Raw genomic sequence first — 72,089 nt, 5'->3', positions numbered from 1 at the left:
GCAGAGGTTCTTGATATCTTGATTCAGAATTACAGGGGTTTTCTTATAATGGAATGCTATACAAAACCAAGAGCCAGAAATACTCTGCTTAACATTCGAATTTTCTATCCACAAGTCAAAGTCTTTCATCCAATCTTTACAATGAACGTGAAATTGCGTTGCAGTAGATAACGTTATCTAATGTGCAGACATGCTCTCTGCAATACTTATAATGCATTGGTACTCTGAATGTTTGGTATTCCCTACAAAGAGCTACAGTTTACAATAGAGAAGACATGCTATCTGGAAATAAATAAAAAAGAAAGGATGAATGTATAGTATGTGGCACGTGTTACTCCTTTTTACACAATGAGATTCAAAATGAATACGAGTTGCCATATTCTCAATTCTCAAGAAGAAAAGAAGCTTCTTACACTCTTATTTACATTAAGGAGGAATAGCAATTCGAGGGACAAACTAGTAAATGCAGCACCTCCTATCACTAATTTAATGAACAACGAACCATTATTTGGTTACCACTTATGAAAGGCATCCATCATGGTTGCACATGACATACATGTGAAATGGTGACAGCCATGAATTGGTTAGAATTCAAAGGGTTAGTCAAATTTCTATATGAAATCACAAACTGTAGGGAAAAAAACATTTTTTACCTCATCATTTGCCCCTAGCAAATAGGGTATGTTGTGGAAACAAGGGGTGAATTCGTAAAATTAGCTTAAATATTCAACCAGTACAGGAAAGCAAAATGCTTCCATGATTCAACATAGTTTGGAAACGGACGATAATGAGAATCGGCTCAAATAAATCAATATAGTAAATATTTCACCAAATAGGAGAGGTGCTAATTGTAACTGTGAAATACAACTTTAGGAAAACACAATTGAGTCCTAGCAGCAATCATTTTAAAGCTTTGCTCTTCTTCGCTTTTGTTAGCCCTGATTCTGTAACAACCTAGCTTCATAGGCATTGCAGTTTTCCTAGATCTTCTTACTAAATATTTATCATGGATATGTGCTTAATTATTCTTGTTCATTTATCTTCCTTTTAATTATTATTTTACCAGCAAGCCACGATCCCTACAACGAATGTCTCAACTGCTGAAGGAATCCTTACTGACCGCCCCATAGCACACAAGGCTATTTAAACAAATACATGTTATGCCATGCTAACACGTGCCTGTCGCTTAGAAGACAAACTACGCAACAGGCATGTAACAAATGCTATGCCACACTAGTGCAAGTTTGTTTGTGGAAGATTGGGTTTGGAGTACAAATACCTATAACGCCCTAAAAACTTTTCTGATTAGCATAAACCTAGACCTAAAATACAGTTTCTCCAACTAGCACGTGAGAGGGGGGTCTCCTTACCTGGTCTGCAGGTCTATTATCTGGATGAACACGTCTCAATTAATAAAGGTTCTTGGTAGAAAGCCGTGGCTTTTGGGGCGTATGCTCCCAGAGTATCTACCATGGGGAGGTGATCATTATGCCCTGCAGTTGCATCATTGATATGATCTACTTCAAAAGCACTAGGTTTAAGATCACATTTAGGATGGATATATATTTTTTATGCAATATCCCTGGCAAGATTAGTGTTGGACCGGCATTGGATGCTTAAGGAGGCCAAATGCTATGTTCTGGTGAAATGAATTTGTGAATACTCGCGCCCCGGAAATGTTCTTAATAATGATGAGCACAGGGCCAGGCTAAGGAGAATTTGGGACCCGATGAGAGGGATATTAAGTCGTTTCTGTATTGATCAGGGTTGAACATGACTTATTATTATTGTCAAAAAAACCATTTGTTTGACTGTCTGTGCTGTAAGAGTTTGATGACCAGTTGCAACCTGTATTGTACTCATTGTTTTGGGATATTAGTCTATTCCTTGGTTTGTTTATTTCTCTTTGGTTTCATGTGGTTTGATATATATATATCTTATGTGGACTTATATTTTGATTTAAAAAAAAGTTGAGAGTTTTATAAATACAGGGATATTTCCAAATGTGAGTTAATGAAATACATATTTTGTGCATTTTAACAAAAAATATATTCCTTTACAGCGAGATGGAATGATGAAACACTCTTAAACAGTATATGGTGTATTTTCCTTCCCTGAACAAAGTGCCATCACATCTTTCTTGGACCACTGAAAAGCACACCAATGTCTTGACTATGGCCATTAGGAGCAAGCACTAATAAGCAAGATTTATCCTTGAATTGCTCAAGACTAATGAATAGTATTTTGAAAAAGGTGATGACTTTTTTAATAATTCTGGTATGTGTGCTTTATGAGAGGGGTTTCTGGGATCGCGTTGTGGCTAGGCATATGTTTTGAGTCATTTAGAATGATTATTATACACATTTTATGTAAATATAATGATTACTTCAGATGCAAATATTTAAAAAGGATTTGAGTACTAAGTAATAACCTGCATTTGCTATACGTTGAAAATGTTAAATACAACGTTTATTATTGATGAGATATCACGGTCTGGTCAGTAACAGAACAGTATTTCCTAATTGGATGTTCCAAGCACAAAACAGGAATCTGCACATATTGCAAACACAATATGAAATTTGAGGGCGCATCATTTATATTGGGCATTCCTAAGCTTATAGACAGTGCAGAAATCTCCCTTAAGTGAGTGTATTGTGTGACTGCACCAAACTAACGTATGTAGTGTCTTGGGGAAGCATGGAACCTTCATTTATTCCACCTCCCAAATGGCACGTTCAGTGGTAGTCTAGCTATATGCCACTTCCTATCTAGTCCACCTTATGAAGGCCTGTTAGGCCCAGTTGTCATGTTGGTTATGCCTCACAAGCAAAGAAGAAATTAATTTCCTAATTTGCATGAGGCCAGGTGTCCACGCAAATGAGAGAAGATAGTTTTGAAACATGTGGGTGCATAATTTAAAATTAGCATGTTCAATATTACAGAATGGCCATACAAGCATCAGCAGCTTTTTCTATAATACAGAAGTGTTGCAAGTCATCCTGTGCCCTAGGCAGCACCAGATTTTTCGTAGACTGTCCCTAGGATCTGCCTAACAAGTCCCAGGGCCAGTGCTCTGCTGAAAACACACTTAGAATACAGAGAAAAATACCTACATACACTAGGGTCCACAACGGGTTGGGGTACCCCTATGATTGACATGAACTCCTCTATGAGGCCCTAGTACATAATAGGGAAAGGGGATCAAAACTACTTTTAAGTCTCTAGTATATAATAGGGCATGGCAGTTTAGAGACCATCAACCATTTCTGCACTTACATGTGTGCACTACTGAGGCCTGAAGCCAGATTAAAAGCAGCCCTGCATTGCAGGACTGCTTTTAAAATGTAAATTTTGAAAATGTAAATTTTGGCCAAATTCTACTTTGGTGTTCGGGGAACTTAAAAATTAATAAACTACAATATTTTGACATGTTCAGTACCCTCATGATCTCCCCTAGTTGTCCCAGTGGTGGGGGAGGTCAGATATTTATAAGAAGAACCCTTATAGAAAAGGTTTTAGATGCCATGGGTTTAGTGAAATTGCACATTTCACTGCCCACGTTGTAGTAAAGTGCTTCCCAAAATCGACTTCTGAGCTAGGCGAACTGTAAAGTGAGGATCTGCAATATGTTTAGATGTTCAATGCCCCAAAATTCTCCCCTAGGTGACCCAGGGATGGGGGGGTCCTGTAAATTCAGGCAGGGTTCTTATAAATGAGGCTGTATAAGCCTTGGTGTTTTCCCATTACAGATACGCAGCCACATAGGTTAACATGAGAAGAAGTTATTAATTAATAATTCCTGGCAGGAGAATCAGTAAAAAATATCATTCAATGACTTACCAGAATGGTATTGAGAAATCCAACAATATACTATTGTTGAATTTATCCTAATATGTACAGACGAGAAGTTATAAGACTTTCTTGTTTGTAAGCCAAAGTTCAGCCTTTAAGTGATCTGTCCTGATTGGTCAGAGTTAAGTGGATTAGTCAGGCTGCTTTGAAGCGGTGATAAGTATCCCCTGGGGTGAAAGAGCCATTCTGGGAAGAGAGGTTTCTGCTACATAGGAATGCCAGAGCAAGGGTGAGGGTTTTTAAACAATAATAGGGTAGAGAATGTGACCTAATGGCTAGGGCACTCGATCTCAGAGCTGGGCTTCGAGTCTCGGCAGGGACGCTCAATATTCTGTGATTCTGGGCAAATCACTTAATCTCCCAGTGCCTAACAAAAAAATGAATGTATCCGTCAGTAACGTCACTGGTGCTCATGTAAAGTGCTCTGATACCTTCAGGTCTAGTTCATGCTATATGAAACTCCACAAAAAAATAATAATAATAATCTTCAATAGAAGGAGGAGACAGGCAGGAGAAACCAGTTTAATTTACAACCCTACAGTTGGAACCCATCAAGATGGCAGGCTTAAGGAAGCAATATGTAGATGCGAGGGGAAGGGAGAATATGGAGACAAGCCATCCTGTAGGTTGGTTTAGCCAGTTCTTGCCCCTCTCCTGATGCTTCAGCCATATAGAATTTTGGAGAGATATTGCTTTCTGGGAGACCATTGTGCCATACTTTGGAGGAAATGATCATGCTCTGGGGTGTCGTCCTGCACCTCATTGGACCAGAGTGCCCCCCTGTGTGACCTCAGAAAACACTGACTAAGTATCTGAGAGGGGCGGTGCCTCTCAGATCTACTGCTTGAAACACGAGGAAGAAGAAAGGTCTAAATTGCGACGTTTGACTTGCACCAACCAGGCCCTACACTTTGACTGACTGCTGCACAATCTGGAACTACAGCCCTGTGGCTCTAACTTGCTTCAAAAAGACTAAAGAGTGAACTTCCTGAAAGCTACAGGTTAACAGAGCACACCAGGACCATCATCACCAAGAATCCCCACCCTGGGGTACTACCAGTGTATGTGTACGGGTTTTCTCCAGGAGGATTGGGGGAATTGACGTTCCAAACTTTCAAGAACCATCTTGGGCCTTCTAGACTCTTGGAGTAAATTTTGGACATTTTGGGACCCTCAAAGGAACTTCAGGAAGAAGTTCCAGAAGTTTGAAGAAGTTTGGAGAAGCTTTAGAAAAAAAACTCCATAAGTGGACTGACCCGACCTGGCTAGCCTAGCCAGCGACCCTCTACTACAAGCCGCCTGCCGTCCAGGTTCATACCGCTGAAAAGCTCCAGAGGTCTGACTTTCGGAGTTTGACTGGGAGTTGGTGGAAACTAAAGCTGGCAAACCCTCACTGAATTCGGCCTGGTGAAAAGCATAAAGGGACCCCAGGAGAAAAAGACCCTTAAACGTTTCTAAGTCCCAATGTAAAAAAGGTGCCTGGGACCAAACGAGAGAGGCAAGCTGCCCACCTTCAATCGCGAGCTGGTCTGCCTCCATGGTTCATCCTGCTGGAAAGCTCTGGAGTACTGTCTCACATATGTTTGACCAGGAGCTTGTCGCAAGGCAATCTGGTGAACCCTCACCGGATCTGGACTAGCTGAGAGCTTTGAGGGACCTGGGAAGAAAAGCTCCAGAAACTTTTCTAAGTCAGAAGGTAAAAACTTTGTCCAAGAACTAGCTGTGCAGGGCTCCATGATGGTCAGCCTCAATCTTTGACTTTTTCCCAGTCTTTCACGACCAGATATCCCAATAGGCACTATATGGTTATATGTGCTACATAGTGCTAAATCTTTACCGAAATTCATATGTCAGGTTCCCCACATTGGAATTTTTACTTTTGGTGTCATTTTAAAGATAAAAATATTTCCTATGTTTACAAATTGGTGTTGGATTTTCATTGTGTGTTGTTCTTAAATATTTACTGAATTGGTGTTTTTAAATGCTTTACATAGCTGTCTCTGAATTTAAGCCTATCTGCTCGCAGCCAAGCTACCAAGGTTTGAGCATGGGAATAATTTTCATAGACCTATTCTGAGCCTTAGACTGCATTAGTGGCCTTTTTGCCTGTGGTAAATATAGATTTAATCCTACTAATAAGCCACTTTCCAACAAGAAGTTTCCTAGGACTGCGAAAAATAGACGCAATGAGGCCCACCAAAATATTTCCCAATATGCAAAATTGGTATTTGTACCCATTTTGCGTACATGATTTGTACTCAACTTTTGATGTGCATTCGAGCTATGAAGAGAAATACGGAAAGCGCCGAGTCTGGAAGGAACAATCAAAATAGGTTAAAGGACGTGGAGACAGGAAGACATGAAAAGAAAGAAAGAAAGAAAGATAGAGGACCTCATGGAGAATATTGAAGAAAAGAGCAGAGCCGACTGGACTACAAGGAACCTATCAGCACAGCATCAGCATTGTGGAAAACAGTGGAAGCTGTGAATGGACAGAAGGAGGAGCAAGAGGGACAGTGGGAGCTCATTATGTGGAGGGTGCATGGAGGAGCTGGCTAACAAACGCTTGGCAGGAATGGCTAGATTCATCCTGGGAGATGGGCTTTTCCAGACATGGTTCTATAAACTCATGGGCCACTAAGTGAGTAGACTGGGGCGAGAGCAGTCTGCGGGGTTAAGAGTGCTAAAACGAGAAAGAAAAATGTAAAATTTGACGGGGAAGTAAAGGAGGAATTCTGTGAACACAGTGAAACACATGGTGGAAGGTGCAGACCCAATTCAGAGGATAGGAATGGAAGGTTTAAATTCACCAGAATCAGGATAGTGACCAATATGACATAATTACTCGTCATCTAATGAAATAAATTAGTAGGATGATTATCTGAGTTCTGGGAAAGTACTGAAGAGTTTCTGTTTCTTCTCAAGTGGTTTATAGATCTTAAATTGAGGTTACACATACAGGTTAGAAGATAGTGGAAATTAGGCAGTTTAAAAGAGAAAAGCAAATGGTCCTATCCATTATTTACATAGATAGTCCATAAATCAGTCCTAGTGTCCCTTATTGATGCTTTAAAGGATGGCATTTGTCCATAATTTTAGCATTATTTGTCAGTTGAGATATCTCAGTTTAGTAGGGAGGGATTGTCCTGCGCTGTGAGGCCGAAAGAAAGGACAGACAGCAATCAAGAAACAAGCCATCTGTACCCCCACTTTTCGACCTTAGTCTGGCTGTGGCCCTGCTAATCAGGACCACAACCTAGCTGCTTCCTCTCTAAAATTGTTTGCATGTTCATTAGGTACATATCTAATTGGATACTGGAGTGCCTTATAAGCCCCTAGTATATGGCATACTATGTACCTAGGGCATAGGTACCTCAGAGGCCTACCAGGGGCTGCAGCATGTATTATGCCACCCCTGGGAAGAACTCCAAAATGGCACCACAGGTCTGCTAATGCAGCCTGGGTAAGGGTGTGCTTGCACCCCTTACTGTGGTATAGGCTACCTATATCACTACCCTTTACAGACACATATAAACCTATAAACCACTCCTATGGCAGGCCTTAACAATCCTGAAGGCAGAATGCTTGGTTTATGTGAGAGGGTGCCCAAGCATGAGCTGAGCCCGTCTGCAGCTTTCGGAAATACTTCCTTATGGCTGTTCTGTGATACAGCCATACCATATACGCTTAAGTGCATTATAACCTCGCGGTAAATGCTAACTTTGGAATGGCTGCATCAAAATATGTCGTGTTTGGTGTCAAACGCTTTGGAATACTACCCCCCTCCCGCCAATTCTGGTGGTGGTGGTAGCATTCCACCCTTCTAGAGGGAGAGACATGTTCACACTGGCTAAACCCGGTAGGACTTTCCTGAGCGCTGGCATCACAAAATGGATGCCTCTGCCACAGACACGGGTCTGGCCTTCTGCTGCTGACCGCAACTCTGGCAGGGGAGGCCTGGACAATAGGTTTCCTGTTGAGGGGAGGTGTAACCACCTCCCCAGACAGGCAGATGTGTATTGGGGCTGGGCGGGAGCACTCTCTGGTGCTTTGAAGTCCTGCACTGGGGGCACACTTGGTGTCCCTGTCCATAGTCCAGTTCAAACAGGTTGCAGGGGCTACCTGCCCCTGCTCTGGTGCAAAACTGGACAAAGGAAACGGGTGTAACCACCCCTCTTTCCAAGCCCACCCATAGGTGGGGCCTTAGAGTTAGTCCATCCCCTTAACTTACTATAAGTATAGGAATCCAGTCCCTAGGACTTTAGATTACCCTGGATGAAACTCTGCAACATATATCCTGGACCTTCGACATTCTACTTTAACTAGAAGACTGAAGAAATCTCCCTTGGGGTCAAGGAATGACTCCCCTGCTTGGCAGGCACCAAAGAAGCAACTGACCGGTCTGCATTGCTAGAGCTCCCACCAGAAGCTGAAGTCTTTGCATCACCAGAGGTGGATTTCCAGACTTATCCAAGGTCACCCTGAGTCCACAGCAAAGCTGAGGCCCGTGGATATCGTGGGTGATGTGGAACTGTGACCCCTGGACATCGTGAACTTTGTTGGCCTCCACTCCACGAGTGACCCGTGGGCCAGCTTCAAGTGTGACCGCTCAAGGCTCCTTTGCGATCACTAGCCCGTTGGCTAGCAGGTCCCCACGAAGGCAACTCCTTTTCTGCTGGCGATTTCCTGGTTGCTCCAGATGTGCCCTTACTTACCCTCGCTGGGTGAGTCCCTCAGACCTTGCTTGACTGCACCGCAGTCCTCTCTCTAAATTCCAGTGACTTGCTGTTGCCAAGGCTTGTTAGGTCCTTTCTGGTTGCCGACACAGCAGCACTTGACAGACTTTGTGGGAAGCTCGAATCCGGCTCATGGACTTTGTCGACGTCTCCTGGACCTCGTGGCTGAAGAGTCAAGACACCCATCAACTCACCTGAAGCACCCAACATCTGTGGGCATTGGTCCATCCTGCCCTTGGTCACTGGCTAGTGACCAAGGCTCTGTCCCCTCTGCTTTCAGGTTCCTTACATCCTAGATCCAGGCTTGGATTTCTTCGGACACTTCTCTTCGGGGAACAGCCATTACAACGCGGTTTTTACCACGCAGTGCAGTTACATCGCATGCGTTACAACGCATGCGATGTTACAACGCTATGCCATTACAACGCACGTCTGTACATCGACTTGCACTAGATGGCATGCTAACATTACAAATAGTGTCGTTTACTATCCCAACACCTTCCCTACTGTTAAGTGGACTGGAGTTGGAATAGTAAATTACACTTTTTTAATGTTAGCACGCCATCTAGCGCAAGTCGATGTAAAGACTTGCGTTGGAATGGCATAGCGTTGTAACATCGCATGCGTTGTAATGCATGCGATGTAACTGCACGTGTGGTAAAAACCCGCGTTGTAATGTCATACATCCCTTCTCTTCACGGCAGCAGTTCTTTGCAGGCTTCCATTGAAATCGACGACGTGACCCGACACCAAAAGACACCTATGCACCCAGCTTCCCTGGGTGAGGTAACTTGAGTACTCCGGTCCTCTCATGGGTGCTAGCCCTAGAACTTCCTAAGTCCAAAGGGGTTTGGTCCTGACTCGATTAGAAGTGTCCCTAATCTTTAAATTTCCAACCGCGAACTCCCCTGCTTGGCAGGCACCAAAGAAGCAACTGACTGGTCTGCATCGCTGAAGCTCCCGCAGGATGCCGAAGTCTTTGCATCACCATAGGTAGATTTCCAGACTTCCCCGAGGCCACCCTGAGTCCACAGCAAACCTGAGGACCATGCTATCGTGGGTGATGTGGAACCGTGACCCCTGGACACCGTGATCTTTTGCAGCAACACTATCTTCCTGGTCCTCCTTGAAGTTGTGCTTTGGGCTCCGAGTAGCCCCAGCCTTGAGCATCTCCTGCACCGAAGATTGTTGGCCTCCACTCCACGAGTGACCCATGGGCCAGCTTCAAGTGCGACCGCTCAAGGCTCCTTCGCGATCACTAGCCCGTTGGCTAGCAGGTCCCCATGAAGGCAACTCCTTTTCTGCTGGGGCTTTCCTGGTTGCTCCAGACGTGCCCTTACTTACCCTTGCTGGGTGAGTCCCTCAGACCTTGCTGGTCTGCACAGCAGTCCTTTATCTACATTCCAGTGACTTGCTGTTTCCACGGCTTGTTGGGTCTTTTCTGGTTGCCGACAATGCAGCACTCAACAGACTTCGTGGGACAGCTCGAATCCAGCTCATGGACTTCATTGACGCCTCCTGGACTTTGTGGCTGACGAGTCAAGACACCCATCAACTCACCTGAAGCACCCGACATCTGTGGGCATTGGTCCATCCTGCCCTTGGTCACTGGCTAGTGACCCAGACTCTGTCCCCTCTGCTTTCAGGTTCCTTACACCCTAGATCCAGGCTTGGATCTCTTCGGACACTTCTCCTCTTCGCGGCAGCAGCAGTTCTTTGCAGGCTTCTATTGAAATCGACGACGCGACCCGACATCAAAAGACACCTATGCACCCGGCTTCCCTGGGTGAGGTAACTCAAGTACTCCGGTACTCTCATGGGTGCTAGCCCTAGAACTTCCTAATTCCAAAGGGGTTTGGTCCAGACTCGATTAGAAGTGTCCCTAATCTTTAAATTTCCAACCACGGCATTGCCTATAGAAGATAACGGGAACCCTCGGTTGTGTTCTCACACTGCATACAGTCTCCGTGGTCCCCTGTGTCACTACCTTTTGGTGGTTCCTTGGGGTCCCAGCGATTCTACAGGCTATAGCCCTAGTGTCTATTCCAGTCGTGGTTCTTATACCACTTTTTTGGTAAATGGTTTGGTACGTCCCTAGGGCCTAAACATGTATTTGGGCTATTACTGATGAATGCTATCTTGTAAACTGAGTACTTCGAACTCCAGTCTCATAAAGAGACTAGAGGGGTGTGTTTTATCTTAAATGCATATATTTTGAATATATACCTGGTGTTGTTGTCTTTTCATTTGATCATTCAAGAGATTATAGACTGGTAAAACAAGCTGCTTTACATTCCTTCAAGACTTAGCCTGAAGGCTGCTCTCCATAGCTACCACTAGGATAGCTTTCAATAAAGGTTGTCATTAACCTATCACCATAAGGGGTTGTTTGGACTGATGCAAAGTGCCAAATAGAACTGGTGAACAGCATATATCAGGCCACCTTCTCACACCATCTTGCCAGGGTGTCTGTTGACTAAAAGAAATGTAAATGATAATAACTGGTTAATTTGCAAATGTAAAGGCTGCTTGGAAACCGCTATAGACGTTAATTGATGGAGTCACTTGAAGCTCCCTTATGACAAAGATGTATTCTTTTACACTCTGTATCTTACTAAACTATATACCTTGGAGAGACTTTTTTTTTATCTTACAGCTATGTTTTGCTCATTTATTGGCAGCTTATCGTACAATGTGTGTAAAACAAGATTAAAAAAATGACTTATACATTCTCAGTGTTTTATGTCACATGTTGGCACCTCGTAACACTAGAAATACATTATTCATCACTGCACCAACCAGGATTCTGCTGTTCTCTGGCTACACACACAGAAATCAGCTGTGATTGCATTAACCAACAGAGGTTTAATAACATAAAGTATTGCACTGATTAATTTAGCTTACATTTATTTTGTTATTGAAGATGCATATTATTTTATATGCAGTTACCTGTTGGTGAAAGGGAAACAAAATAGTTACAGAATATATCTCACTCATCCAACCTCAATTGCACAAAGGTTCACAGTACCCATGCTATTTTAATGCACTTTGACCGTGTGAAATAGCTATGTAAAATCTGAGGAAGCCAGTGATATTATCATATGGTGTCCTGCCTTCCCTTACCTTCACTATCTACCTTTTTATTCGGTTATTGTGTTAGCAAAACCTGTTATCTGTATTGATTTAATACAAAGTACTATTCATCTGACGGAATTGAACAAAACACTGTCCCCTGGTGTTCAAGAGGACTGAGAAAAATACATTGATCTAGTCTGTGGCTTATCTGCACTACATCAAAAAACACAAAACTTCCCTCAAACTTGTACGTCAAATGTTGGCAATAAGTCCATTAAATTAGGAACACCCACAGACCAAAAGTATTTTTATAAAATAATTTTTAGTTCATTTATTTATCAAAATATATTTTTCTTCATGATTATCTATACATTTTTCTTCATTTTCGTGTCTAATGCATGAGACATCACAAACATAAAATAAAACAACACATCAGCCCAGCACACAAAATTGGTAGGGTGCATGTAACCACCCCAATCAACACATGAGGAAAAATACAGCAATGACTAACAAAAAACTCAACAAAAACAATTGTGACAAAATACAATACATTACACAAAAATAACAAAAGTAAACAAGGAAAAAAGCGCTGATGCGCGTTTCGGAGATCCCATGTATACCAACAAGCTCCTTCTTCAGGGCATAATTTATTTGTTTGATTTAGAGATAACCATCATCTTGGCTGTGACCATAATTTCAATTTGATGCTGGGCTTCATTCACAATAAAACTTTGGTTTGAGATGGAATCCAATACAATGATAATTAAGTAAGCACGCACGGTTAGGGCCTCCTCCAATAAGCGTCCATAAACTAAAAAATGGAAAATACAGGAGGACGAATAACTTCTAGAGGGATGAAGCCGCAGTTGAAGATTAAATAGATATAAAGAACCTTTTAAGGAGAAGGCCACAGATGTAGTACGAGCAGTTAAAATCAGTCGGCTGGTCAAAAGATAATTCCTGTATTTAAGACACCAACTCAGTAAAGAGACAATTCTTAAAATAACGGAATAGTTTCAAATGGAATTCCTGCCACATCCGATAATCATTTAGTTAAACTCCGGAGTGCGGAACAGTACTGTCAATACGAACGCGGTCAGAGTGCCGCCATCCTCAGTCCTGCTGAACGGGGGTTCAAAGTTGAAAATACGGCCTTCGATAGCGGAGGCTAGAAACGTAAGTCTTATACCGGGTAGCGCGTACTCTGTCAACTGCCCACACGTGCGGAGAAAGAAAGAGAAAAAGTCTCCGCCACAAACCATCTGCACTACATGTAACAAGGAAAATAAGTCAATTCAATTTGCGTTATGTGTGTAAATTAGTTGATAGTGACATTTGAAAGCATTTCAATTAATTCAGTTCATGAGGAAACCTGTACAAAACCTCACTTGTATATGCTTTATTAGTCTGTAATGTTCCACCATCCATAGCCATAATATTAGCCATAATGTAAGGGAAACTAGACAACTGGTTCACTTTGCTCACTTATGGCTTTGTCAGGAGGAATATTAATAAAAGTTTCAAATCTCAAGTTTAGAAACTTTCACTTTAAATTAATGTCAATGGAATGTAATCTAATGTGCTACCCCAAAACACTTATATATTTTCGGGAAACACTTTCTACATTTTAAAGTCTTTATTTGGGGTTGGCGGAATGTTTCATTCCACCGGTGAAATTGGCCCAATTTGGCGAATCCACGATACACTTGTAACGCAGAGTTCTGACCAAATTCCATCAATCGTGACGTGGCAGAACTGTTTTTCCATAAGGGTCCATAAATGTGAGCACACGTGAGATTTAGCGTCCCCTCGGGCCATTTTTTAAAGCAATTGGTCGCAGTCAGAGGGTTGCTTCTTGAGTAGATTTGCTGCCACTCATTTAGATTTTCTACAAAAGCAGCAGCAAAATCAACTCAAATGACTTACTGCTCACCACATAGTGCCAATTGAACTGATCTTTCAACACTTTAAGAGCTATTAGTAGTAATTGAAGCATGAGCAGTGCGACTTGCACCTCTGCAAACTTCTGAAAAATTCTATAGATTGAAACTCAGCGAGTTCTGCTCACCCTTAATCTTTATAATGGTCTTACATTTTTTTGTTGTGCAATTTACATCTCAAGTATTTTGAAGATTGGGAATGTTCATTAACATTTAGGAACATGCCAGATAACTAGTTTGGTCTTGTCTTGACTGCAGACATGGACAAAGTAGGCATTTGCTACAGGCCAAAACTTCCAAGGGGGCTGGATCTTGTCCGCCCTCAATTAGCACCATCAATCGACTATAGCACCAGCAGAGTTGTCAGGGTGGGGGCTGCTTGTTCGACCACTTGACCGTGCCTCATCTCTTTCTGGCCTCTTTGCTGAGACTATTCTTAATGTACTATATATTTTCTGATACTGTGAAAGAGGGCCCATCTTCTCTAGTTTTTTAATTTTGAAATCCCAACTAGCTCTTCTCTACTCTATTTGTTCGGTTCTTAGCAACAACCCTTTGCAACAGTAGATCTCCATCTACCTCACTTTCATACTTCACTTTAATTCACTTTGTCTGGTGGGGCAGGCTCCCAGTTCTGAAATAAATACAGGATGCACCCTCCAATGCAGCAGTTGGGCCTACTTGGTTCTGTGAGACTGCAGAAAAGTTGTGGGTACCTCAGGCCCTGACATGATGGGATGACTGTTTCATACACCATCTGCTCTGCTTTGTCTCTACACATGCAATTGTTGTACAGTCTAGTATAATGGGCTGTTATGATACATCTGCCCCTTTCAGGCTTTTATGCTTTCTCAGAGCACATCATGAAAGTATTCTCTACACTACTTTTGCTAGTCAAGTGGTACATGCCATTACGTCCCTATGCAAAAAGAACAATTGATGGTCAGAATGCAGAACAATGTCATACATTCACACCTATACAGAGATCTGGGCCTAAATCCCTCTTTTTTTTTCACCATGCCATTCCAGTTTGGACCCAGGCATATGCAAATCAGTCTTGACCCTGCACCCAATGGGACCAGTCCAGCCCGAACTGCCAGGCCAGGTCCTCCCTGGACTGGAAACAAGCATCCTAGGGCCAGTTTGTTGTTTCACCCCTCATCAGCCAGGATTGCTTGACTCCAGTGCAATGGAGAGCACGGGTCCCACGTCTGGGCATACCCGTCCCACTCGTGGTGACAAATGCAAAAAGAACAATTGATGGGGAGAATGCAGAACAATGTCATACATGGAAATCAATCTTGAACCTGTACCCAATGGGATCAGTCCAGCCCGAAGTGCCAGGCCATGTCATCCCTGGACTGGAAACAAGAATCCTAGGACTGGTTTCAGGGTTTCACCCCTCATCAGCCAGGATAACTTGACTCCAGTGGCATGGAGCGCATGGGACACACGACTGGACATACCTGTCCCACTCAGGGTGACAAATGCAAAAAGAACAATTGATGGACAGAATGCAGAACAATGTCATACATTCCCCCCTGTACAGAGATCTGGGCCTCAATCCATCGTTTTTTTGCTCACCATGCCATTCCAGGTTGGACCCAGGCATATGCAAATCAGTCTTGACCCTGCACCCAATGGGACCAGTCCAGCCCAAACTGCCAGGCCAGGTTCTCACTGGACTGGAAACAAGTATCCTAGGGCCGGTTTCGCTGTTTCATCCCTCTTCAGCCAGGATAGCTTGACTCCAGTGGCATGGAGAGCACGGGACCCACTTCTGGGCATACCAGTCCCACTCGGGGTGACAAATGCAAAAAGAAAAATAGATGGGCAGAATGCAGAACAATGTCATACATTCACCCCAGTACAAAGATCTGGGCCTAAATCCATTGCTTTTCTGCTCACCATGTCATTCCAATTTGGACCCAGCCACATGGAAATCAATCTTGACCCTGTACGAATGGAATCAGTCCAACCAGAAATGCCAGGCCATGTCCTCTCTGGACTGGAAACAAGCATCCTAGGATCGATTTTGGGGTGTCACCACTCACCAGCCAGGATAGCTTAACCCCAGTGGCATGGAGAGCACGGGACACACGTCTGAGCATTCCAGTCCCACTCGGAGTGACAAATGTAAAAAGAACAATTGATGGACAAAATGCAGAACAATGTCATACATTCACCCCAGTACAGGGATCTGGGCCTAAATCCATCTTTTTTTGCTCACTTTGCCATTCCAGTTTGGACCCAGCCATATACAAACCAGTCTTAACCCTGCACCCAATGGAAACAGTCCAGCCTGAACTGCCAGGCCAGGTTCTCCCTGGACTGGAAACAAGCATCCTAGGACAGGTTTCGGGGTTTCACCCCTCATCAGCCAGGGTAGCTTGACTTCAGTGGCATGGAGAGTACCAGACCCACGTCTGAGCATACCCATCCCACTCGGTGTGACAAATGCAAAAAAAAACAATTGATGGACAGAATGCAGAACAATGTCATACATTCACCACAGTACAGAGATCACGGCCTAAATCCATTATTTTGATCACCATGCCATTCCAGTTTGGACCCAGCCATATGCAAATCAGTCTTTTCCCTGCACCCAATGGTAATACTCCAGCCTGAACTGCCAGGCCAAGTCCTCCCTGGACTGGAAACAAGCATCCTAGTACTGGTTTCGAGGTTTCACCCCTCATCAGCCAGGATAGCTTGACACCCCTATATACAGCTCTGAAGGTGTATTTGTGACTGCCTCATGGTGGGTATATATTCGGTGTCTGCTGCACCAACTATGAAATATACAGCATCGCTGCCGTTCCAGGGTTAAAATACAGCTTGCCTGACAATCCTGTTGTCAGACCCTGTTCAGAGGTCCACGGAGGCAGACAGAGGCAACTAGGCCTCTGTCATGGGGTTGAGATCATTTGGAACTGATGTGCCAGGCCCATTCTACTATGGTTCTGCAAACTTGGTGAAGTGCAAATCGTATGCACTCGACACTCAAAGTAGCAATGGTGAGCAGTCACAGAACTCTCAGAGAGGCATCTTGCTACTCTGCTGACAGCATAAAGATGATGTCTATCTGAGGGTTTATCTTTAGAAGAAAAAGTACTTTAATCACACAATTGTAGTAAATACTAAACACTACTCTACCTGTGTGCATGCTATCTCCTGAGGCACTCCCTCCCTGCCACCCCAATGTTCTTCCTGGTTCTTTGTTTCCCCTTGTAGCGTAATCAGGAATACCATGAATGAGGGGCAATGATATGGTACTACAGACCACATTTGTTCAGACTTGTATGATCTTATGTGCTCAGTGATATGCCTAGGCCTCTTCATATGTGCTTAGATAATTGTGAAGCCAGGGCAAAACCTGAAAGGCAGGATACCAGATATACATCCAGTTGGGCACTTCATAGAGGAGAACACACGTGTATCATGCAAGGAACCTATCCACCTCAACAAAATATCTTGGTTACCACTAAAACGTCAGAGTGAATAATAATGCATTGCAGACACTGCCCTAACTGCTTTAAGTTATTATTAGAAACCTCAGCCCCATTTGATTTGCTGTTATAAAGAGAATAAAAACCTGAGTTGACCATGCCGGGATGTGCTCCTTTTCTTTGCAAGTTATGTTGGTATCTAGATAAGCACTATCTCTTGTTAGAAAGGTCACAGGCCACCCCACACCATAATCCCCACTGCTGACCCCCCATTAAACATAGCACTACCACTCCTTCAGAATATCACAGGCCACTTTGGGACATCATGGAGAAAAATATCCAAAGTTTTGCTTGTGCCTGATATTTCAACCAAGATAGAAACTTTCAGTCTATCCACATTAACACCTATTACCAAGCCTTGTGGAGGCTCACCGCTACCCTGCTTGTCACAACTCTGACTACCCTTAGGAACAGAAGGACTTTTTAAAGTTACATTTTTTTGCTTTTCTCTACGGTTCCGTATAAGCTGCATTTTCATTCATGACAATGGGATCTAGATTACTGCCCCTTGTTCTGGAGGATACGGCTCAGGGTTGCCTGTTTTGCAATCTCAAAATATTTTAACTATATTGACATTTTCTGATAATTATTTCTTGAGCAGTCCTCTCCAGGATCCTACTCCCCTCTTAGCTTGCTCTGTGTGAGGCACATGTAAGTCAGGCTACTAACCTGATGAAGTCCCTCTGCTTCAACACTAACCTTGGCTTGGTCTAGCTCGGCCTCCACTACAGCACTAGTAAACACTACACAGTTGGTGATGGTAGACTCTTATGAGGGTGGTGGTACAATGTCCTCAGGCCGGTGGTGCACTGTGCTATATGTGGTAATGCACTGTGCCATTGGTGGGGGCACACAACCCAATGGGAAATGGTGCGATGTGCAGTACCTGCTGGTGCACAGTTTGACACATCCCTGATACGAAGCTTTGGGAGTACTCATTAAATTGTTTATGTTATTCTATGTACTCCTTTTCTATCCCGCATTATCATTTTTCTTTAGGTTTGACATCTAGTGGAGGGAAAAGTGAAACTGATTTTTTTGTTCAAATTGTCTTCAATATCAGAAGGTGAAAAAGTATCTTACCATAATGTTTTCCAAACTATTTGCCATTGGTTTTAAAATGTTTAGAACCATGAGGATATCTCACAAAAATGGAAACCCAATAAACCCTTGACGGCTTGGGCAGTTTAGTATGAGCAGGTAAGTGCGCCTACAAGATTTTGGGAATGTTTCTGATCTGTAACCCCATAGGAATTATATTTGAATTTAGACAGTCAGTTAAGAACCTGGCGTGTAGTTCTGTCCGAACTAACTTCTCCTTTAATTGTTCGAGCTGATTGAGATCTGATTCGAATGGTAGCTGTGTGATGGGGCCCCTGTTTCCTAAAAGGGAAGGCCCACCAGCTATCTTTAAGATGTATTCATCAGTGTATGAGAGGGTCTCTACCTCCGACATAAATAGGATATTATAAATGTAACCACTTCCACAAAGTGACCAACAGCAGACTACTGTCAGCGCTAAAACAATATCTAAAAAAAACTAGGAGCCCAATAAACCCTTGACGGCTTGAAACCAGAGATGTTTTTTTCATGACATGCATAAATATTAGGTTTATATTGCATTAAGGCAGCGACAGTGACAGGTATTGTTTCTTGGCCACCGCAATATATCGTTAGAAGATTGTCTGTTCCATCATAGTTTTAACTCCGATACGGGCAGTGATCTGTCCCTAGAGATTCCATATCGCCCTCAATTCGAACAACAGCCATCAACATCACATCAGGCTTTTTTAGGGCAGGAACGGAGGGGTTCTGGCCCCCGCGGAGACAGAGAGGAGCAAAGCGGGGATGGTAAAGCAATCAGTATACACCAGGGTTCAGGCAGACCAGGAACAACTACTACAAGTGGTAGGTCCCACCCAATCCATCCCAATTTGTAACCTGTCTAACCATACTCTATCAGAGTCAGAAGTCGCCATACTTTCGGCTGGCTTATCCTTTGTACCAACATTTAAAAATGTTCGGTTTCAAACGAACCTAGAATTGTACAAATTCTTCCGTTCAATCAGACAGAAGAATTATTTTGCCACCAATACATAGATACAATCTTATGACACCACAGGTTTGAGAAATCAATCTACCATTTATCCACCAAATGCCATGGTTGCAAAGGAAATAGTCACCTTTGAAAATGAAACCCTAACTGAAATAGACAATTTGTTCAAAAGCAAAATACATTTCAACTCAAATTTTTCCAAAGAAAAACAAAAAGCACTTCAGAATTTGCAATCTCTCCCCGATGTCACAATAAAACCGGCAGATAAAGGCAGGGGCATTGTGTTATGGGATAAAGAAGCATATAGACTTGAATTGCTAAAACAGCTATCTGTCAACGAACACTATAGGAAACTCAACAGCAATCCGACTAACACACTGACCAATTTGATCTCTAACTTAAGTCGAGAAGGGTTTGATGGAGGTTGGCTAAGTAAGAAGGAGGCTTCCTTTCTCATCAATAAAGCACCCACTTTACCAGCAATTTGCATCTGGCCAAAGGTGCATAAGGACGTCTTGAAACCACCTGCATGCCCAATTGTTTCAGGGTGTAAATCAATTTTGAAAACCTTGGCACAATATGGCAACTTTTTTATTCGCCCTTTTGCTATTGATCAATCTTCTTACATCAGAACACCATGGCCGTTATCAATATGATAGAAATTATCGATTTTACCAGGCTTCTGAACTTTTGGTCTCAATGGACATTGAGAGCCTATATACGAATATCCCCCAGAATGACATACTCATGATTTTGAATACCTTATTAGAAAGTAGACGAAGGCCCCATAAAGTTCCAACGGCCTTTATCATTAAATGCACAAGAAAATCACTGTGTGAAAACTTTTTTCTTTTTGAAAACACCTTTTATCAGCAGTTAAAAGGTGTAGCTATGGGTGCGGTATATGCCCCAGACATAGCTAACATTTATGTCTTAACCTTTGAAAATGCATGCATCTTTGATACATCAAACCCTTTTTCAGTAAATATCAGTCGTTGGTTGAGATATATCGACGATGGTTTTCTTATCTGGCGTGGAAACAAAGACCAATTGGTTGCCTTCCACACATAGCTTAATTCCAAAAATCCCCATCTTAAATTCACTATTGAATCAAATCCCAACAGTATGAATTTCTTGGACATAACAATAAAAGTAGATACCAACAACTGTCTCTACACAACATTGTACACTAAGCCAACAGCCAGGAACACACTTTTGAACTACAGTAGTTACCACCCCCAAGCATTCAAAGATGGGTTGCCCTTTGGGCAGTTTCTGCAACTTCGCAGAAATTGCACCCGAAACGAGGACTGTTTTGTGGAAACAAAAACCTTGAAAGAGAAATTGAAAGCACGTGGCTATCCAACCAAACTACTGAAAAAATCATTCAAACGTGCTTGGTACAATAACCGCGAAACATTGTTAGAAGTCAGGGAACGGTCCAAACAACCATATTTAATAAGTTTACCTGAGTTAAAGGTCAAACCTATTTTCTCTTTTAAAAGAAGCTCGAATCTTCAGAACCGCTTGGTGCATTACTATGAAAACACTGACCCCAATATGGTAGACAATACGAGACAATTGGTTCTACTCGTGGGGTATTATAAATGCAATATGTGTTTAGCATGCAATACCAATCAAGTAACCAAGACTTGCCACATCAATGGAGTTGACATCAATAAGAGACATTTCTCTAATTGCAAAACGTCTAATGTAGTCTTCTGTATGAAGTGTCAATGCAGGCTACACTACATTGCCAAAACAACACAGATTGTAAAGAAACGTATCTTACAACACTAATCACGGATTTGATGTTGAGTAGAAAATGCTCCCCTAGTGGAACATGACCTCAAACTTGGCCATTCAGAGAAAGATATGGCATGGTGGGTCATTGAAGTTATCAATCCGACCAAAAGACAGACAAATGTGGATAAAATACTTAGTCTGAAAGAAAGCAGATGGATTTGCCGCACTGATAACATCAATAAAGGTTTGAACTCATCAGCTGAATGGCACACACTATCTTGCATTTTGTAGATGCATTTGAATTTCTAAATCGAACATTCCTGAAAACCGCAAAATCCGATATATATATATATATATATATATATATATATATATATATATATATATATATTATTTACTGGCGGTCGCCAGTAGATAGTTATAGTTAGGACCTATTTTCCATAGGAAATCCGCAACATTCTATTCCCAATAAGTCTGGCGCCGATTGACGAATCTTCGCGAAATTTTCCAAACTTTTGGCCAGCTCTGCTCCGCTTCTACCCTGAAAGTTTCGTGGTGATTCGTCAAGCAGGGGCCGAGAAAAAAGCGGGGTCCCAAAAAGCGTCTTCCCCATGCAATTTCCCATAGGATCTGTTGTCGCAGTTACAGCTCGAACTGCTGAACAGAATTACACCGAATTTGGCAAAGAGGTAGTCCTCAGTTCAGACTCTTGCCTTTTGCATAAATAGCGTGAATCTGTTCAGTAGTTCCTGAGAAAATTAGGGTAAAAAAGTTAGTGATATCTATGGCCGGGGACGATCCGTGCACCCTACCCGCACCGTAAGCGCACCCTCCCCGAAACGAGCACGCACCCTGACGATCACGCGCTGAATGCTAATTGGCTGTCGAGTGTCTGTCTACATTCGAAACCAGGAACTGTTGGCGGCCATTTTCTGCCTCGGTAGAAGCGAGGCTGAAGAAGCAAGGGGAATAAGTGTGTAAAACATATAAAGGGGTCAGAGTGGAAATACTCTGACCCTCTAGATCTGCTTAGGGGGTCCCAGAAGGACCCCCTGGGGCCCCCTTTTTTTTTTTTTTTTAAACGGTGAAGTGCGCGCAGGGTGTGCGCATCCTATCGCGTTGGGTGCACAGATTCTCTCGCGTTGGGTGAGCGGTTCCTATCGCGTTGGGTGCGCAGATCCAAGGAAAACAAAATTGACATTTTTGGGAGATAAACATCAAGCTTAAGTGTTTTGTTCTTGAGTGGCTCTAAAAAGAGCCGTTGTGTTCATTGAGAGTTTTTGGTACTTAGAAGTAAGTACCTATACAGAGTCTAAAGTTGTTGAGGAAGACTCTGTTTCCTTCATCAGTTAAGTGTACTCCATCTCTCCTATACATCTCTTGCATATGAAAGCGCAGATTGTTATTGAAAATGCACCCCATTCTATAGTCTCGGAGAAAAGCAGAAACAGATTTATTCACATGTTTCCTAGCTTTCTCAATTTGTGGACAAAAATGATCGGACCAGTTCCATTTCTGCCTTTGGCATATGTTAGAATACACAAAAGCAGTTTTGGGGAAACGTGAAATCACTTCTGCAAAGGTGTCCTTCATAAGCATTTCCAGACCTACCCCAGTCAAAGTGCCAAGGTCATTGCCACCACAGTGCACTATTATGAGGTCAGGGTGTTGGATATGCATGAAGGATTTCACCAATGGCATCAATTGGTGCCACTTTAACCCTCTCTGTCCAATCCATTTAATGTCTACATTTGGCAAACCTAGGTCTTTGTGAATGCCTTTGTTTTCTGTACACCTTTGGCTCCAGAAAATATAGCTGTGTCCCACAATCCACACTCTAAGCATCTTGAAAGGAGGTCTGGATGCACTCAGAGGGTCTCTGTAAATGAGATGGCAGTTTGGAAAGTAAGATTTTTCTAAAATGGTGGCTAAGATGCAGTTTTGAAAAAAAACAAGAAATCATTGGTTGTTTGACAACCTTCGACACTGAAAGGTAGGGTGCATATTTCTGTTTTTTAAACGCCTGATTCTAATTGGTTAACAAAAACTGGTTGTAAGGAACATTATATATGATAAGCTGATATGTTGAAAAGTCAAGCACACTTGCTGTCTTGATTAGCAACATTGTGTGCTGAACTTGTGACCTGTGTGCTCAGTACAGTGTTCCATGACCTGTTTCTATGGTAACAGGCAGAAGGCAGATTGGGGGAAGGGTTCAAATTTATGTCATTTGGAAAGGGTTGAAATGTTTGTTTGGTTTTGAATTTATGTCGGAAGGAATGTGATTTGATGTTTACATGTATATGTGGGGAAAATGAGAGGGAAACTTTATCATTCTTTGGTTTTGCTGACAGGTGCAGAGTGCAAAGATTCTGTATAAGAAAATCTGGTGTGTGACTGATATACTTCTTAATCTACAAAACTACTTGAAAGGTGAGTTACTTAATTGAGAGAAGGTATTTTGTGATAAGCATTTGTGTTTTTCATGTGTTTGCAGGGAGATAACTGTGCTGTTTTTATATTTTGGTACAATTAGAAATTAGTGATTGTTTATGAATTTGTGAAATAAGTTATGTTTCTACACTAAAATGTAGTACTCCTTCTAGATGAAGAAATGTGTTTTGGTACAGTGCAAGGGATAGTGTTGTTTGTCTGGAATCACACAGTGAGTCTGTGTGCATTTGGGAGTCACTGTGAGAAAAGCATTTGGTAACATTATGTATTTGCTGACAGATAACTGTTTTAAAACCTGTCATGTTGTGAAGTTTTAGTAGCGTTAGAAACCAGTCTTTGCTTATGCATTGATAAAATGAGTCATGTTTTGATACTAATGTACTGTACTTTAATATGTAGATTGTGTGCAGTCCCCTTACCAATTCCACAGTAGTGAATGAGTTTTGGTAAGCTGCTAGGGATAGTGTTGCTTGTCTAGAATCACACTGTGAGTCTGTGTGCATTTGGGAACCACTGTGAGAGAAGCATTTGGTAATATCGTGTATTTGCTGACAGATATTTGTTTTAAAACCTGTCTTTGTTGTCAAGTTTCAGTAGCATTAGAAGGCAGTTTTTGCTTATGCTTTGATTAAGGCTTTGACACTAAAGTGCTGTACTTTAATATGTAGATTGTGTGCAGTCCCCTTACCCCTTGCACAGTAGTGAATGAGTTTTGGTACGTTGCTAGGGATAGTGTTGCTTGTCTAGAATCACACTGTGAGTCTGTGTGTATTTGGGTAAGGATTGTGAGAGAACCATTTGGTAACATAGTTTATTTGCTGACAGATTACTGTTTTAAAACCTGTCATGTTGTGAAGTTTTAGTAGCATTAGAAGCCAGTCTTTGCTTATGCATTGATAAAATGAGTCGTTCTTTGACAGTAATGTGCTGTACTTTAATATCTGTGTAGTCCCCTTACCCCTTGCACAGTAGTGAACGAGTTTTGGTAAACTGGTAGGGATAGTGTTGCTTGTCAAGAATCACACTGTGAGTCTGTGTGCATTTGTGTAACCACTGTGAGAGAAGCATTTGAGAACTTCATTTCTTTGAATATGCATAACTGCTTAAAAAATGTCCTGTTCTCAAGTTTAGGTAGAATTAAAAGGTAGTCATTCCTTATGTATTCACCGAGGAACTGTCCTTGCAAAACTGTAAACATTCAGTTAATATTCAAGTAGTAATGGAGTGAGGCAGGCCTTTGCACATGCATTGATTCGAATGCTTATCTACTATGCATGCAGTTCTCTAACCATCTACATAGTTCTCTTTCATACCTTTAATTCCACAGTCAGTATCCATACACTTCAAGCAAACACCCTGTCACTCCCCATGTACTCCTCTAGTGACCCATTCAGCACCATGTACTAATCCATTCACTGCACAAAAACCCAAACACTTATACTTTTCCCCAGGCACTCTCTTTGCAGTACTTTAATCATTCAGTCAGTGTCTAAGTACTCATGGTGTGAGCCAGGCCTTTGAACATGGACTGCTTTAAACCCTATACGGTATGCATACAGGCTTCTATTCACCTACGCACTTGTCTTTCACTTCTTTAATTAACTAGTCAGTATCTATATATTTCAATAAACATCTTGTCAGTCATCTTGCAGTCATCCAGTGACTGATTCAGTACCATGTACTATTCTCTTCATTGTGCCAGAACTGAAAATTTAAAAGTTTTACCCAGGCACTGTCCTAGCAGTAGTCTAATGATTTAGTCAGTTTCCAAGTACTCATGTAGTGAACCATGCATTACCACATAGACTGCTTCAAATGTCTGTGCAGTATGCATGCAGTCTTCTAACATACTATACACTTGTCTTTAACAGCTTCAATTCCCCAGTCAGTATCCATGTACTTCCAGCAAACATTCTGCCACTCCCCTTGCACTGTTCCAGTGACCCATTCAGCACCATTTAGTAATGCATTCACTGTGCCAAAACTGAAACACTTATACATTCACCCAGGCACTCTTCTTGTAATAGTATAATCATTCAGTCAGTACCCAAGTACTAATGGAGTGAGACAGGCCTTTGTACATAGATTGATTCAAACGTGTTTCCACTATGCATGGAGGCCTCTAAGTGCCAACACAATTGTCTTTCAGACCTTCGATTTCCCAGTCAGTATCTATAAACTCCAATAAACACTCTGTCACTTCAATTGCACACATCCACTGACTCATATGGCACTAAGTACTAATATATTCACTGCACCAAAACTCAAAAACTTAAAAAGATTCACCCAGTCACTCTTTTTGTAGTACTGTAATGATTCAGTCAGTACTCAGGTAGTTTTGCAGTGATCCAAGTGTTACTCTATGGACTGTTTTAAACGTCTATCTACTATGCATGTAGGTCTCTAGCCAATATTCTATATTACAGACAGTATTCATACAGTTCCCACAAACACTCTGTCACTCTCCTTATACTTCTCCAGTGACCCATTCAGCACCATGTACTAATCCATTCACTGTGCCAAATTCTAAACACTTATAAATTCACCCAGGCACTCTCCTTGCAATACTCTAATCATTCAGTCAGTACCCAAGTACTCATGCAGTGAGCCAGGCCTTAGCACATCGACTACTTCAAACACCTATGCACTATGCATGCAGTTCTCTAACCATCTACACACTTCTCTTTCACACCTTCAATTCCCCAGTCAGTATAGATACACTCCAGCAAACACCTTATCACTCCCCTTGCACTCCTCCAGTGACCCATTCAGCACCATGTACTAATGTATTTACTGCACCAAAAGTCAACCACTTATAAATTCACCCAGGCACTCTCCTTGCAGTACTCTAATCATTCTGTCAGTACCCAAGTATTCATGCATTGAGTCAGGCCTTAGCACATAGACTGCTTCAAACACCTATTAACTATGCATGCAGTCCTCTAACCACCTACACAGTTGTTTTTCACACCTTCAATTCCCCAGTCAGTATTCATTCACTTCCAGCAAACACCCTGTCACTCCTTTTGTACTCCTCTAGTGACCCATTCAGCACCATGTACTAATCCATTCACTGCGCCAAAACCCAAACACTTATAAATTCACCAAGGCACTCTCCTTGCAGTACTCTAATCATTCAGTTAGTGCCCAAGTATTCATGCACTGAGCCAGGCCTTAGCACATGGACTGCTTCAAACGCCTAACCACTATGCATGCAGTCCTCTAACCACGTAGATACTTGTCTTTCACACCTTCAATTCCCCAGTCAGTATATATACACTCCAGCAAACACCCTGTCACTCCCCTTGCACTTCTCTAGTGACCCATTCAGTACCATGTACTAATCCATTCACTGCGCCAAAACCCAAACACTTATAAATTCACCCATGCACTCTCCTTGCAGTACTGTAATCATTCAGTCAGTACCCAATTACTCATTCAGCGACCCAGGCCTTAGCACATGGACTGCTTCAAACCACTGTCCACTATGCGTGCAGTCCTCTAACCACCTACACACTTGTCTTTCATACCTTCAATTCCCTAGTCAGTATCCATACAGTCCAGCAAACATTCTGTCACTCCCTTTGCACTCCTCTAGTGACTCATTCAGTACCAAGTACTAATCCATTCACTGCGCCAAAAGCCAACCAGTTATAAATTTACCCAGGCACTCTCCTTGCTGTACTCTAATCATTCAGTCAGTATCCAAGTACTCATGCAGCGACACAGGCCTTAGCACATGGACTGCTTCAAACGCCTATCCACTATGCATGCAGTCCTCTAACCACCAACACACTTGTCTTTCACACCTTGAATTCCCCAGTCAGTATTCATACACTTCTAGCAAACACCCTGTCACTCACCCAGTCTGTCTCCCTATAGTACTGTAAGCATTCAGTCAGTTAGCATGTAGTCTTTTAGTGAGGTAGGCTTTAGGGCATGAACTGCTTCAAAGTAGTATGTACTATGTAGTATGCATGGAGTGTTTTAACAATTGTCACACTTGTGCTTCAGGGTTTTTGTTTCTTAGTCAGTTTTTATATAAAATGTGTTTCTACAGTAATAGAATAGTATCAATTTGAAAGTTATTTATATACATTAATTTGTGATTCTTTTTTACAGATACTGTTTTTCAACGTTAAAATAGAGAAATCATGCCAGAAAAAAAAAGAAAGTGAAAAGAACAGAGACAGGAGGATTACTTGAAGAAACATCAACCACAAGTATTGAATGTACAAGAAAATGTGGCTAAAAGGAAAAAATCTTCTGGTAAGATCACAAAGCAATTTATTAAAAATGTTTGTAGGACCAAACAGAATGTACATAATGCTGGAACTACTGAGAATGCTTCAACTAAGAAAAAAATTCAAAATAAGAGGAAAAGCAAATGGTCAGTCAAAGGAGATAAAGTATGGTAAAAGAAGGCAAAATCAGTATAAGGAATTACGCAGAAAAATATTTTACAAGAGAGTAGTGTATATTTTGCTGAAAGATGTGAAGAAATATAAAAAGAAAGCTTTATTTTATAAAAAGAAGAAGTATATTGAAAACATTATGGGAAAGGCTTTTGAAATAAAAAGGAAACTGTTTATTTTAGTATTAAACAGAATTTGATCACTATATAAACCAATCCATGTAATGAAGGCCAAAAGTAGAAGGAAAACAGTAATTAATTAAAAAAAGAAATTTTGGATTTTTTTGGGGGGGATGGAAACACAGTTCCAGTTCAGAGCCTTTTTTTAACGAAGAGAGTTATTCACAGAGCGAAAAATTATTGTATGCAGTTGACACCAGTGGTAGAGGTTATGAGGTTAGAGACGGTTGTCCAATTGAGAAAGAGAAAATAGTTGAACGAAATGCAGAAGAAGTGATAGCTGATGAAGTTTTAGGGAGACGTGCTAAAAACCCTGTGTACACTTTTGCAGTGTGCAACAGGAATCTATTGAAAAATTATGTAGTTTCTTACGAGCCTATATTAAAAAAAGTGTAAAACAAAAGATTAAGCTGTTGCAAGGACTAGACCCTTGCAGAGTGAGAAAACATACTGGTTTGCAAGGTCATTCTCTGGCTTGTCTTTCTAGGAAAGTTTGTCAAAGTGTTTTTCACCATTTAAGAATGCTGGCAGTACATCATACTCAAATGCGGAAGTTAGTGAGAAGGTTGTATTATGCAAAAAGTACAGCACTAAAGTTAAGTGAGTTGAACAGTGCTCTTTTGCGTGGGTCAGTATCAGATGTGAAGCAGGTCTGTGATGATATTGAGTTTTGTTACTTTGGTCCTCAGCAAGAGAGTGAAGAAACTGACACATTAGTAGAACAAAATGTTGAAGACAATGTACAACCCGTAATTATAGAAAAATTTGAGGATGAAATCACAAAGTTTAAGGTAATTTCAGGTGAAAGACCAAATGTTCTTGTATTTGTTGTCGGCGAAGTCACTATAAAAATCAGACTAGGGGTGTCAATCTGTATTTAAAAAGTGAAATAGAAGATAATGATAAGTGGATGGAATTTGCAACTTATTTGTTGGTAGAGGATTGTTTTGATTTGGGATCTGAGCAGCGTATTTGCAAATATTGTTATAACAAATTAGATGAGAATAAAATGCCTGCTAGAGCTGTTCATAATAATCTAGAGTTGGTTGCTATTCCACCAGAGATGATAGATTTAAATACGTATGAGTCTATTCTCATACAATGTGTTCACCCATTTCAGGCTATTGTTTGTATAGAGCCCAAAACAGGTAAATTACTAACCCCGGGCGTAGCACTCCGCTTCGCCCATGGAGTGTACGTAGCGCTGCCTGATTCGCAGTTTTCGAAGTAGGCGTAGCAGGCAGTGCTATGCACATACCAGGGCGAAGTAGAGCTGCCTGCCGCCCGCCACCCGCCAACCCGCCTCCCGCCCGCCCGCCCGCCCTCCTTTTAAAATAATATCAAGTATAATAAAAACATTAAATAGAATCACTTACCTGCAGCGTGGCGTCTCCAGGGCTCCCTCTTCCTCGTTCCCAACTTCTTTACACAAATGCGCGGACGCCCGCGCATGCGCATTTCTCGCGAGAAATGCGCATGCGCGGGCGTCCGCGCATGCGCATTTGTGTAAAGAATTTGGGAACGAGGTAGAGGGAGCCCCGGAGACACCGCGCCGCAGGTAAGTGATTCTATTTAATGTTTTTATTATACTTGATATTATCTTAAAAGGAGGGCGGGTGGGAGGCGGGTGGTGCGTAGTGGGGCTGTGCGCGAGTGTGCGTAGATTTGGGCACACTATGCGCTGCTTCATGTAGCCCCACTACGCCCACTACGCCCAGGCCTGTAAATTACCTCCATCAGAGTTGCAAAGAGGATTGAAAGGAAGAGTTGTGTATTTACCGTTAGATTTAAGGAAAAATATTTAAACTATTGGTGTAGACCATGCAGAAAATGAGCCACTGGTCATTCTAGTTAATGGTGTTCCTACTAAGAATATGAACATTTGGCAAGAATTAGTGGATGTTAGAAAAGTGCAAAAGGTGTCCATGTATCTGTTAAAAAATAATGAGTACTATAGAAATGTGTTTCTTGGCGAAGAAGAAATAGATTTAGCAGAAGATACTGAAACAATAAGTGGACAAATAGAAAAAGTGGACATGTCCAGATGTGAAGAGATCTATGAACATTACAGTGTACATCCTTTTCATTCCAAAGAGGTGATGGGGAATACAATTGAGTTGTTTCAAAGGAAAAAAGCAACATGAAGTCCCATGAGTGTATGAAAAGAGAGCTTGGAAGCTTGTTGTTTCCTGCAGTTGTTTCCAACAGGAAAAGGTGGACGATATGATGAACGTCCTGTGCAGATTCCTGCATCTGAATATCGGACAACAAGATTATATGCAGAAGATCCAAGATTTCGACAATGTATCCCTTATATGTTTCATCTTCTGTTTGAAAGTGACTTGTCTGGACTTTCATATGCAGTAAATCACATTTTAAAAACTGGAATGCATCTTCAAAATGTAACTGCAAAGGATTTTATGGATAAAGTGCATCAGAGAGATGATCATTTAGAATCTCAGTTGATTAATCTGATGGCATGTCAGCGTGGGACTAATGAATATTGGTACCGTCGACATGGAGAACTAAAATGTATGCTACGGAACTTGAGAACTCCTACATGGTTTTTTACACTAAGCTGTGCTGAGTATGCTTGGGATGATTTACTTGAATTTCTTCAAATTCCAATATAAAAAATATTGAATACAAGACACCTGGAGAATTGTGCTCTTTGGATCCTATCAATGTATGCAGATATTTAAATCATAGATTTGAAGCTATGATGTCTTTCATCTGCAATAAAAAGAATCCTCCTCTTGGAGAAGTTGTGGATTTCTTTTGGAGAAAGGAATATCAAGCAAGAGTTGCTCCTCACATACATATGTTGTTATGGATCAAGGATGCCCCCAAATTTGGAACACATTCAGATGAAACTGTTTTGTCTTTCACTGAAGATTATGCTACATGTGCTCTTCCTAATAGCAGAGAAGATAAAAACATAAAGCAACAAGTCTTATGATTTCAAAGCCACAGGTGTGGAAAATACTGTCGACGAAAGTACAAGTCAAAGGATAAGTTCTATACCAAATGTCGTTTTGGATTTCCACGTCCTGTATTATCCAAAGGAAGATTGAACAGTTTTATGTCAGCTATGCGACATACCATCACAAGAAAGTCTCCGAAAAACACCTACAACTTAAGAAGAAGCGAAGAATCTAAATACATAAATGACTACAATCCAGTTATTTTATCCATGTGGAACGCTAACATGGATATTCAGTATGTTGCGGACCATTTCATTGCTGTTGCTCGATATGTAACGTCTTACATTACTAAATCAGAAAAGACTGAACTGAAAGAAATGTGGGAAGAGATTACTCACGAGAAGACTCTAAGTAAGAAATTATACAGTTTCAGTTTGAAGATGTTATCGCATCGTGAAATTGGGGCATATGAATTTTCAGATCGGTTATCATCTGCAAGTCTATATTCCAAAAGTAGAATAATCATTTGGGTGAGTCTAGGTCTTGCAGGAATGCGAAATTGGGTACTGAAATCTGTTCAAGAAATTGAATATTTAGCAGAAAATGAACCAGAAAGTACAGATATTGTGAAAACGAATATGTTGGACACATACTACCTAAATAGAAGTCATCATCTTGAGAACATGTGTCTCCATGAAGTGCTGCAAAACTACACTTTAAACGGAATACTACAGAGAACATCAACGATGGAAAATATGCAGTGATTGGTTCCGAAGGATGTCTGGTGAAACAAAGGAAAGGAAATTTAATTAATCACTAGAAACTGAGTTGTGACACTGCTGATAAAAGGGAATTTTACTATTTAGCCCTTTTGCAAATGTTCAAACCATGGCGTTCAGAACTGGAATTACTTGGAGATTTTCCCAGCTATGAAGATTCATTTAATGCTTCTAAAGATAGCATACAATGCGGTGCTTTCGCAAATTATGTCAAAATGTTGAATGATAAAATTGATCAAGAAGCTACAATTGCAGCTGAGATTGCTAGAGAAAGTTCTCAAGACAGTCAAAGTTCTGCTGCACTGAGTCAAGATCCACTAGGACAACCAATTGTTGAAAATGAAGCTGCGATTGCAATGAATGAGGTGGAAACAGCAATGTATCAAGCTCAAGAAGATGCAATACAGTTAGGAAACTTGGAAGAACAACTAAATGTTGAACAGAAACAAATATATCAGCAAGTGAAAGAGCAGATTCACCATGGATTACTTCATGAAAAGAGAGGGTGCTCATGTACATCATTTCAACCTATCCGAATATATGTGAGTGGTCAAGCTGGAACAGGAAAAAGTTTCTTAATTAAAGTATTTACAAGTTATCTGCAGAAAACAACTGATTCGCATTTGTCTTGTGTTGTCACTGCTCCAACTGGGTTGGCAGCACATAACATTAATGGAATTACTTTACATTATTTACTAATGCTGCCAGTAGAGCATGAGAACCAATTGGAATACCACAAGCTATCTGGAGAAGCTTGTTGTGAAGTTTCACGAGTCCTGAAGAAAATGAAACTTCTCATAATTGATGAGGTGAGCATGGTCTCAAACTTGATGCTTGCCTTTGTGCATTTAAGAATGCAGCAAATTCTTAAAACAGAGTATGACGTGTTATTTGGAGGAAAAAATGTCATAGTGTTTAGAGATCTACTGCAACTGACTCCAGTAAAAGGACAACCGGTATTTAAAACACTAGCCCATGAAGATACCAGAAAGTCTCTTGGCAGTGTTGGTAATGTGAACATTTAGACTCATTTAGAATACAAAGAACTGACAACAAATATGCGACAGGCAAATGATACTGAATATGGAAGTATTCTTCACGATATAAGAATTGGAATTCTCTCAAAACAAGGCAAACAAGCTTTGGAGAGTCGATTACTTTGCAATGTCTTTCCAAATGAAAATGCAGTTCCTGCAAAAGTGTACGTGGAAATTGCTAAAAAATAAATCAGTGATTTGTTTAATGCCAACACTGAGCGAGTGTTCCATATTCAACAAAGAACTATTGAGACTAGAAAATGAAGAAATTGTAAAAATGGAAGCCATCGCTAAAATAGAGCATGTAGGAATCACTATTATTTTGACGGGAAAGTTGAGATCAAAACTGGATTGTTTAGAAAAAAAATATCTAAAACTTCTGGTTTAGAAAAGACACTATATGCGTGTGTAAACTGTCGGGTAATTTTTTAAGGCGTAATTTGGATGTAGAGAAAGGTTTAGTTAATGGTGCAATGGGTAAAGTGGTGGATTTTGTGAATTATCGGAAAAAAGAAAGAATTGAATTTTTAAAAATTAAATTTGATCAGATTGATGAAGTTAAAGAAATTGGTCGTTGTTCAGTTCTTTTTTTGCTTGTTAAAGATTTATATGTCCGTAGGAAACCCTTTCCATTTTCTCTGGCATACGCAGTGACTATTCATAAATCTCAAGGATTAAGTGTAGACAGGGCATTGGTGAACATTGGATCTACCGTATTTAAAGAGGGTATGGCATATGTTGCTTTGTCACAAGTCAGAACATTATCTGGTTTGTTTTTGATTGATTTTGATGAGACAAAGGTTACTGCAGATGCAAACTGTGTAAAAGAGTATAATATGTTAAGAAGGGTGTATGCTCCCAATTTAGGTCAATATCCAGTATTTGAAAAGCGTGTGGTTGGTCGAAAGAGAAGGTTTGAGAATATCTGTACTGAAGATGTCAAGAAGGGAAAAGAACAAGATAATGTTGTGATTGCAGGTACAAAGAAATTGGACACTGTTGAAGAGATTGTTGGTTATCAGTTTGAAAATAGTTGAGGTGTCAACTGCTATGCTAATGTAGTGGTCAATGTTGTTTTTTATCTGGAAGGTTTGTGAGAACAAATTATGCAGAATCGGCAAAAAAGATTTTGTTCTCTGTTGCATTCTTTTTATGAAAAGTTGACAACAGATACAAGTAAAATACAATCTGTTTCAGATGTTCGTAGTGTTTTGGATGTGTATTCTGGTTCTACACAATTTTCACAAAATATCCAACAAGATGCTCAGGAATTTTTAATGTATATGCTTACCATTTTTGAAAATGAAGGTGTAGAAATAGAAAATATTTTTGGCCTTTCTTACAAATGGGAACATCATTGTGAAAATTGCATGTATACATGTAGCACCAATGTAGACACTGAGAGATTTCTGTATTTAACATTACCAGACTGTAAATCAGTGTCTTTCAATAAATTAGTTAAAGGTGCAAATCAAAACATGGAGTGTAGCCAATGTAAATCAGAAATGTTATCCACATTATTCTTAACAAAATATGGAAAATACATAATTTTAATGATGCAACATTGTACAGCTGACGGAAGAAAATTGGATACTTTAATAAAGCAATTTGTAGTGCACAACTATCAATATCAGGAAGGATTTTTGTAGCAATTGCTATAATTTTCCATGATGGTCCTTCCACCACATCTGGACATTACACTGCCTATCTAAACTGTGACAAAGGCTGGACACTTTGTAATGATTCTCAGTTGGTTTTTAAACAACGTTTGCCTAGGAAATTACAAAATTCCTACCTAATATTTTTAAAGTCAAAGTTTTAGGAAGATAATTCATTTTCTGAGGAATTTATTATTATAATTTAATAGGACTACCATTGGACAATTTACATAAAGAAGGAGAGCAAAAATACCATTTCGCCTCAAGGAAAGGTATATTTTTGAATTATGGACTTTTTGGTGGTCATTGATTCGGTGAATATTTTAAATCGGCAATATTTACAGTTTTTATAAGTTAAAGTTATAAAATGTTGTAAGCCGTAAGCATTTTATATATGTGTGATTTGTATTTTCTGGTATTTTGCTGAGAATAGTATGTTGGGTTTGTTTTAACAATCTTTCTGATTGTTTTTTTTTTTGCCCGCTGTTAAGTGGTAAGTACGATTGAAATCACTATTTCTAGTGAAATTCAATATATTCTGAGAACAGCAAAAAAGGCAAACAAATTACTTTGTGGAAATTATGCTGTGTTGTAAAAAATGTATTATTACATGGTATAATTTTTTTTCTTTTCTTTCACAGATCCAAATTTTAAAATAAGCAATTTATATCAATGTAGATTGCAATGAAAATGTGAAAAAAATGTGTACCATTTTTTATTCCTATTACTGTGAAGGAAAGTTGAACTGAGTCTCAATATGCAGACTGAGGAGGTCTGCAAGAAGCTACAAAGTTGAAACACGTTTCTAAAAACACTCTGTTTATACCTATGTAGTTTTGAAATCTGACCATAATCAGATATCATGTGACCTGCAAAAAAAGAGATTTGAGGGGTTCATAATATTTCCCATTGTACCTATTGAAGGACCGCAGTCATTTCAATCATTCTTCTTTGAACATCTTTGCACACAAAACTCTGTGCTTACCTTCTATCATTCGCAAGGAATTTTAGAACCGGAAATATGTCACTTTTTGTAACATAGTTATTGCGCAAGACATTCTTTCATATTTACAAACAGAGGAAAAGGCACTCTGTACTTTTTCTACTCCATGTAAATACAACCTCATCATACACACCACTTTGCGTTGAAAGGGTGTTCTATAAGTGTTGTTGTGCATGATTGCACTGAATACTCATAGAACAAGACACATCTCTAGATTTATCAGAAATCATAAATCTCCATATGTGTGTGAATGCTGCACCATTCTAAAGTTGGTGTAGGAAAGCACAACAAGGAGAATTGTTTTCATTTCTTCACATTTTTATATCTTCAATGCATGCTAAAAATTTCAGCATACATTGAAGGAGAAAAATGCATTTTCTCATTGTTTTTGTGCAGGAAGGTGTGTCTTCCTGCAGCAAAACAAACAGCACATGACGCAGATATCCTTGCACTATGGTGCAAGGGTGCCTGTGTCACCACATGGCTGAAGTTTAAGCAGCCGTGCAGAGAGAAGCATAGATGTGCGACATATTTATGTACATATGTTGCACCCCTGTGCTTCGGATATACTACAGCACACTGCAGTTAAAGAGGTTACTGTGTGATGCTGCAGCACTTCCTCATAGTTCTGCACTTATAAGTTCACCATACGCTACTAATGCATTCATTCAGTCAATTACGTACAACACATACATTCATCTAAACTTTCACACACTAACAAAGAAATGTAGCTCTTTTTTTAAACCAGGAAAGTTAGTTCTTAGAAGAACTTTTTTTTTTCTTCTTTCTTCTTTTATATATTTTTTTGGTTTTTCCAACAATTTTGTGATTTTTTTGGTTTTTCAGGAAAAACAAAAACAAAAAACAAAACAGGAGGAACCAAACAATGAACTTCAGTGAACAAAAAAAAAAACCTAGCGATGGTGTCTTTCTTGCCGGTGGCAGATCAGATCGATCGAATGCTCACCGTAGCACAAAGTCACATTGCACTTAGTGCAGAGCACTTTTAAAAATTGAAATTAAGGACGGATGTCCAAGTTTTGGGCTGACGGATGCACTCCTGAAGTGCTCAGCTGCGATGAGGTGGAAGGTGCAGGAGCAGGAGTGTCTCTCATCCGTCGGCATTCTTCTCGTGCAAGATTGACAGGATGAAGGGTCCGTAGGTGTTTCAGCATGCTGGCTGTCCCGCATGAGTATTTCTTTGTCGGATCCCCTCGAGACAGCACTCTTTTACAAATCTTGCACGTGACCAAGGTGGCATTGGTCTTCATTTGCCCCTCGGGAAAAGTAAAAAATTTCGACACCACTGAAGAAAAATGTGGTGTGCGTGCTGGCTCCCTCAAAAAATCATCCTCAGATGTATGAGGAGATGCAGGTGATGCCTGCTGCCCTGAAGCCATTTTTGGAGAAAAAAGTTAGAGCTAAGTGTAAACTTAGTCCAAAAACTCTTCTTCTCTGCAAAGAGATGCGCCTCCAAAGAAGGTGAAAGAATAATGATTGAAATGGGTGGGGTCTTTCAATAGTTAGAACAGGAAGTGTAATGAACCAATCAAATCTCTTTTTTTGCAGGTCACATGCGATCCGCGCACCCTTCGCTTACGCAGCATGCACTCAGCGCGCATCCGCGAAATTGAATTAAAAAGAAATATAGGATTAGATGTAAAAATATATTACTTTTAAGAGTAGTTTAGAGTTTGTCTTCAATTAATATTCACATGAAATACATATATATATGTTTTTTTAATGTTAAATATTTCACGGGATCCGCGCACCTACCGCGTCTTGCACGCACATGACGCATCGCGGAACCGCGTAAACATTGTGTTACATACATCGAACGTGTCGCGTATAGGCTGGGAGTCGCGTACCGGTTGCGTTGCGATTGCGCACTAAACACATACCCAACGCATACCATACACGGATGCTATCGCGTAGGGATCGAGAACGGTGCGCATAGGGTGCGCGGATCCAAAAAACATGGAAAAATTATATAAAATAAAGTTTTGAACATATAGTTAAAAACATATTTTTAAAACTATAAAAAAATATGTTTGAAAAACCCAATAAAAACAAATAATATTTTTTAATTTTGTAAAGATTTAAATGAAAAAATAGGTTATAAAAATAGTGTTAAAAAAGAATTTCAAAAAAACATAATTAATGAAATTGACACACTGAAATTGAAAAATATAGAAATCCAATGAAAATCATTAAACATGATATCTTTAGAGATAAGTTATAGATAGGAATTAGCATTTAAAAAACCTTTGAAATTCACTGAAAAAACCATACGTTTCATGCACGTTATAGTTAGGAATTGGCATTTAAAAACCTTTGAAATTCACTGAAAAAACCAAGGGTTTCAGGGGTGTTATAGTTAGGAATTGGCATTTAAAAAACCTTAGAAATTCACTGAAAAAACCATAGGATTCAGGGGCGTTATAGTTAGCTGGACATTTCCCTTGTACAAAACCCTAGAAATTCCCCCGTTATAGTTAGTTTAGCTAACTATGACTCGCGCCCCCGCAATGCACTGCAGATGACGTCACATATTACATCACTCATGACATGGTCAGTGACATCACTGATGACATCACTGATGACATCCACTCAATGAAACTTTATTCGGATCAATAATAATCCATAAAAGCACAGTAAATCAAATAAGCGTTGCAAAATACACAGTGTGATGCTATTTACAAGTAAAAACAACAGACCATACACATTTTAAGACATTGTTAATCGAGCACGAACCACAGTTTTTAAGAAAGAGCTCACACGAAAAACAAGTTCATGGTCGTCCAGGGTCAAAATCATCGAAAATGCAAGTTCCAGGCTAATTGGTTTTAATTTTTTAAAATACGGGGTTAAAAACCATTTAATATACTTGATATAAAATTTACAGAAAAATAAAAAGTGTAAAATTGTTTGCTTGCTCCGACAGTCACAAGGGCATGGCTCAACACATTGATCATTATAATTCCATAAGGGAAAACTAAGAGCATATTTAATGGTACCTGCCCTAAGACGGAATATAAGGCCACGCTCCCAGTGGCTCATTGGGAGAGTTAAATAACTGGGTGTAGGGTAAGTTAAAAGATTGCGAGCTAGATATCTAGAAATGCTAGGTTTCAAAGACTCCCTCGCTGCCCTTTTGGCACTGAACAACATATAAAGTGCTTTTTTAAGTTCACATTTAGATGGAAGCGTAGTGGTGGTGGGTTTTAAGAAAACATTTTGGGAGTTCACGCTGTGAAGTGCACTCAGCACCCCTGCAAGCCAGGGGATAGCCATGCCCTTATCACAACGTAAACAATCCTCAATAATGTCCCTGGTCAATTTGGCGGCAGGATTTTTCCAAATCGCCAGCCAAAAAAGGGCAGGGCGGGCACGAATAAAATCCCCTATAAAATGCAACCCCAATTCCTTATGGCATGTATAGTGTGGGGAGGAAATGGGGGCACAGAGGAGCTTCCTGCAGAATCTGTTTTCCTCGGCAATTAGATGAGAACATCTAGCAGTTCCCCAAACCTCAGCACCGTATGTGGCAACCGGGACGCATTGGGCTTTGTATATTTTTAAGATAGCAGCCAGCGCAACGGTCTTCTTGGGGCGGGGGAGGCTCAGGATTGAGTTAATGGCCTTTGAGAACTTACCCCTGGAGTGGGCAATATGCCCACTCCAGGAGTTGTTCGCAGCACAGACCACTCCCAAATACGGAAAGCTGCTAGTTGACCCCAGTCTCTCTGACCCCACAATAATGCTACCAATATGTCGTTTCTTTGGGCCACATGACATTACAAATGATTTTTTAAAATTAGTCTTTAGGTCTAGGGAGTCCATATGGTCGACAAAGCCATTCACTAAAGTGCGTAGTGCGTTAGGGGTGCGGCCCATAAGGACCGCATCATCTGCATATAGCAGGGTGGGGAGATGGTTACCATTTATTATCGGGACATCGCCAGTTAGGGAGACCAAATGTTTGTGTAGGCCATTGATATAAATGATAAATAAAAGAGGGGCTAGAACACAGCCCTGTCTAACCCCTCTATTAACTCTTACCATCTCAGTTACCTCCCCCCCATGGCCAATCCTGACGCAAGCCTTTAAATCTCTATGCAAATAGGCCAGGAAGTGAACCATGGATTCGTCCAGATCATATTTCAATAAGGCCCTCCAAAGCAGCGACCTGTTGACAAGGTCGAAGGCAGTAGATAAATCCATAAAAGCAAGGTAAATTGGGCATTTACGTGCAACGGTGTATTTGCCCAAAATAAGGTTGAGATTGAGACACTGCTCTGCAGTGCCAACCTTATTACGAAAACCCAGCTGGCAACTCTCCAAAATGTAGTTATCCTCGGCCCATGTTAGGATTTTATTATACAATACTCTGCCTAAAATTTTTAAGGTGTTATCGATAAGGGAGATTGGCCTATAACATGATGGTTGGGACCGATCGCCCTTCTTAAAAATAGGCACTATTATACTCGATGACCAAGTTAGTGGTGGTGGAGAGGTGAAAGTTACATTTTTAAAAACGTTCAACAAGAGAGGGGCCCATAAATCAGGGTAGGCTTTAATAATGTCAATGGGAAGGCCATCTGAGCCTGGGGCTTTATTCCCCTCGCTCTGTGCGATGGCCTCTTCCACCTCAGATCATGATATGTCTACCCATGGAGAGTGGTTAAATATTGGAGTAGCCGTCGATGAGGATGGGACCGCATAAATCTTAGAAAAATGGTCCACCCAGGCAGCTCCGGGAATGGTACAATCCATTGGGGTCGAGAGCTGACCTGAGCAGCGCAGATCTTTAACCGCAGCCCAAAAGATATCCCCCCTTCCACGGGCAGCGGTTTGCGCTACCACCTCCCAGCGCTCATCGAGGATCTCCTCCTTCCTTCTACTAATGGCGAGTTTATATCGAGTCCTAGCATTTTTCACGTCGGTCAAGTTCCTCGGGCAGGAAGATAAGACACGCCGCAAATCACGGTTGGCCAGAGAACACTCATGATCAAACCATCCCTGGTCAGCCATGATTACACGCGGCGGGGTCATAAGCTGGGCTCCAAGAGCCGAGCAAATCTTAACGAAATCCTCAACTGCCCCAGGATTCGGGTTTAGATCAGACAGACATGAGAAAAAAAGGGGTAGGTTATCTCTGACCAGAGTCTGGAAAGTCGCCGTAACATTAATACCCCTCCATTTTAATCTAAGGTTAGTTGAACTAATGGAGAGATTCCTAGCACCACATTCCTTGTTATATACTGGGCGGTAGATTGCTTTTAGGCAGATCTTAATGGGGTTGTGATCCCCTTGAGGCATAGGAATTACCGTAGCCTTACTGATACAATCGGCCAGCCCAGGGGAAATAAAAATATAGTCAATTATTGATGAGCAATCTCTACCTCTAAATGTGGGCACTAGGGAGGCTGTTGAGAAACAGTTAACCATTATGTCCATGGCATTCTCCAGATTATGTGTGCTCAAAAAGGAAGTTAATTCCACACCCCTTTGACACCCAGGTGCCGGATTACAGTCCTTCATGGTTGAGCAGTCAGCATTAAGTCTTGCATTAAAATCACCTCCCAGCACAAGGCCACTGGTGTCATCAAAATCGGGCCGAGACTCCAGAGTGGTGATAAAATTAAAGAGATTTTCTAAAATGTATATTTGGTAATGAGCTAAAATCATTATTATAAAAATTAACCAGTATAGCCTGGAAATTCTGATTATTCGTTGGTATAACCCTGGTAGTGCCTCCAACAGAAATATTAATCCAGATAGATAAGCCTCCCGAGGGACGGCCCATTCTGGATTTAGTTGCGAGAGTGTTATGACACTGAAACCCATTAACATGTAAATCTGCGGTGGCCCACGTCTCCTGTAACATGATTATATCCTGACTCTGGATAAAACTAACCCACCCAGGGTCACAAAGCCTTTGTTGGAGGCCTGCTACATTCCAGCTTAAAACATTCAAGGTGCCTGCTCTTGATACTACTCTCTCTAATTGATTGTCTAAACTATTGGGAGTGACAGGTACAAATACTAGAGGGAGAGCAGGGGCCTCATTCTGTAACAAAACTGGAAATGCAGCACTCGTTCTTGGTTGTCAGTCAGGGATGTCTAAATCAGACAAAGCCAAGAAGTGATTCGCCAAAGGAAGGGCCGTAGGCGTGGGCTCGCTATTGTTAGTAATGGGTTTGTAAAAATAACCAAGAGTAAACATACATATATTCGTCTTAAAACCCGGCAATAACTCACGGGTACGCATTAAAGACTGAACAGTATGAGGCCTGCAGAAATTTATAAAAATACAATCCTAAGTGATGTTTTTAACAGATGCACCCACCCATCCCACTCTCCGCATCATTAAAATTTCATGTAATCTGGCCGGATCGAAACCCTTGTGTTTCCTCAACCAGTCCACACATTTATTGCGAAGGTCCACCCATGACTCCTTCTTTGTATCAGACAGATAGGGAACTCCAGCCAAAATTATTACGTAAGGGTGTGATGCAGGGGGGAGATTCAAAGTCTCAGTATTAGGGAAAGTCTTTGATGGAATTGGAGCTGTGGGCAATGATCTCACTTCATGGTCCGGTATTTGGGGAGGAACAATCACCGGGGATGTTGTGATAAACTACTAGGTGGGCACTGGGTTCTGTTATTAGCATTGGCCATCCCAGGGCCTAGGTTGACAAAGTCCCCCATCAAACGAGTCGATGTGGTTAGAGAGCTACGATTAACAGCCAATGGAGCAGAAGCTGACTCCCGAATTAACAGTTGCTCCATACCTATAAGTCTTTCCTGTAAGGATGCAAAATTTTTATCAAATAGAGCCTTAGAGTGACTAACCATAGCTTTCAAGCCCGACTCCAGGGCTAACATAATGTCATCCTTACTTTGAGAAATAATAATATCATCAGTTTGGGTGCCAACCGACACAGTATTAGGAGCAACAATTGTTTTTAATAAAACATTATTAAGGTTTTTGGGGCAGCGATGAGAATTGGGTTTATTGTAAGGGCCCCTTTTCCGTTTAGCCGGCGGGCCACTAGTTTTATCCTCCACAATTAATTTAGAGGTACGTGATCTAGTGCGGATTTTTTGACCACTAGAAAAAGTACCTACAGGTAAGTCTGAAATAACTAATGGGGAGGGTTGGGGAGAAGGTGTCACAGACATTGGAGGTAAAGTAGGTGATACAGAGAGGCGATGGTGTAAAATGTCTCCCTGTGTCAGAGCTTCAAGAGAAGAGCGTCGCTGAGCCGTTATTAAATCTAAGGATAGGCGCCGGTCGGTTAGCTCAATCTCATGTGTCAGTAAGCTCTCTGCCCTAATCATAAAAGCATCAAGAGTCCCCACCGTGCCCTTATGTCTATTCATATTGCGCTATTTAAAACACCCCCACAAGCAAGAGTACACGGCAGTTCCAACAAATCACACAGTCTGGGGATTGGAAGTCACCTGGACAAGTAGGTCGTCGAAATCAGCAAATCCAAGGGGGGTGTCCCGGCCTGGCCTCCTCTGGCCCCGGACGGCCACAGACGGCCCGCCCTTTGCCCGGGCTTAGCCCGGCGCTGCCCGCGCTGTCCCGCGATGCAGGGGCTGCACTGGGATTTAAGGCGCCTCCAGGCGCGTGTAATACGACGCCGGCTTCCGGCCTCGGCGCTCAGGAGGCTGGGAAATGTAGTCCCCCTCCTCACAGCGGCCGCGGTGTTAGCAAGTGCGGTGCGGGAGGGAGACAGACGGTCACAGCAGGCACAGGAAAGTACTGGGTAAGTGGAAGGTCCCACCAACGAGGGTCACAGAGTCACTGACTGGAATTGCGGCACTGATGACATCTGAAATGACATCACTGATGACATCACTGATGACGTCATCCAGTGAGTGTGTGTTTCTGTAAATTTTAAATATGTTTAATATATATATAGGGAAAAACCTATGGAAGAATGAGTGGGTGTATAAGTGTGTGAATGGATGATTTAGTAGGTGCATGACTGACTCTATAAGTGAGTCATTAAATGTATCTTACTGCAGACTAGTGACTAAACTGTGTGAATGTCCGTATCTGTCTGTCTGTTGGTGTATAAGCGGCTGCATGGTTTTGTGAATAGCTATATGAGTGTCTCTATGGGTTATTGATTGCTTGTCTGAGTATCTGTATGGGTGCCTGAGTGTGTGTGTGGGTGGGGTGTGTGTGACTCTGTGCATACATGTGGGAGTGGGTGATTCTATGGGTGCATGGTTTTAAGAGTGCATCTGTGATGGACTGTATGGTTGGGTGAGTGTATGTATGGGTGTGTTAGTGATTGAAGGTATATCTCAGTGGTACATGTGTGAGTAACTACATATGTGAAAGGCAGTATATATGTGTGTAAGAGTATATAAGTGGGTATATGTGAGAGTGTGTGATTCTGAGAGTGGCTATATGGATGAGTGTGTGCTTGTATCAGTGATTGTATATGAGCGTAAGAATGTGGTACTATTTTTATGAGTAAGTGAACTTGTGTGTGTATAACTGCATAGGTGAGTAAATGGGAGTGTGATTAATTATTTGCATGGCTGACTAGGTGTGAGAGTACCTCTATGGATGATTGGGGGTGTGTGAGTGTCTATGTAGGTGTATAAATGCATATGATAGTCCTGTACTGAGTGACTGTAAGTATGAGCGACTGTACAGGTGAGTGAGTGGATGTGTGTGTAGATCTAAGAGTCAATGAGTGGGTATGTAGTTATTGGTATTGGAGTATCTATGGTTTTGAGAATGGACGTCTGAAATTTTGATTGAGAATATCAAAGGGTGTGAGAAGATGCACTAATTTATCACATGGATGACGTCATCATTGATGTCATCAGTGATGTCATCAGTGATGTCACTGACCATGTCATGAGTGATATAATATGTGACGTCATCAGCAGTGCATTGCAGGGGCGCGAGTTATAGTTAGCTGAACTAACTATAACGGGGGAATTTCTAGGGTTTTGTACGAGGGAAATGTCCAGCTAACTATAACGCCCCTGAAACCTATGGTTTTTTCAGTGAATTTCTAAGGTTTTTTAAATGCCAATTCCTAACTATAACCCCCCTGAAACCTTTGTTTTTTCCAGTAAATATATATATGATCAAGGCCTCTTTGCAGGCCGAAACGCGTAATGGCGGCAGTGCTGGGTGATAATAAATAGAATTTTCTTGCACTGACATCTGGGTCTGTGTTCGTCTTTTCCGAAGCTACGTGGAAGCTGGTGACGAATCTTGCAACATATATATATATATATATATATATATATATATATTATCTACTGGCGGTCGCCAGTAGATAGCTATAGTTAGGACCTATTTTCCATAGGAAATCCGCAACATTCTATTCCCAATAAGTCTGGCGCCGGTTGACGAATACTTGCGAAATTTTCCATACTTTTGGCCAGCTCCACTCCGCTCCTACCCGTGGTGATTCGTCAAAAAGGGGGTCCCAAAACGCATTTTCCCCATGCAATTTCCCATCGGATCTGTTGTCGCAGCTACAGCCCGAACCACTGAACGGAATGACACCAAATTTGGCAAAGAGGTAGTCCTCAGTTCAGACTCGTGCCTTTTGCATAAATGGTGTGAATCCGTTCAGTAGTTCCTGAGAAAATTAGAATTAAAAGTACATAAATATCTATGGTCGGGGAGGATCCGCGGACCGTACCCGCACCGTGAGCGCACCCTCCCCGAACCGAGCACGCACCCTCCCGATCGCGCGCTGAATGCTAATTGGCTGTCGAGTGTCTGTCTACATTCGAAACCAGGAACTGTTGGTGGCCATTTTCTGCCTAGGTAGAAGCAAAGCTGAAGAAGCAAGGGGAATAAGTGTGTAAAACATATAAAGGGGGCAGAGTGGAAATACTCTGACCCTCTAGAAGTGCTTAAGGGGTCCTAGAAGGATCCCCTGGAATCCCCTTTTTTTAAAAAAAAATACGGCGAAATGCGCGCAGGGTGCACGCATCCTATCGCGTTGGGTGCACGGATTCTCTCGCGTTGGGTGCGCGGATCCACTGAAAGATTTTTTGAAAAAATTCAAGAAATCATTGGTTGTATGACTACTTTCCACACTGACAGATAGGGTGTATATTTCTATTTTTTAAAGGTATGATTCTCATTGGTTAACAAAAACAGATTGTAAGGAACATTATATATGATAAGCTGATATGTTGAAAAGTCAAGCACACTTCCTGTCTTGTTTAGCAACATTGTGGGCCCGATTCACAGAACAAACTTAAGACTAAATCCTAAACTTAGTACCATTCTGGTATTCACAGAATGCACCTAGTACTTCTGGTATTCACAGAATGAACTTACTACTTTTGCTATTCACAGAATGAACTTAGTACTTTTGCTATTCACAGAATGGATTTACGACTCCTAAACTTACGTCCGCACTCGGGCCGGAAATTCCGGCCCAGAGGCGGAGCTTCCGGCCCGGAGGCGGAGCTTCCGGCCCGGAGGTGGAGATTTCGGCCATAGCTAAATCAACCGGAATCCCCACCTTCGGGCCGGAAGCTCCGCCTCCGGGCCAGAAGCTCCGCCTCCGGCCCGGAAGCTCCACCTCCGGGCCGGAATTTCCGGCCCGAGTGCGGACGTAAGTTTAGGAGTCGTAAATCCATTCTGTGAATAGCAAAAGTACTAAGTTAATTCTGTGAATAGCAAAAGTAGTAAGTTCATTCTGTGAATACCAGAAGTACTAGGTGCATTCTGTGAATACCAGAATGGTACTAAGTTTAGGATTTAGTCTTAAGTTTGTTCTGTGAATCGGGCCCAGTGTGCTGAACTTGTGACCTGTGTGCTCAGAGCAGTGTTTCATGGCCTGTTTCTAAGGTAAGAGGCAGAAGGCAGATTGGGGGAAGGGTTGAAATGTATTTCAGTTGGAAAGGGTTGAACTGTTTAACCAATAGAAATGTGTGTTTGCTTTTGAGTTTATGTGTGAAGGATTGTGATTTGATATTTACATGTATATGTGTGGAAAATGAAAGGGAATCTTTTCCATTCTTTGTTTTTGCTGAGAGGTGCACAGTGCAGAGATTCTGTAAAAGAAAATCTGGTGTGTGACTGATATACTTCTTAATCTACAAAACAACTTGCAAGGTGAGTTATTTAATTGTGAGGGGATGTATGTAGACTATTTTGATTTTAATCAGACTAATGTATTTCTCCTGCTAAAGTGTAGGGAGTGCTTTTTTTCTCTACAATCTTATTGACAGTGTGTGTGCATGTAGAAACCATTCTGTGATAAGCATTTGTGTTTTTCATGTGTTTGCAGACAGATAACTGTGCTGTTTTTATATTTTGGTAGAATTAGAAACCAGTCATTGTTTATGAATTTGTGAAATGAGTTATGTTATGTTTCTATACTAAAATGTAGTACTTCTTCTAGATGAAGAAATGTGTTTTGGTATAGTGCAAGGGATAGTGTTGTTTGTCTAGAATCACAAAGTGAGTATGTGTGCATTTGGGAACCACTGTGAGAGAATAATTTGGTAACATCGTGTATTTGCTGACAGATAACTGTTTTAAAACCTGTCATGTTGTCAAGTTTTAGTAACATTAGAAGCCAGTCTTTGCTTATGCATTGATAAAATAAGTCATGCTTTGACACTAATGTGCTGTACTTTAATATGTAGATTGTGTGTAGTCTCCTTACCCCTTGCACAGTAGTGAATGAGTTTTGGTAAGCTGCTAGGGATAGTGTTGCTTGTCTAGAATCACACTGTGAGTCTGTGTGCATTTGGGAACCACTGTGGGGGAAGTATGTGGTAATATCATGTATTTGCTGAGAGATAACTGTTTTAAAACCTGTCTTGTTGGAAAGTTTTAGTAGCATTAGAAGGCAGTTTTTGCTTATGCTTTGATTAAATGAGTCAGGCTTTGTGCTAGAGAGCGTCTTGGCCCGAATTTGAAACCCTGTGCCTACCTCCTGATTTCCCTGGTTTGGCGTCCTTGTTGCTGCTTGATTCTCCCTCCCGCCGCCGCGCCTGTAATCTTCGCGGCCGCTGTGGGGAGGGAGAGAACTACAACTCCCAGGCTCCCCGGCTGCCCACCACCGGATGCTGCTTCACCACCTTTCGCGCCTGGAGGCGCTTCAAAACCAACTCCACTGCCGGCGGAGCGGGTGTTAGAGAGCGTCTTGGCTCGAATTTGAAACCCTGTGCCTACCTCCTGATTTCCCTGGTTTGGCGTCCTTGTTGCTGCTTGATTCTCCCTCCCGCCGCCGCGCCTGTAATCTTCGCGGCCGCTGTGGGGAGGGAGAGAACTACAACTCCCAGGCTCCCTGGCTGCCCACCACCGGAAGCTGCTTCACCACCTTTCGCGCCTGGTGGCGCTTCAAAAACGACTCCACTCCCTGCATCGCGGGACCACGCGCGGGCAGCGCCTGGCTAAACCCGGGCAAAGGGCGGGCCGTGTGTGGCCGTCCGGGGCAGGGAGAGGCAGTGCTGGGCCACCCCCTTGGCCTTTTGTTATACGTGTGCCCGATGTGGAGGTAAGAGCAGCCTAAAGCTGGAAAGAACGCTGGGGTGATTACAGGTCGGTAAACGAACATCCACATCATATCAGTTATTGTTACAGAGATATTGTTGGTGTAGACAGTTGTGATAGGGAAAAATGCCACCGGACTATCTCGTCCTAACACCAGGCAGAACAAATCTACAAATAACCCTCTTCCAAGTCTAACAGCCATAGACAGGATGCTACAAAAGACTATTGGGGTCGTCGCCACAGCGATAGAGAACATGGAAAGATGCCTCTCGCTTCCTATTGGCTTAACCCCACCTATATCACCTGCTAATTCATCTACAGTTATGGCTAATTCCTTTGACTCTATGCTAACGACATCATATGCCGGATTACCAGGTGCAGACAAAAACCCTGAGACATTTAACAATAATCATATTTTGCACTCGGATTTGTCCCCCCTGGTAAGCAGACTTTCTACCACACCAGTATTGCAGGAGCAGGATTTAAGCATAGAACTCCACCTTGTTAATGATACAATGGATTTAGATGGTATAGTACAAAACTGTTGACTAACACTATACGTACGGACAGGACACATGTTGCAATTTCGCCTATTAGAACAAGAGGGCAAAAAGACAAAAGTAAACAAAAGCACATTAACCTCTTCTGTGCCCATGACGAGATAGTCTTGTCATGGAGCACGGTCGTGCTGTGCCCATGACGAGACTATCTCGTCATGAACCCCACCCACTAATTAAACGCCCGGCACAGGAGGGGGAAAGGGCGTGGCACAGAAGGGGTTAATAAGGAGCAGATTGTACACAAACATAGGGGTAAAGGCAGCAGAATACATCATATAAAGGCACCAAATCTGCTGGGCCGAAAGGGGGAATTATGTGAAGATCAGTTAAGTGTTATAGATGCCCAGCTTAATGGAAATAAGAATGAGGTTAGCGAAGATGGTTTTTGGGAGAGAATGGAGAAGCTGTTCTCAACACTCCTAGGGCCAATTAGTGCGAAAATTTGTGTTATTGAAGCCAGGGTAGGTTCTATTGAACAACATTTAACGCAAATTCCCTATCTAATTAAGTCCACCCAAACCCTACCAGTTGCCCCTTTATCCGAACCCACCCTAAATAAGGTTGTGTCTGAATCTGTCCTACATACGATCGAGGGTGCCAAGGATAAGTCAAGGGGAACAGCTACACAACGTATAGCTCCAAATAACTTACCGGAAAGCATTGGCAATAATAGTAGTCGTCCCATTCATGGTGGAAGATGCGAAGAAAAGGATAAAGCATTGTTGTAAAAAAGGTGTTACCTTAATGGAAGGTACTGGGAAACAAGGGGGCCAAACAATAGACCAGATAAAGGGCATACGTTACCCAGAAGAGTTTAAAAGTAATAACGTTCCTCCTGTGATGAATTTGCCACCAGAATGTGGAGCATATGTCACAGTTCTTTGCAATGTTCACAGATTACGGGAAGGGCAATTTGAAACTAACGAAACCCTCAAAAATAAAACCCTTCACTGGTTAACTAAACATTGCGGTTTTTCAATATTAGATGCAGATCAGATTATACTCACACAAAGAGTGGGTTGGATAGGCCCCACTAAAAAAACATTTGACGGGGACTGCATCATAGTTAATTTTAGGTCACCAGTCTGGGCCCATGAAACTTTACTTAGGGCCCCTCCACCTTCTTGCCGGGAATTTAACACAACTTTACTGCCACTTGCCTATTTTTATAGACATTCATTGGTAAATAACCCTGTCACTAAGCTTATGGCCTACCACTCGAGTAACAATTGGTTGCCCGCAACACCGGTAACCCATCCAGTGCGTTCCCCTCTACCACTATATAATAGGTTTCAATGTTTGACACAAATGGAGGATAACGATTGACACACAAATATAGCGGGGACCATTGATCTGGGGAGGATGGTGAGTTCTAATTTATCAATAAGGCAAAGTGAAATAAGCAATACCCATTCTTTGCTTACGGATCCCATCATGATGAGCAAGTTATTGGTTATCAATGAGACTGATATTTTAACAACTAGCACATTTGTAGAGCCTTTTATGAGTGTGGATGTGCCAACAAACTTGAATAATGCTAAAGGAGTAATAACACAAGAGGGGTATACACTGACAACATGGAATATCGCAGGTCTCGGGAATAAATTAGGTACGCCTTTTTGGCAAGATTTTATCATTTCCGGTAGCGATATAATGTGCCTACAAGAAACATGGTGCACAGATTCTGTCATAGTCGAAGGCTATACATCATATTGTGTAAATGCTACACCCTCCTTAATGGGTAGAGCAAAGGGTGGACTTTTGATGCTTATTTCTACCAAATTGATTGGATGCAAAATTGTAACCTATTCATTTATTGGTAATCATAGCCAAGTTTTGCGACTATCATTCCCAAAGGGTAAGGATTTGGTGTTAATAAATCACTATAATAACAATTTTCACAAAGATAGGGGAGCTCCCTTAGATCCGCTGGAAAAGGAGATAGACAAGGCATTGAATATTTCAAATAAACTGGCGGTTATTTTGTGGGCGGGCGATTTTAATATTCAAGCATGCCCTGCTACATATACTAACACATGTGGCTGTATGAAGACTTATACGATCGCAGTGGGGACTAAGGACGATATGCTACATTTCCCACATTGTGAATATGGTATGACCCTTAATACATTAATGGCAAAATTCGATCTTGAGCTGTTAGATTGTACTACGAGAAAGGGCCATATCAAATGTCCAACATTCACTGGCAGGGAAGCAAATAGTAATATAGATCATATCTTATTCTCGAAGAATAGTTCATATACGAACCTTTGAATATCCAAACAGGTGGTTAGTGACCACAGTAGTATTTCTATAGTTCTGTTGGCCTGGGGCACCAGACTGACTAATTCTGCCCATACAATAACAGATATTCTCCCTATTAGGCCGAATGGTATGAGAATTAAGTGGGATGGCATGGACCCACATAAGATACAATTGAATGTGGTTAGTAAATGCAGAGACAGTATTAATTACTGTCTCAGTGAAGAGGTTACCCCCGAAAAGTTATGTATGGAATTTTCTAATATAAATAATGCGATTAGGAATATCTTAACTAGGAATACTAAAGGTTCGAAACAAGATGGAAAGAAGTGGTTTGATTCTGAATGTACCGAGATATTATTTAAATTGAAATCAGCATTAAGGTGTAAACCCCGTAATCAAATACTTGTCCGCAAGTTGCGAAACGACTATAAACAAGCTGTTCTGGCCCACAAAAAGGTGATGAGACTAGAAGCCTGGGACAAATTAGGTATGGCAAGTGAAACTAATAATATAAAACTTTTCTGGGAAATTGAAAATAGCCCTTTTTTAAAGGATGATCATATTCCTGAACTGACGTCTTATGTTAACTGCACGGAATGGATTGAACACTTTTCTAACATTTTTAATCCGGATAAGGTTTTTTAAAATTCTCTTTTACTCAATGATTTTACATGGCCTGCATTACCACTAATAATTAGTGTCGAGGAGGTGCGTGAAGGGATGATAAACAGTAAAGGGGGCAAGGCACCAGGACCGGATGGTGTCCCGATTGATTTATATAAGGACGAAATGGACCTTTGGGCACCAATCCTTACAAGAATCTTTAATGTTGCCGCTATGGGGAATTTCCCTATATCATGGGCCGAATCATTAATTGTCCCCCTTTATAAAAAGGGTTCGCGCTCTGAAGCATGCAACTAACGCCCAATATCACTACTTGATTACTCAATAAAAGAGATGAGTAGGGTGCTTTTAAAAAGATTGGAAACATGGGCCGAAGATTCAAAAATATTGACCCCAGTTCAATATGGTTTTAGGAAGGGCATAGGGACCATTGAACAATGTTTAAATCTGGACCTACTTATTAATAAATACACAGTGGTGAAAGGGGGCAATTTGTTTTTATGCTTCGCAGACCTGAGTAGAGCGTTTGACTTAGTGGACCATTCGCTCCTTTGGTCAGTATTGCTCGAATTGGGGGCCCCAAAGGAGATCGTGTTCTTCTTAGCAAGGGTTTACGAGAAACTTTCTTGCAGTGTACGATATGGGCCTACTGGTGAGCGAACCCCTTTCTTTACTGTGCAAAGAGGTATCAGACAAGGGTGTGTACTGGCACCTTTCTTATTTTCCCTTTTTATCAATCAAATAGCCTTGGTTTTAAATAATATTCTGGCTGATGCCCCCAAAATAGATAATACTGTTGTGTCTGTATTGTCATATGCGGATGATGCTGTTTTAATTTCACGCACCCCTTTGGGTCTGCAACGTCTTATTGATGCTTTTATTGATATTATTAATGGCAGGAAATTGTTGATTAATAAACTAAAGACATTTACCATGACATGTGGCAAAAAATTTAAGTCACCGCGGTCCTGCTTTCTAGAAGGCTCAAAGAGCCAAGCTGTTAAGACCTTTTGCTATTAAGGCATTAGCTTTGATGGAAATGGTAAATGGACTAATGAGCAAGAAAACATTAGACATAAAGGGCCTCATTTATGAAAAGTGACGCATCACTGCGTGAAAACAGTGATGCGTCACTTTTCAGCGTGCCCTCCCTGCGACTCCAATGATGCGTCATATTTACAGTATGACGCATCATGTCGCAAGGAGTCACAGATGCGTCAGTATTTCTGACGTATCTGTAGGCGCAAAAGTGACGCATTGCTGGAGTGTGTCACAAAAGTGACGCAACTCCAGCAATGTGTCCTTTCACATGGGGCAAGCCCCATGTGAAAGGGCCAGCGTCAGTCTTACGCCTGTTGTGAGGCAGGCGCAAGATATTGACGCATTTGCACCCTAGAAGTGGTGCAGTGAAATCTCGTAGATTTCACTGCGTCACTTTTACGATGCTTACTTACGTGGGAATGCCCACCCTGCATACATTATACCTGACGCAGGTATAATGTAGCGCCGGGGTTTACAAAGTGACGCATCTAGGTAGATGCATCACTTTGTAAATATGGCGCATCATGGCGCATGTTTTACGCCAAAACCAAAGGAAATGATGGACGGAGTGTTGAACATTGCAAGCACTCACCCCCAGTCAACTGATCTGGGTTTAATCCATCACCGTTCTTTAGCCCACTCTGCCACCCCAGTTCAGACATGGCCATATGCAAATCAGTCTGACCCTGTGCCTCATGGGAACAGTCCAGCCCGAACTGCCAAGCCATGTCTTCCCTGGACCGGAAACAAGCTTCCTAGGACCGGTTTCTGGCATTTCAGCCGTCTTCAGCCAGGCTTGCTTGAATCCAGTGGCAAAGTGAGCAAGGGACTCACGTCTGAGCATACCCTGCCAACTTATGGCGAACAAAGCAAAAACCAAAGGAAATGATGGACGGAGTGTTGAACATTGCAAGCACTCACCCCCAGTCAACTGATCTGGGTTTAATCCATCACCGTTCTTTAGCCCACTCTGCCACCCCAGTTCAGACATGGCCATATGCAAATCAGTCTGACCCTGTGCCTCATGGGAACAGTCCAGCCCGAACTGCCAAGCCATGTCTTCCCTGGACCGGAAACAAGCTTCCTAGGACCGGTTTCTGGCATTTCAGCCGTCTTTAGCCAGGCTTGCTTGAATCCAGTGGCAAAGTGAGCAAGGGACTCACGTCTGAGCATACCCTGCCAACTTATGGCGAACAAAGCAAAAACCAAAGGAAATGATGGACGGAGTGTTGAACATTGCAAGCACTCACCCCCAGTCAACTGATCTGGGTTTAATCCATCACCGTTCTTTAGCCCACTCTGCCACCCCAGTTCAGACATGGCCATATGCAAATCAGTCTGACCCTGTGCCTCATGGGAACAGTCCAGCCCGAACTGCCAAGCCATGTCTTCCCTGGACCGGAAACAAGCTTCCTAGGACCGGTTTCTGGCAATTCAGCCGTCTTCAGCCAGGCTTGCTTGAATCCAGTGGCAAAGTGAGCAAGGGACTCACGTCTGAGCATACCCTGCCAACTTATGTTCTGCATTCTGTCCATCAATTGTTGTTTTTGCATTTGTCACCCCGAGTGGGAAGGGTATGCTCAGACGTGAGTCCCTTGCTCTCCATGCCACTGGAATCAAGCTATCCTGGCTGACGAGGGCTGAAAGCCCGAAACCGGTCCTAGGATGCTTGTTTCCACTCCAGGGAGGACCTGGCTTGGCAGTTCGGGCTGGACTGGGGCCAAGACTGATTTGCATATGGCTGGGTTCAAACTGGAATGGCATGGTGAGCAAAAAAACGATGGATTTAGGCCCAGATCTCTGTACTGGGCTGAATGTATGACATTGTTCTGCATTCTGTCCATCAATTGTTGTTTTTGCATTTGTCACCCCGAGTGGGAAGGGTATGCTCAGACGTGAGTCCCTTGCTCTCCATGCCACTGGAATCAAGCTATCCTGGCTGACGAGGGCTGAAAGCCCGAAACCGGTCCTAGGATGCTTGTTTCCACTCCAGGGAGGACCTGGCTTGGCAGTTCGGGCTGGACTGGGGCCAAGACTGATTTGCATATGGCTGGGTTCAAACTGGAATGGCATGGTGAGCAAAAAAACGATGGATTTAGGCCCAGATCTCTGTACTGGGCTGAATGTATGACATTGTTCTGCATTCTGTCCATCAATTGTTGTTTTTGCATTTGTCACCCCGAGTGGGAAGGGTATGCTCAGACGTGAGTCCCTTGCTCTCCATGCCACTGGAATCAAGCTATCCTGGCTGACGAGGGCTGAAAGCTCGAAACCGGTCCTAGGATGCTTGTTTCCACTCCAGGGAGGACCTGGCTTGGCAGTTCGGGCTGGACTGTTCCCATGGGGCACAGGGCCAAGACTGATTTGCATATGGCTGGGTTCAAACTGGAATGGCATGGTGAGCAAAAAAACGATGGATTTAGGCCCAGATCTCTGTACTGGGCTGAATGTATGACATTGTTCTGCATTCTGTCCATCAATTGTTGTTTTTGCATTTGTCACCCCGAGTGGGAAGGGTATGCTCAGACGTGAGTCCCTTGCTCTCCATGCCACTGGAATCAAGCTATCCTGGCTGACGAGGGCTGAAAGCCCGAAACCGGTCCTAGGATGCTTGTTTCCACTCCAGGGAGGACCTGGCTTGGCAGTTCGGGCTGGACTGTTCCCATGGGGCACAGGGCCAAGACTGATTTGCATATGGCTGGGTTCAAACTGGAATGGCATGGTGAGCAAAAAAACGATGGATTTAGGCCCAGATCTCTGTACTGGGCTGAATGTATGACATTGTTCTGCATTCTGTCCATCAATTGTTGTTTTTGCATTTGTCACCCCGAGTGGGAAGGGTATGCTCAGACGTGAGTCCCTTGCTCTCCATGCCACTGGAATCAAGCTATCCTGGCTGACGAGGGCTGAAAGCCCGAAACCGGTCCTAGGATGCTTGTTTCCACTCCAGGGAGGACCTGGCTTGGCAGTTCGGGCTGGACTGTTCCCATGGGGCACAGGGCCAAGACTGATTTGCATATGGCTGGGTTCAAACTGGAATGGCATGGTGAGCAAAAAAACGATGGATTTAGGCCCAGATCTCTGTACTGGGCTGAATGTATGACATTGTTCTGCATTCTGTCCATCAATTGTTGTTTTTGCATTTGTCACCCCGAGTGGGAAGGGTATGCTCAGACGTGAGTCCCTTGCTCTCCATGCCACTGGAATCAAGCTATCCTGGCTGACGAGGGCTGAAAGCCCAAAACCGGTCCTAGGATGCTTGTTTCCACTCCAGGGAGGACCTGGCTTGGCAGTTCGGGCTGGACTGTTCCCATGGGGCACAGGGCCAAGACTGATTTGCATATGGCTGGGTTCAAACTGGAATGGCATGGTGAGCAAAAAAACGATGGATTTAGGCCCAGATCTCTGTACTGGGCTGAATGTATGACATTGTTCTGCATTCTGTCCATCAATTGTTGTTTTTGCATTTGTCACCCCAAGTGGGAAGGGTATGCTCAGACGTGAGTCCCTTGCTCTCCATGCCACTGGAATCAAGCTATCCTGGCTGACGAGGGCTGAAAGCCCGAAACCGGTCCTAGGATGCTTGTTTCCACTCCAGGGAGGACCTGGCTTGGCAGTTCGGGCTGGACTGTTCCCATGGGGCACAGGGCCAAGACTGATTTGCATATGGCTGGGTTCAAACTGGAATGGCATGGTGAGCAAAAAAACGATGGATTTAGGCCCAGATCTCTGTACTGGGCTGAATGTATGACATTGTTCTGCATTCTGTCCATCAATTGTTGTTTTTGCATTTGTCACCCCGAGTGGGAAGGGTATGCTCAGACGTGAGTCCCTTGCTCTCCATGCCACTGGAATCAAGCTATCCTGGCTGACGAGGGCTGAAAGCCCGAAACCGGTCCTAGGATGCTTGTTTCCACTCCAGGGAGGACCTGGCTTGGCAGTTCGGGCTGGACTGTTCCCATGGGGCACAGGGCCAAGACTGATTTGCATATGGCTGGGTTCAAACTGGAATGGCATGGTGAGCAAAAAAACGATGGATTTAGGCCCAGATCTCTGTACTGGGCTGAATGTATGACATTGTTCTGCATTCTGTCCATCAATTGTTGTTTTTGCATTTGTCACCCCGAGTGGGAAGGGTATGCTCAGACGTGAGTCCCTTGCTCTCCATGCCACTGGAATCAAGCTATCCTGGCTGACGAGGGCTGAAAGCCCGAAACCGGTCCTAGGATGCTTGTTTCCACTCCAGGGAGGACCTGGCTTGGCAGTTCGGGCTGGACTGTTCCCATGGGGCACAGGGCCAAGACTGATTTGCATATGGCTGGGTTCAAACTGGAATGGCATGGTGAGCAAAAAAACGATGGATTTAGGCCCAGATCTCTGTACTGGGCTGAATGTATGACATTGTTCTGCATTCTGTCCATCAATTGTTGTTTTTGCATTTGTCACCCCGAGTGGGAAGGGTATGCTCAGACGTGAGTCCCTTGCTCTCCATGCCACTGGAATCAAGCTATCCTGGCTGACGAGGGCTGAAAGCCCGAAACCGGTCCTAGGATGCTTGTTTCCACTCCAGGGAGGACCTGGCTTGGCAGTTCGGGCTGGACTGTTCCCATGGGGCACAGGGCCAAGACTGATTTGCATATGGCTGGGTTCAAACTGGAATGGCATGGTGAGCAAAAAAACGATGGATTTAGGCCCAGATCTCTGTACTGGGCTGAATGTATGACATTGTTCTGCATTCTGTCCATCAATTGTTGTTTTTGCATTTGTCACCCCGAGTGGGAAGGGTATGCTCAGACGTGAGTCCCTTGCTCTCCATGCCACTGGAATCAAGCTATCCTGGCTGACGAGGGCTGAAAGCCCGAAACCGGTCCTAGGATGCTTGTTTCCACTCCAGGGAGGACCTGGCTTGGCAGTTCGGGCTGGACTGTTCCCATGGGGCACAGGGCCAAGACTGATTTGCATATGGCTGGGTTCAAACTGGAATGGCATGGTGAGCAAAAAAACGATGGATTTAGGCCCAGATCTCTGTACTGGGCTGAATGTATGACATTGTTCTGCATTCTGTCCATCAATTGTTGTTTTTGCATTTGTCACCCCGAGTGGGAAGGGTATGCTCAGACGTGAGTCCCTTGCTCTCCATGCCACTGGAATCAAGCTATCCTGGCTGACGAGGGCTGAAAGCCCGAAACCGGTCCTAGGATGCTTGTTTCCACTCCAGGGAGGACCTGGCTTGGCAGTTCGGGCTGGACTGTTCCCATGGGGCACAGGGCCAAGACTGATTTGCATATGGCTGGGTTCAAACTGGAATGGCATGGTGAGCAAAAAAACGATGGATTTAGGCCCAGATCTCTGTACTGGGCTGAATGTATGACATTGTTCTGCATTCTGTCCATCAATTGTTGTTTTTGCATGTTTTACGCCACTGGTGCGTCACAAAAAGTGACGCACCATTGGCGCAAAAGTGACGCAGGGGCTCATAAATGAGCCCCAAAGTGATTAGAAATTCCAATGGTATTTTTCGATTTGCTGCAAAAATAGGGGACCATAGAATAAAAGATATGGGGCCTCATGTAGGTAAATAAATTTTACCGTTTCTTAAATACCGAGCCGTACCGAATCGGTAAATTAAAATCGGTAAGTTATATGTAGGTAAAAATTCGGTAACAGTTACCGATTCGGTAACATTCGGTAATCACGAATCGGAATTCACCGAATCGGTAAATACCGAGGTGGTATTTACCGAATCGGAAAATACCGAGGTGGTATTTACCGAATCGGAAAATACCGAGGTGGTATTTACCGAATCGGAAAATACCGAGGTGGTATTTACCGAATCGGAAAATACCGAATCGGTATGTACGGAATCGGTAAATAAAATCACATGACTTGACGAAACAGCTAATCCCATGCAACCACAGCCCACCCAACCAGGAAGTGGCCACACCCAGGCAGGTGTACATAATTAGCCGACCCTGGAGAGGCTTGGAGTGCAGAGGAGAGGCAGGGAGCCGGTGCCTGTGCGAGCGGGAAAACGAACATCATGTCCAGCCATAGAACACAGAGAGACGGAGGGGAAAGGAGGAGGAAGCTGAAATTTAGCCCCAAGGAACTCCAGGTGCTGGTGGAGGAGGTGGTGAAGCAGCACCAGAAGCTGTTTGGAAGGCAATCCCTGCAAGTGCCTGAGGCTGAAAAGCGCAACATATGGCTGGCCATCCAGGCCCATGTGAATGCCGTGGGAGTGACCCACAGGGACATAGAGGTCCAAAAGACGCGCTGGTATGACCTGAGGATTGTAACCAAGAGGAAGATGGGCGACATCCAGAAGGAGGCCAGCCAGACTGGAGGTGGAACCAACAGGGCACCTGCCCTCACCGAACTGGAGGAGCTGGTGGGGCCACAATCGAGCAAGAGAGCGTCGTGGGTCTTGGGGACGCCGACAGCTCTGCCAGAGCCGCCACACAACAAGGTAAGACGAAAGCACAGCAATGTAGCACCCCCTATCCCTATCCCACATCCCCCAATGTGAAACGAGAATCACACTGCAGTCCACACGTGTCAGTGCAGACAGGCAATGCATTCCGGGAGATGTAGTCAGGGAAACACCAACCATGACGTAAATGTTACAGGGCAACAAGGCATGTCACGCACTCGAGGCACAAGGAGACAGAGGACATTTTGGAATGTGAAATTATTTATTGTGACGCTTTCAATGCAGCCCTTCGGGGACACTGAGCCAATGTTGTATTTCTGTCCACAGATGTGACATCATGCAGGACAGGGCATGCTGCAGGAGAGACGGCACACCGGCCACAAATATCACCTCTAGCCAGCACAAGTTCAGACCAGGGAGCAGGCCCACTGGCAGCCGCACCACCAACACAGGCAGCCTCGCCGCAGCCAGAGCCAGCATCACCTCACCCAGAGCCAGCATCACCTCACCCAGAGCCAGCATCACCTCACCCAGAGCCAGCATCGCCACTCATGTTTGAATCACCGGCCACATCGCCGCTTGCAGGTGTGGGAATGAGGAGGCGTCCAGCAGCCAGGCTACGAGCCTTAGACACCTCGTCAGACGACAGCATGGGCCCTGAAGAACTCACCAGGCCCCAGGAAGGGAGCCATGCCACTGTGCCCCACACCTCACAGGCAGCACAGACGGGAGCAAGAGGGCGCCGCAGGTCGCGTGTCCAGAGTCCACCAGCACCCATTGACGGCCATGGTGTCTTCTTGGGTCTCGAGGGCCAAATGTTGAAACAACAGCGCCTGCAAACAAAGGCAGTCATGACAGTCCAGAGGCACATGCGGGTGATGAAAACTACATTACTCAACATGGACAATAACATCAGCGGCATGGCTGCGGGCATTCGGGACATGTCCCAGTCAGTCCAGCAGTTGTGCAGCAAATTGGATGCTGACATCGAGGCACGGCGCCGGGAACGGCAGAGAAGGGACACTACCAACAGGGCACTCAACCGTCTGGCAACTGCGACTTCTCTACTGTGCCGGCGCTCTGTGATGATGCAGGAGGGCCTAACACACTGCTGCAGCGACCTGTCTCGGGGGATGGTGCAGGTGACAAGTGCACTAGGGGTGCTATTGACTAGTCAGGCGTCGACAACTGCTGCAGGGGATGCTGTGGAGAGCATCGACACCAGCAGCAGGAGCAGCATCACACCCCCCATCCCAGAAGCACGCAGGAGCAGCAGGCGGCTTGGGGTTGGCTCTAGTGAGGATGCACAGGCCGTGCCATCCACCACTGCAGCGCGTATGCGCAAACATTGATGTGGCCCTGCTTAGCCACTTCCCAATGGGTGACGTAACCCTGGACATACTCCTTGTATAGATGTTATATTGCCAGATTGGCTTGTTCATGTGTTCATGGCGTGTTGCCACATTAAAACCACGTCATGACTAATCACAACTGGCTGTGTCCCCTTACTTACTCAGAAATAGTTGCATGTGATCTCTGCCCGTCTCTCTCTCCCATCGATTGCAGTTGGCACTCTAGCTGCGTTGCCCTGTGGCTGGCCTGACTCATCCTCGTTGTCCTCAAAATATGTTAGTTCCACATCTGTACCTTTTTTCGTGGCAAGGTTGTGCAGCATTGCACAAGTGGCAATAATCTTGCAGCAGGTGATGGGTGTGTACTGGCGTGTGCCTCCGCTCTTGTGGAGGCAGCGGAACCTGCTCTTCAGTAGTCCAAACGTGCGCTCCACCACATTGCGTGTTGTTTTGTGTGCCACGTTGTATCGTCTCTCACTCTGGGTTGCTGGGTGTAGGTAGGGAGTGAGGATGAATGACCGGCATGCATATGCACTGTCGCCTATATGAGTTGAAGGGACACATCAGTCACATGCCTCTTTACACTATGATTTGCAGGTTGCAAGGGGCGTCACTGTTACTCACCTAGCAGGTATCCCTCTCCAAATTCTCCGGCACTCAGTCGTGTGTAGATCCCACTATTCTGAAAGATGTACGAGTCGTGGGTGCTCCCAGGAAACTTTGCAACAATATCTGTGATGATGTTCCCTGCATCACAGATCACCTGCACATTGATGGAGTGGGTGGACTTCCTGTTCCTGTAGATGTGCTCTGTGTCAGCTGGTGGACAGATTGGGATGTGTGTACCATCAATACAGCCGATGACATGGGGGAACTGTGCCATGTGATAAAAGTCTGTGTGTTGGGGAAGCTGATGTAGTGGTGCATTCTCTGCATCATGGCATCCAGGAACTTCCTGAAGAAACGTGACAGGCAACTCTGGAATACACCACCCACCGCAGCTATCACCACCTGATAACTGCCGGATGCCAGCAGATGTAGGCTGCAGAGCACCTGCACATGTGGGGGTATGGCGTGCGCCCTTCTTATTGGCTGGTCCAGGAGTGGGTGAAGGTCCCTGATTAAGTCCATGATGGTTTCGGGGTGTAGCCTGTACCTTTCATGTATCTCTGCATCAGTCAGGTGGAATAGTGTGATGCGCTGTCTGTAGATGCGTTCCTCCCGTCGCCAAACCCTCAGTCCTGCTGCCTGTAGACGTAGGCGCCTTGCAATGACATACATAGCGGCCATGTTGTCCACGCTGTTGCATTTTGGGATTGCTAATATGCACTGTTGATGGTTACCACCTGCTTTCAATCCATGTTAATTACCGATTCTTATTTACCGATTTTCTTGGATTTCTTAATTACCGAGTGCTCCTACATGTCATTATAATTTTTACCACTTCATATTTACCACTTCATATTTACCGATTCGTTAAGTATGTATTCGGTAACTCTGATTCGGTATTTTAGAATTCGGTAAATATGATTCGGTATTTACCGCCTCATATTTACCGAAAAGTCGTTTTTGGACTCCTACATCTCACTTGTCTGAATACCGGTCGGTAACGGCATATTTACCGAAAATCGGCCGTTACCGACCGGTATTTGGCTACCTACATGAGGCCCATGGTAACTATATATAACGCTTGATGTGTCTCTTCAGCTTTATATGGAGCTGGATTATGGGGTTATTCCTCTACGGCCCAACTCCAAACAAATGAAAATAATTTCCGTAAACGATTGTTATGTGTCCCGGCCGCAGCTTCATCTGACCTAATACATCAAGAAACTGGTCTCAATCATATATAAGATCTTGCTGCCTTACGCCCTTTATTACTATGGCGTTCTATTTGGTACAAAAAGGTAACTGAGTTTACACAGTCTGTAATTAAAGACTGCCTTAAGTTAGACCATTGTCCCCGCATTCCGTGGTTGAACTATATTATCTTCTGGTATAATACATTATTCGAACTTACTATTTCTAAAGATTCAGATAATACAATACCGTTCTCCAAGAAGGAAATAAAAGACACATTTTTGCTTCACAAGAGGGAAGAAAGGAATAAATTGCTTTGGACCCAAAAGACCTCTGTATTTTATAGGCAGTTAAACCTTAAGAGTGGATTTCAGACATATTTGGTGGACGTGACTAGAAAATCGCATCGATTTATACTAGTACGTTTAAGGTGGGCATTGTACACCATCTTGTATCTTTCCCCGTAATTGGGGCAGGCTCTAACCTAAAGTGCCCTTGTGACAATGTCTCCAAACAATGCTGTTGCCATTTTTTGTTATTTTGTAAATTTTATGTGTTTTTAAGGAAATTTTATCTGAAACCTATCCTTTTAAAATATAATATTCGTTTAACAGCAGATGCTATGAAATTAATATGTTCTCTTCAGAGTCCAGATATCTGCTTCCATGTTGCACTATTTATTTTGGAATGTAGAGCTGCTAGGAAATCCATAATTATATGATTAATGTGAAATTGTGTTCTGTTATGGCCTAATCTGTAGTTATGCACAAGTCACTTTATTATAGCGAGGTAGAATTTTCTACTTTGTTATGGTCCATTTGCACCTGTGCACAAGTCACTTTATTATGGCAAGGGAGAGCTCTTTACTATGATGAAAATTAATGTCTTTTGAGCAACTCCATATATTGTTGTAATATTACAACGGCAAGATATATTTTGCACATATGCACAGGTCACTTTATTATAGTGAGGTGGAGCCTTTTACTGTGTTGAAAATTTATGTTTTTATGATTAATGTGAAATTGTGTTTTGTTATGGCCTAATCTGCACTTATGCACAAGTCACATTTATTATAGCGAGGCAGAGTTTTCTACTTTGTTATGGCCCATTTGCACCATGCACAAGTCACTTTATTATGGCAAGGGAGAGCTCCCTACTATGATGAAATTAATGTCCCTTGAGCAATTTTATATATTGATGTAATATTACAATGACAAGATTTATTTTGCACATATGCACAGGTTACTTTATTATAGTGAGGTGGAGCTTTCTACTCTGTTGAAAATTAATGTTTATTGAGTATCTTCATCTAAGTAGTATCGACACATGCCTGTGTTTATCCTTAACTGATATAATATTTGTTTATTTTATTGATGTATTTATGATTAGTGTATTACCACTCCCTGCGAGATACTAGGGCCGGTTCAGGAATAAACCTTTGCTTTTTAAACTGTTTAAAAATGATGTGGTATAATATTTTATTGTATACTTTTTGTTTAGCTTATATGGTTGTGTTCATACAAACCGAATAAAAGCTTTTTGACTTGACTTGAGTCAGGCTTTGACACAAAAGTGCAGTCCTGAAATATGTAGATTGTGTGCAGTACCCTTACCACTTGCACTGTAGTGAATGAGTTTTGGTAAACTCCTAGGGATAGTTGTGCTTGTCTAGAATCACACTGTGAGTTAGTGTGTATTTGGGAACCACTGTGAGAGAAGCATTTGGTAACATCATGTATTTTCTGACAGATAACTTTTTAAAAACCTGTCATGTTGTCAAGTTTCAGTAGCATTAGAAGCCAGTCTTTGCTTATGCGTTGATTACATGAGTTAGGCTTTGACACAAAAGTGCAGTCCTGAAATATGTAGATTGTGTCCAGTTCCCTTACCACTTCCACAGCAGTGAATGATTTTTGGTAAACTCCTAGGTATAGTGGTTGTTGTCTAGAATCACACTGTGAGTCTGTGTGCATTTGGGAACCACTGTGAGAGTAGCATTTGGTAACATCATGTATTTGCTGACAGATAACTCTTTTAAAACCTGTCATGTTGTCAAGTTTTAATAGCATTAGAAGCCAGTCTTTGGTTATGCATTGATAAAATGATTCATGCTTTGACACTAAAGTGCAGTACTGAAATATGTAGATTGTGTGCAGTCCCCTTACCCCTTCCACAGTAGTGAATGAGTTTTGGTAAGCTGCTAGGGATAGTGTTGCTTGTCTAGAATCACACTGTGAGTCTGTGTGCATTTGGGAACCACTGTAAGAGAAGTATTTGGTAACGTTGTGTATTTGCTGACAGATAATTGTTTTAAAACCTGTCATGTTGTCAAGTTTTAGAAGAATTAGAAGCCAGTTTTTGCTTATGCTTTCATTAAATGAGTCAGGCTTTGACACAAAAGTGCAGTCCTGAAATATGTAGATTGTGTGCAGTTCCCTTATCAGTTCCACAGTAGTGAATGATTTTTGGTAAACTCCTAAGTATAGTGGTTGTTGTCTAGAATCACACTGTGAGTCTGTGTGCATTTGGGAACCACTGTGAGAGAAGCATTTGGTAACATCGTGTATTTTTTAGCAGATAACTCTTTTAAAACCTGTCATGTTGTCTAGTTTTAGTAGCATTAGAAGCCAGTCTTTGCTTATGCGTTGATTAAATGAGTCATGCTTTGAAACTAATGTGCTGTACTTAAATATGTAGATTGTGTGCAGTACCATTACCTCTTCTAGACTAGTGAATGAGTTTTGGTAAACTGCTAGGGATAGTGTTGTTTGTCTAAAATCACACTGTGAGTCTGTGTACATTTGGGTAAGGATTGTGAGAGAAGCATTTGGTGACATAGTGTATTTGATGACAGATAACTGTTTTAAAATCGGTCATGTTGTCAAGTTTTAGTAGCTTTAGAAGCTATTCTTTGCTTATGCATTGATAAAATGAGTCAGGGTTTGACACTAAAGTGCAGTACCATGTACTATTCTCTTCACTGTGCCAGAACTGAACATTTTAAAGTTTTTCCCAGGCACTAACCTAGCAGTAGTCTGATGATTTAGTCAGTTTCCAAGTACTCATGTTGTGAACCATACATTACCAGGTAGATTGCTTCAAATGTCTATGCAGTATGCATGCAGTCTCCTAACATACTATACACTTGTCTTTCACATTTTCAATTCGCTAGTCAGTATCCATACACTTCCAGGAACCACCCTGTAACTCCCTTTGCAGTCCTCTAGTGACCCATTCAGCACCATGTACTAATCCATTCACTATGCCAAAACCCAAACACTTATAAATTCACCAAGATACTATCTTTGCAGTACTCTAATCATTCAGTCAGTGCCTAAGTATTCATGCACTGAGCCAGGCCTTAGCACATGGACTGCTTCAAACCCCTATCCACTATGTATGCAGTCTTCTAACCACCTAGACACTTGTCTTTCACACTTTCAATTACCTAGTCAGTATCCATACAGTCCAGCAAACATCCTGTCACTCCCTTTGCACTCCTCTAGTGACCCATTCAGTACCAAGTACTAATCTATTCGCTGGGCGAAAAGCCAACCACTTATAAATTCACCTAGGCACTCTCCTTGCTGTACTCTAATCATTCAGTCAGTACCCAAGTACTCATGCAGTGAGCCAGGCCTTAGTACATGGACTGCTTTAAATGCCTATCCAGCATGGATGCAGTCCTCTAATCACCTACACAGTTGTCTTTCACACCTTCAATTCCCTAGTTAGTATACATACACTTCTAGCAAACACCCTGTCACTCACCCAGTGTGTATCCTTATAGTACTGTAATCATTTAGTCAGTTAGCATGTAGTCTTTTAGTGAGGTAGGCTTTAGGGCATGAACTGCTTCAAAGTAGTATGCACAATGCATGTAGTGTTTTAACGATCGTCACACTTGTGGTTCAGGGCTATAGTTTCTTAGTCTGTTTTTATATAAAATGTGTTTGTACAGTAAGGGAATAGTATACATTTGAAAGTTATTAATATACATTTATTTGTGATTCTTTTTTACAGATACAGAACAGGAGTGTTTCTCATCCGTTTGCACTCTTCTCGTGCAAGATTGTTTGGATGAAGGGTCCTTAGGTGTTTCATCATACTTGCCGTGCCGCACGAGTATTTTTTGTTAGGATCCCCTCGTAACAGAACTCTTTTGCAAATCTTGCGTGTGACAAAGGTGGCATTGGTCTTTGTTTGCCCCTCGAGAAAAGTAGAACATTTCCACACCACTGAAGGAAAACGTTGTGGGCGCGGTGCATCCTCCAAAAATTCATCCTTAGATTTGGTGAATATTTTAAAGCGACAACATTTACAGTTTTTATAAGTTAAACTTATAAAATTTTGTTAGCTGTATGCATTTTATATATCTGTGATTTGTATCTTATTTTTTTGTTTGAGAATAGCATGTTGTTGTTTTTTTTAACAATCTTTGAGATTGTTTTTTTTTTTGCCAGCTGTGATGAGTACAATTGAAATCACTATTTTTAGTGAAAATTGATATATTCTGAGAACAGCAAAAAAGGCAAAAAAATGACTTTGTGGAAATTATGCTGTGTTGTAAAAAATGTATTATTAGATGTTATGATTTTTTTTTCCTTTTCTTTCACAGATCCAACATTTTAAAATAAGCAATTTTTATGAATTTAGATTGGAATGAAAATGTGAAAAAAATGTGTACCATTTTTTATTCCTATTACTGTGAAGGTAAGTTTAACTAAGTCTCAATGTGCAGAATGAGGAGGTCTGCAAGAAGCTACAAAGTTGAAATATGTTTCTAAAAACACTCTGTTTATACCTATGTAGTTTTGAAATCTGACCATAATCAGATATCATGTGACCTGCAAAAAAAGAGATTTGAGGGGTTCATAATATTTCCCATTTTAGCTATTGAAGGACCGCAATTATTTCAATCATTCTTCTTTGAACATCTTTGCAGACAAAACTCTGTGCTTACCTTTTATCATTCGCAAGGAATTTTAAAAACGGAAATATGTCACTTTTTGTAACATAGTTATTGTGTAAGATACTCTTTCATATTTACAAAGAGAGGAAAAGGCACTCTGTGCACTTTTTATACTCCATGTAAATACAACCTCATCATGTAGACCACTTTGTGTTGAAAGGGTGTTCTATAAGTGTTGTTGCACTTTATACTCATAGAACAAGACACATGTCTAGATTTATCATAAATCATAAATCTCGATATGTGTGCGAATGGTGCACCATACTAAAATTGGTGTAGGAAAGCACAACAAGCAGAATTGTTTTAATTTCTCCACATTTTTATATCTTCAATGCATGCTGAAATGTTCAGCATACATTGAAGGAGAAAAATGCATTTTCTCATTGTTTTTGTGCAGGAAGGTGTGTCTTCCTGTAGAAAAACAAACAGCACATGACACAGATATCCTTGCACTATGGTGCAAGGGTGCCTGTGTCACCACATGGCTGCAGTTTAAGCAGCCATGCAGACAGAAGCATAGATTTGCAACATATTTATGTACATATGTTGCATCCCTGTGATTCGGAAGTACTACAGCACACTGCAGTTAAAGAGGTTACTGTGTGATGCTGCAGCACTTCCTCATAGTTCTGCACTTATACATTCACCATACGCTACTATTCAGTCAACTATGTACTACACATACATTCATCTAAACTATCACACACTAACAAAGAAATTTAGCTCTTTTTTTAAACGAGGAAAGTTCGTTCTTAGAAGAACTTTTTTTTTCTTCTTTCTTCTTTTCTAATTTTTTGGGGGTTTTCTGAACAATTTTAATTTTTTTTTGGTTTTTCTGCAAAAAAAAAAACAAAAAAAAAAACAGGAGAAACCAAACAATGAACTTCAGGGAACAATAAAAAAGAAAAAAAAAAAAAAAACTAGCAAATGTCGCATTGCACTTAGTGCAGTCACTTTTAAAAATTGAAATTGAGGACGGATGTCCAAGGTTTGGGCTGATGGATGCACTCTGGATGTGCTCAGCTGTGATGAGGTGGAAGGCGCAGGAGCAGGAGTGTTTCTCATCCGTCGGCACTCTTCTCGTGCAAGATTGTTCGGATGAAGGGTCCTCATGTGCTTCATCATACTTGCCGTGCCGCACGAGTATTTCTTGTTAGGATCCACTCGCGACAGGACTCTTTTGCATATCTTGCACGTGACCAAGGTGGCATTGGTCTTATTCTGCCCCTCGGGAAAAGTAAAAAAATGTCCACACCACTGAAGAAAAACGTTCTTTGGGTGGTGCCTCCTCCAAAAACTCATCCTCAGAAATATGAGGAGATTCAGGTGATGGCTGCTGCACTGAAGCCATTTTGGTTGAAAAAAGTTAGAGCTAAGTGTAAACTTAGTCTAAAAAATGTTCTTCTCTCCAAAGAGATGGTTCTCTAAAGAAGGTCAAAGAAGAATGATTGAAATGGGTGGGGTCTTTCAATAGTTAGAAGAGGAAGTGTAATGAACCAATCAAATCTCTTTTTTTGCAGGTCACATGGGATCCGCGCACCCTGCGCTTATGCAGCACGCACCCAGCACGCATCCGCGAAACTGAATTAAAAAAAATGATAGGATTAGATGTAAAAATATATTACTTTTAAGACTAGTTTAGAGTTTGTCTTCAATTAAAATTCACATGAAATACATATATATGTTTTTTTTAAATGTTAAATACTTTGCGGGATCCGCGCACCTACTGCGTCATAGACGCAGATGACGCATCGCGGAAGCGTGGAAACGTCGCGTTACGTACATCGAACGTGTCGCGTATAGGCTGGGAGTCGCATTGGAATCGCGCACCAACCACGTACCCGACGCATACCATGCGCGGATGCTACTGCGTAGGAATCGAGAACTGTGCGCATAGGGTGCGCGGCTCCAAAAACATTGAAAAAAATATATAAAATAAAGTTTTAAACATATATTTTAAAAAATAGTTTTGAAAAATATGTTTGAAAAACCCATTAAGTTCAAATAATATTTTTTAATTTTTAAAAGTATTAATTGAAAAAATAAGTTTAAAAAATGATGATAAAAAAGTATTTTAGAAAAACGTAATTAATGAAATTGACACACTGAATTTGAAAAATATACAAATCCAATCAAAATCATTAAACATGATATCTTCAGAGATAAGTTATAGATAGGAATTAGCATTTAAAACACCTTTGAAATTCACTGAAAAAACCAAAGGTTTCGGGGGCGTTATAGTTAGGAAATGGCATTTAAAAAACCTTAGAAATTCACTGAAAAAAACACACTATCGATTAGAGCTGACGGCTGCTCTTCACTCATCCGCTCAGATTCTGCAGCAGAATAGCCCTTATCAAGGAGGCCCTCGAAGCTGCTCTGTTTATGATCACTACAACCCAGACGCCACGTACAATTTTGCCCTTAAGAAGTTCCTTGGCAAAAGGGACGAAACGCGTTGGCTGTTTGCCGTTTGTGTTTAACTATCTGGAATAAATATAAGTCAATAAAGGACAATACTTGTGATCTTGAATGACTCCTGTTTGAGTGCACCTTCCTTCTTTTGAGAAATCCTTGGACTCTGTAGCATCAATCAACGGCGGATGCTGGAAGTGGATGCACCGTCGTTGGTGGCTTTTGTCTGTATAGGTTTCAGGGGTGTTATAGTTAGCTGGACATTTCCCTCGTACAAAACCCTAGAAATTCCCCTGTTATAGTTAGTTCAGCTAACTATAACTCGCGCCCCCTCAATGCACTGCTGATGACGTCACATATTACATCACTCATGACATGGTCAGTGACATCACTGATGACATCACTGATGACATCTCAAATGACATCACTGATGACATCATCCATGTGATAAATTATTGCATCTTCTCACACCCTAATTTAACCATTGATACACCAACTCAAAATTTCAGACGTCCATTCTCAAAACCATAGATACTCCAATACCAATAACTACATACCCACTCATTAACTCTTAGGTCTACATACACCTCCACTCACTCACATGTACAGTCACTCATACTTACAGTCACTCTGTACAAGACTATCATATGCATTTGTACACCTACATAGACACTCACACACCACCAATCATCCATAGAGGTACTCTCACACCTAGTCAGTCATGCAAATAATTAATCACACTCCCATTTACTCACCTATGAAGTTATACATACTCAAGTTCACTTACTCATAAAAATAGTACCACATTCTTACGCTCTTATACAATCATTGATACAAGCACACACTCATCCATACAGCCACTCTCACAATCACACACTCTCACATATACCCGCTTATATACTCTTACACGCATATATACTGCCTTTCACATATGTAGTTAGTCACACATGTACCACTGAGATATACATTCAATCCCTAACACACCCATACATACACTCACTCAACCATACAGTTCATCACAGATGCACTCTTAAAACCATGCACCCATAGAATCACCCACTCACACATCTATGCATAGAGTCACACACACCCTACCCACACAAACACTCAGGCACCCATACAGATACTCAGACAACCAATCAATAACCCATATAGCCACTCATATAGCTATTCACAAAACCATGCAGCCACTTATACACCTACACACAGACACATACAGACATTCACACAGTTTAGTCACTAGTCTGCAGTAAGATACATTTAATGACTCACTTATAGAGTCAGTTACGCACCTAGAAAATCATCCATTCACACACTTGTACACCCACTCATTCTTCCACAGGCCTTTCACTATAAATATATAAAACATATTTAAACTTTACAGAAACACACAGTCACTGGATGCCGTCATCAGTGATGTCATTTGAGATGTCATCAGTGATGTCATCAGTGATGTCACTGACCATGTCATGAGTGATGTAATATGTGACGTCATCAGCAGTGCATTGCGGGGGCACGAGTTATATTTAGCTGAACAAACTATAACAGGGGAATTTCTAGGGTTTTGTATGAGGGAAATGTCCAGTTAACTATAACACCCCTGAAACCTATGGTTTTTCAGTGAATTTCTAAGGTTTTTTAAATGCCAATTCCTAACTATAATGCCCCTGAAACCTTTGGCTTTTTCAGTGAATATATATATATATTCAGGCTATCTCATATTACTCTATTTAATTTACAGTTCATTGTGTTCATCAACTGTATAAACAAACTAAGTGACACGATATGTGCCCATATTTGAAAAAGATGACATTTTTTTATTCAATCATCTTGTTGAAGATCTGTTAAATTATATGATTTGGTGAATATTTCGCTTCAATTGTTATCATCCTTATATATTTATCTTTTGCCAATTTACTGCGAAATTGTGATGGGAAACGTCTCCAGAACCCAAACGACTGATTATTTGAAATTCTGTGGAAAACATGACTGTAGTCAATGGACTGAATGTATAAACAGCATCATTTTATTGCATTCTATTCTTAATTAATGTATTTATTTATTTTTTTGTACAATGATTCATTGCACATTATATATGCCTTGTGTAAAATGTTATCAATGGGTACTTCTCTGGTGGCTGGGAACGTTCTCTCCTCTAGAAACCTTCGCACATTTGAGTCTTCATTTGACAAGGATGTTTTTGGATTAAGCAAGTTAAAATGTGACATTCCTTTTTCACTCCTTATTTTGAATAATGTGCTTGTTTTTTAATATGCTGATAAAGTTTTCTCTCTAAGAAACTTCAAGTTTTCTGACTTCGACCTTTTATACGAACGCTATCTTGGATTATATTTACAGGCATGGTTCTTTAACCCATACAATCTGGTAATACATATTACCTGACCCATTTCTAATAGAAATATAGTATGGTTGGTAGATATCAAGAAACAAACATTAGAGATAGATTGGTAGTGTATATCCACACTTCCTACTTTTATCGTGAACTATATTCCATTTATTTGTGGAAATATGAATTTTCCTGGTCAGTTATGTCCCCTATCTTGGACCCCAACGGTTTCATGTATGAATCACAAGTACATGTATGTTCCCTCCAGTTCCAGTTATGGAGACGCAAACACATGTGCGTCCACCGTCAACATGTCCTCTGTCAGATCCGCCATGAATAGGCCGGATATTCCATTCCTAAGTATGAAAGGCCACCGGCTTTATATGGTTCACTTATGCCATTT

This window comes from Triturus cristatus, chromosome 2_2 (genome assembly GCF_964204655.1).
Source record: "Triturus cristatus chromosome 2_2, aTriCri1.1, whole genome shotgun sequence".
NCBI classification, from domain to species: Eukaryota; Metazoa; Chordata; class Amphibia; order Caudata; family Salamandridae; genus Triturus; species Triturus cristatus.
Note: the sequence above shows the minus strand (reverse complement) of the source record.